At 38.4% G+C, this 71,559-nt stretch overlaps 3 protein-coding genes across 10 annotated transcripts; all 3 read left to right on the top strand.

The window, feature by feature from the left end:
• The first annotated feature begins 271 nt into the window (after window positions 1-271).
• Window positions 272-14,316, top strand: MAFG (MAF bZIP transcription factor G). Of its 4 annotated transcripts, XM_070937636.1 has the most exons (4): window positions 272-319; window positions 7,659-7,720; window positions 7,801-8,093; window positions 13,485-14,316. In XM_070937636.1, exons 2-4 carry the CDS (start codon window positions 7,685-7,687, stop codon window positions 13,642-13,644), a joined length of 489 nt encoding a protein of 162 aa, XP_070793737.1. In that variant the 5' UTR covers window positions 272-319; window positions 7,659-7,684; the 3' UTR covers window positions 13,645-14,316. The 4 variants fall into 4 exon arrangements, with proteins under 4 accessions (XP_070793737.1, XP_070793738.1, XP_070793735.1 ...); XM_070937637.1 differs by lacking the exon at window positions 272-319 and adding an exon at window positions 777-856 and having other exon boundaries at window positions 7,801-14,316; XM_070937634.1 differs by lacking the exon at window positions 272-319 and adding an exon at window positions 1,056-1,152 and having other exon boundaries at window positions 7,801-14,316.
• Window positions 14,317-17,479: 3,163 nt separating this feature from the next.
• On the top strand, window positions 17,480-30,270 carry SIRT7 (sirtuin 7). Of its 2 annotated transcripts, XM_070937639.1 has the most exons (10): window positions 17,482-17,965; window positions 18,078-18,215; window positions 21,983-22,087; window positions 23,453-23,523; window positions 23,606-23,678; window positions 25,783-25,881; window positions 25,965-26,201; window positions 28,696-28,776; window positions 29,423-29,529; window positions 29,801-30,270. In XM_070937639.1, exons 1-10 carry the CDS (start codon window positions 17,870-17,872, stop codon window positions 30,000-30,002), a joined length of 1,209 nt encoding a protein of 402 aa, XP_070793740.1. In that variant the 5' UTR covers window positions 17,482-17,869; the 3' UTR covers window positions 30,003-30,270. The 2 variants fall into 2 exon arrangements, with proteins under 2 accessions (XP_070793739.1, XP_070793740.1); XM_070937638.1 differs by having other exon boundaries at window positions 17,480-17,965; window positions 21,983-22,092; window positions 23,453-23,678.
• A 2,590-nt stretch (window positions 30,271-32,860) lies between these two features.
• Window positions 32,861-58,495, top strand: PCYT2 (phosphate cytidylyltransferase 2, ethanolamine). Of its 4 annotated transcripts, none has more exons than XM_070937640.1 (13): window positions 32,861-32,973; window positions 39,403-39,491; window positions 45,850-46,011; window positions 46,480-46,546; window positions 46,991-47,075; window positions 48,264-48,308; window positions 49,558-49,696; window positions 50,552-50,634; window positions 50,741-50,818; window positions 54,376-54,441; window positions 55,580-55,645; window positions 56,338-56,426; window positions 57,405-58,495. In XM_070937640.1, the coding sequence occupies exons 1-13, from the start codon at window positions 32,894-32,896 to the stop codon at window positions 57,523-57,525; spliced, it is 1,170 nt and encodes a 389-aa protein (XP_070793741.1). In that variant the 5' UTR covers window positions 32,861-32,893; the 3' UTR covers window positions 57,526-58,495. The 4 variants fall into 4 exon arrangements, with proteins under 4 accessions (XP_070793741.1, XP_070793745.1, XP_070793743.1 ...); XM_070937642.1 differs by lacking the exon at window positions 32,861-32,973 and adding an exon at window positions 33,653-33,700; XM_070937641.1 differs by lacking the exon at window positions 32,861-32,973 and adding an exon at window positions 33,673-33,704.
• Window positions 58,496-71,559: the final 13,064 nt, after the last annotated feature.

Raw genomic sequence — 71,559 nt, forward strand, 5'->3', positions numbered from 1 at the left:
CACTTGTTTTTCCCACCAGCTTCGCAGCCGCGCTCCCGCCCGCTGTTATTGTTCTGAGGGGTGGGAGGGGTGAGGGGGGCGGAGGGAAGAGAAGGGAAGAGCCGGGCGGAGGGAGCCTTTTTGGGCGCCTCCCCCTTTAAGGCTCGGGGCGGCTGCACCGAAACGGCTTCATGAATGGAGGCACGTGACCCAAACATCACGTGACGTGTCCGTGAGCGGCGGTAGCGGCGGACCCCGGACTCCTCAGTCCCTGTGTGCGTGGCGGCCTCCCCCCTCCCCGCCCCGGACCCCCCCCCCCTCCGGAGGCACCGAGCGGAGGGTGAGAGCTTGCACGGGGCGGTCCAGGGCCCCGGATCCCCTTTGGAGGAGTGGGGGTGGGGAGGAAGGCTAGTGACCCCCCCTCCCCAGCAAGAGCGGGAGGAAGAAAGAAAGGAAAGGGAGGTGGAGAAGGGAGGAGGAGGAGGAGGAGAAGCAAAAGGGAATTAATGCGTGTGTGTATGTGTGTGTGGGGGGTGTTGGGGATCCCTTAGTGAAGACTGCTCCTTTCCCCGGACGATCGGCTTCTGGAGTTGCATTCCTCCCCGCGGTGTTTATTTTTGGAAAAAAGCGCCTCCTGCTCTGGACTGTGGCTGTTCGGGAGCGCGATCGCGGCTACCTCGCTCTCTCTCCCCCCCCCTCCAACCCGGCTGTTCCCACCCGGGAATGTTCTGGCGGGCTCGGCGGAGGGTGCGTGTGTGTCAGGGCGGGGAGGCTGAGAGGGCGAGGTGAGCCTGGCGGGGACCGTATTCCACCCGCCGAGCTTCGTTCCTCCCGTCTCCTCCTCCGCTTGCCGACTTCCTTTTTCCGCGGCTGACAGGTGGGTGGGTTTCCCTCCTCCCCCCCCTCCCTGCCCGTTTCCTTCTGGAGTGGGTCTGCGGCGTGGGTGGCCGTCCTTGTTGCCCGCGGCGGCAGGTCGCGCGGGAGAGAGAAATGCCGTCGCTCCCCGGCTCTCCCCTTTTTTCCGGGATCGTCGTGATGGTTTGAGTTTGCCTTCTGCGGAGGTGGGGTGGGAAGAAGAAGAAGAAGAAGAAGTCGGGCCCTTCTCCGCTTGTTCTTGGACTACCTAAGCGTTGAGTGCGCTCTCACCATCCGGGAAAGTAGCCGGGGAGGGAGGTAAGCTCTTTCCCCGCACGCCGAAAGTCTCTGTGTGTGTGTGTGTGTGTGCGGCTCCGAGGACGTGCAGCCATGTCTGCGAGTGTGAAAAGGGCTTGCCGTGCTGACTCATCAGGTGTCTGGGAACGGAGGAAAGGGCCGAATGTTTTTGGGGTGGGGCTGAGGAGGGACGGGGGGGGTTGTTTCACAGAGTGTACGGATGAGGTGGACTGAATTACCCCGTTGTATCTCCTGGCTGCAGCCTTCTGTGTGCAGAGTCCAGACACTGCTGACTCATCAACATGAGGTCACCCATAAGTATATGCTGCACACACACACACACACACACACACACACACACACACACACACACACACACACACACACACAGAGGAATGGGGGCTAACTAGGGTTAAGGGGATGCGGCAAAGGAAAAAGGGGAACCCAAACAGATAATCTGCTGATTCATCATTTTGTGGGGTAGTCAGACTTGACCTCAGATCCCCTTTCTTTCAGCTATTTGTCTGTAAGTCCCTGTGACGGTTGCTGACCCTTAGCATTACTGTAGTGCTGTGTGTATTTGTAGTGAACAAGAAGGTAGGGGAGGGTGTGAATATGATGAACTTGGTAAAAACGGTTTATGGGGCCATTGGGAATCCTTCGGGGAATGAATTGAGAGGGCTGCTGAGGTGTCCTAATACTTTCTGTGCACACACTCTTGTTTTGGATAGTAAAATTGTAGGTCCTGAAAACCATAGCTTTATGAGAACGCTCCTTCTGTTGTACCTCATGTTGTCTCTTAGACAAACAATGTTTTTAAGAGCTCTGGAAAATTTTTTTGGCATATTGTTTTGCAGAAATGCAAAGGACATAGAAATGCAGTTCTGGATGGCTCATTTGTATACCAAAGCACAGATGTGCAACAAGTGCATCCGGTTCTCTGTTGAGTCCCTTCTGGGAAATTCTCACAGCAGAGCTCTTCCATTCTCACCTACAGAGGGCAGTTTGTCCTCTGTCAGTCTGATAATGCTTAGGTATTAATGGGAATATAAATAAATTTGAATAGTGAAGGCATACTAATTATCTGTAAATGAATTGCAGGTAAAAGAGCTAGCCATTTTAGACTGATGTCTTTTCAACCGAGATTTTTTTTCTTGTGATTCTAAAATAAAATTTAATTGTTTTCTGTGATACATCTATTTTGAGAAAAATGAATAGTTAAGATATTATAAACCAGTCATATCTGATATAGAGCAAAGATAATTAAGTGGACATAATTTAAAAATTGAAGTGCCCCTCACTATTTATTATCTCAAATTGGAGATAAATAGGCCAGAAGACATAAGTGCTGAAATTATTCAACTAACTCAATGTGCATTGACTATTTACAGAATTGTAATTCCTTATGTGACTTGTTGCTCACAGAAACTGTGATTTATTCAGAAACAGAAATTCATAGATATGAAGGGAGCTTTGTTTTTTATATAAAAATGAGTTTCAATTATAGGAATGATATGAGGCTGACAGTCTTCTAGATATGTAGGAAAAGTGGAATTTTGATTTCCATTCTGCTGAGTAAGAGGTACAGTGGTAGAAAGCAAGTTGAAACATTAGGTACATTTGGGAGACTTTGCCTGAGGCAAGTCATGTTGATTTGGAGGAGGCTATATTCCCTAGTGATGGTATCTTTCTGGATATTTTACAGGGCAAGCATTTTCTTCTACATTCTTTTGCCCAGTTAAGAGCACTAGCTAAAATGTCAATGTAAGTTTAGGAAGCTAATTGGGAAGTTATTTGTAGACAAGTTTCTGTAAATGTATGAACAGCAGAGACATATACATGTAGATGGGAACAAGATAGTGTCAACACTGCTTTTTACACTACACATGTGGGAAAACCTCTTACATGGGTATACCCTCCAGCTTCTGATTCTCCCCTGTAGCCTGTTTTCTTTTTCATCTCTTAAAGTTTTTTTTCTTCTTCCAATGATAGTGCTGCCTTTACTGCTGGAATGGGTGATGTCATTCTGTTTACACTAGTTTGATGGCATAGCGCGCTGAACCAGGAATGTTGAGAATGGGGCCTGTGTTGAATCATGCACTCTGCTGTCAGCTCTGTTGTAAGCAAAGAATTGGCGGCACTTGTGCTGAGTGCAGGCCTTTTGGACTTCTGGCAAAATGTGTTGAGGTTGCACTTTTTTTCCTTTACAGCCGTCGTACTTGGCACTTTTCAGTGTGATCTTTCTTCGGGAAGCTGTCAAAAAGCTGAGAAATCAGCAGTCTAGGGAGTTAGACCAAGTTTGTCTCTGTCTGGATGCCAATTCTCTCTGGCTGTCCTTCTTGCAAAATATTCACAAGTGCAGCTTCTGTGCAGGGCTGTAAAAAAACTTTGTATATATTCTAATTCAGGCATAATACAGAATGTGAAAATTTTCATAGATTTTTTTTCCACTTAATCATCACTTTCCTCAGGGTTTTTTTTTATGAACGATGGAAATGAATCTTTCTACGATTGAATCTATATGATATCTGATATTGATAACTAATGTTATACTCCTTGTATTAAAAGATTCTTAATTTGTAGAAGTTTAGGACAAACGAACCTTTTTTGTGTTTGACTCTCAGAGCTACTGGACCTAATATTTCTACACAGCAATCTATGCCGATCACTTTTAACAATGAAGATCAGCTCCAGTCAATTTTCCATCCTTTTGTGCAATCTTCTCACTTCCCACTTCCCACATGTTAATTGCTTTCCTAAGCATTAATACTGATATGTACTAGAAGTGCAGTACTTGCCCTATGAAGAGCCTCACTAAATCCAGGCAGTTAATCTTTTGTATACTCTCCTACTAGGCAACATTTCCTTGGGATTTTTTATTGATTGTCACTAATGCTAGCAAAGTGATTCTTAAGGCTCTGACCTGTACTGGATTTACAGTATGATACCAAATCTGTTTTTGGTCATGCAGTTTGGTTGTGTTGCCTGTGTTCATATTTCTCTCACATGAGCGTTAGCAATGGTACTTAAACTGACATGTCATAGATAAAACCTATATAGGAAAGAAGTGTAGGTTAGATTTGACTTTTCATTGAATAGGTGACATCCCTTGCTTTGTTTAAAGTTTTGTTCCTGATTCCTATGGCTGCATATGGCTTTTAGATAAAGCTGGAAAATTTATATATATATATACATAAAAATTGGTGAATGTACAGTAGTTGTGTCTGCCCCAGTGTGTACTTAACCAATATTTCAAGCAGTGTTACAGTAATGGAAACATTCTTCCTCTTGTAATTTTTTTCTAATCAAAAAACATGGTTATTGGTTACTGACTATGGTACCCACATACTTAAGATACTGATTCCCAAATTGTGGGTCTAAAACTTTTTGATAGTAAAGCACAGTAAACTGTACAGTACAGTATGTGTCTTACTGTACAATTAATCAGTGACTGTAGCCATGTCTTTTGGGCACAAGAATTCGGCTTGTCATCAATTTCCAGTGCTCTAGGAGTATCTGAGTTGTTTGCTGGCTTATTAGTGATCTTGGAAAGCGCTGAAGCCATCCCTTCTGGGGTGCTGCTCGGGGACCTTTTTTTTTTTTTTTTGCTTTTGCTGACACTAGCTTGTCTTGGTTCTTTGCTATAAATGTGAACTGATGTTTTATACACTCAGCAAACAAGAACTCCGTTGCTGTGGAAGAGGCATTTATTATGTAAATACTGATGATATGCTTGGATGAGTAAAATGTAATCCGCATCCATGTAGTTTTGCTATGGAGGTGGTATATTATTCCCTGAGATGTCTTTTGGCTTGATGTCTAGCCCCATGAAATGCTTTGATGGTCTCCCACATTTTATTTTATTTTATTTTATTTTATTTTATTTTATTTTATTTTATTTTATTTTATTTTATTTTATTTTATTTTATTTTATTATTTTATTTTATTTTATTTTATTTTATTTTATTTTATTTTATTTTATTTTATCAGATTTATATACCGCCCTTCTCCCTAAGGACTCAGGGCGGTGTACAGCCAAATAAAAACATAAAGTACAAACATTAAAATACTATTAAAAAGATATATATAAATTTGGCCCCGTAATTAAAAACAATAACAAACCAATTAAAAACATTTAAAAGAGTTAAGCCAGCCCTGCTTGCTGAAAAAAGGTTTTTCAGCATGAGCCCAGACCCTGCATAGCTTATTAGCATAGATATTGTCAGCCAGGTGCTGCCATGTGTGGAGGCACATGAGTGAGAGATAAACATAAAAATCCTTATCTATGGTGACTTCTCTGTGCTTGAGTTACCTCTGGCCATTTTTTTCCTTCCTTAAAAAGCATCTTTTTTGAGGGGTGTGGGGAGCAATTATTGAGGCATCTGATCTGTTCCAGAGGAATAATTAAAGGTAGTAAAGGTAATTTACAACATCTGATTCAGTGGTTTGGGGGAGCTATCAGGCCTTCTTTAAGAGAAAGTAACTATTCTTGCACATAGTTGAAGGTTGAATGGAAGTATTTGATTTTCTCTGTTTAGGAAACTGGTGGGTAGTTTTGGTTTACTCAAGACAGCCACAGTGAATGACAAGATTTCTCTATTTGTGATTATGTGTGTCTAAGAAAGAGCTCTTGTGAATTTAAGTACCTATTTTTCGGAGTATAAGACACACCTTTTCCCCCCCTAAAAGGCGGTGAAAATTTAGATGCGTCTTATACACCGAATGTAGCCCCGCCCATCACTGGCTCCCACCCTTTGGCCTCTGCCTCCCAGCACTTTACCTCCTTGCAGCAAACAGCAAGAAGAAACAGCTCCTTTTAGCTTCAGCACAGCCTAATTAGCACAAGTTGATTGGATCGGCCTCCTGACTCTCAGCTGTTTTGCGCAGGCCTCTGTTGCTTGCTGCAAGGAGATAAATTGCTGGAGCAGATTTTTTTTTTCCTTGTGCTAATCAAGCTATGCTGAAAACGAAAATGAAAGTAAAGCAGGCTGTTTGCTATAACGAGGCAAAATTGCTGGGAGGCAGAGGCAGATTTCTTTTTCTTGTTTTCCTCACCAAGAAAGGTAGTTGCGTCTTATAGTCCGGTGCATCTTATACTCCGAAATATACGGTAGTGGTTTCAGTAATGTAAGATTAATACAGATTAGTGTGTTCAGGTGATGTAAAATTGCTAGCAAATGTTTGTGTTATCTCAGAAAACTTGTATTTCTTGTGAATAATGATATTATAATTTCAATTGCCTCCATCCAAGACCTATATGATACATGCTAAAAGCATAAATGAGGACGCCTCATTCTCATAATTTTAAAATTTCTTTAAATTTTCCACTTTTGGAAGAACTTCTGAAATAATAAACAATAAGTTATCAGCAGCACATATTTCCTAAATAATGAGTTATCTGGAAATTTAGAACAATGCAACATGAATATATTAAGTCACAGGTGTCAAACTCGCCACGTCACGTTGCCGTCATGTAATGTTTCGCAATGTTTTTCCCATTTGCAGAGCTGGGGTGGGTGTGGTCTTCGCGTGACACATCTGGGCTGCGGGCCACCAGTTTGACACCCATGCAATAAGTGAATAGGTGATTTCATAAGAAGGGGGATGATTTTTATCTGCATCTCTAAAAAATTTGCTGTATCTCAGGTTATTTTTAGTCCTGTTGGTAAAATGGCAATGTGAAAGGAAGCAACTGGACAGGGAAACAAATGGAAATATTTAATTTCTGCATTGCTGCTCAGAATCCTACCCAGATGAATTTGTTTCTTTTTCCCAACTTTGTGTACTTACCATTGTTCTTCTATTAACATGCATGGGAAAAGCTAGTCAAAAAAAGACAGGTTATCAGAACCACAATAATAGATTTGTGTTCAGTAATGACTATTCAACTATAGTATATATAGTAATGTTTCCCATTATTCCCTCGTCTGTCCTTTCCTTCCATCCCCTTGTCTTGCTGTTCTGTTTTCTAGATAAATAAATGCTTCAGGCAGAATTGATTAATTGACATATTTTTTTAAATAGGGGGTATTCTTGAATACTTCTCCCTTACAAGGATGGGGGATATAGTGTTGCTTTGAACCCTATAAAGAGGAGTATATAAGGGTAATTCCTTGGCAACTGTCTTAGACTGCAGCTCTCTTCCTAGGCTGTACTGTAGTATAAGGCGTGCACTTTGAGCAAGGCTGCTAATATGCTGAGTCAGCATGACTGGCTCAGCACAGCCATGCAGGACCCTGGCTGCCAGGCTATTTTTAAATGTGGTTTCATCCTACTCCAGCTCCTCCCAAACTTCCAAATCTTCCTTTTCGTGAGCATTTGCTCTTAAGATTTATAGAAAGCTGTGGGGTTGGCAGAGACTGGACAGAATTTGTCAAGAGCTCATGTAAATCCCACAGTTGGTTCATGCTATATAGAGAATACCTGTATTTGGTGGTTCCTTTCTTGCCTAGTCTGGGTATATATAGCTGCTTTTGGATGATGTAGAACTTGACTTTGATAACATCTACCCATTTTGTATCTTACAGAATCTGATTGTGAAGGCTTGCGTGTTATGACGACCCCCAACAAAGGAAACAAAGCCTTGAAGGTAATAAGGCAAGACTTGGGGTTAGCTGGCCATGCATGCAACCAGAATTCCACTAAAGCATGTTTCTACGGTCTCTGCAGGTGAAGCGGGAGCCAGGGGAGAATGGGACCAGCTTGACAGATGAAGAGCTGGTGACCATGTCTGTACGAGAGTTGAACCAGCATCTGCGGGGCTTATCTAAGGAAGAGATAATCCAACTCAAGCAACGCCGCCGGACCCTGAAGAACAGAGGCTATGCTGCCAGCTGCCGGGTCAAGAGGGTAACACAGAAGGAAGAGTTGGAGAAACAGAAGGCAGAACTTCAGCAGGAAGTGGAGAAGCTGGCTTCAGAGAATGCTAGCATGAAAATGGAACTTGATGCCCTGCGTTCCAAGTACGAGGCACTGCAGAACTTCGCCCGGACCGTTGCCCGGAGCCCTGTCACCCCTGCCCGGGGCCCACTTGCTTCCAGCATGGGGCCCCTTGTTCCCGGCAAAGTTGCCACCACCAGCGTTATCACAATAGTTAAATCCAAAACGGACGCCCGGTCTTAGTGAAACGAGCACTGCCTGGGCTTGTCTGTGCAGGGCAGTTAGGCACAAAGCTCATCCGGAATCCCCAAAGCACAACCCTCTCCCAGATGGCCTAGCCCACACAGGCACACGCTGGCCTGCTTGTCACTGCAGTTGCTTTGTTTTTAGCTTGTTCTGGTTGGTGTGACATGGTAACGCAACCTTTCCATTGTGAACAGAACCGTCCACCTAGTGTGTTCTGAAAACGGAAGCTGAAGGACCTCAGTACTCTTGCCAAAGAGATTTTCAGCAGCATGGAATCCATTCTTGGGTAGGAATAACCCAAAGGGGAGGGAAGAGGTCATAGAGAGTTGGAAGATCTACTGTCAGTGATGACTTCAATACCGTTCTTCCAGGGTTGAGTCAGCTGTCCAGTCTGCTGCTTGTAAATTGCTTGGTATCAGGGGGGTAGTTTGTGTAACCATTTTTATATTACCATCTAGTTGCACCTTTTAGGTTTGAAGATGGGATTCCTTAGGACTCTTCCTGAAGGAGAGGGAAGTGGGGAAACAGCTATTTCCTGCAGAGGAAGGAAAGTAGCCAGGAATGAGCACGGTTGTATCTACGTACCAGACGAAGTGGGTTACATTGCAGTGACCACAGGCCGGTTTTGTGCCTAATGTGTTGCACTGAACAAGACCAAAATCACTAGTTGTTTTCTGTGTTTGGAGAGTATCCAGTGTCTCTAGTGTGATGGTTTACACAACTAGTTTATGTAGTTTAAATAGCCCTTTATTTAAAAGAGAAGCATTCATTTAAAGAGTTATTAAATGATCTAAGTTTCAAATCTACAATTCGGTGAAGCACTTCTATTGAACAGTCTCCCTTTAGCCTGAGAAGGTGAGAATATATGATTGCCATATTCTTGGGAGACAGAAAATGCAAATTTTAAAAGTTTCTCGTTAAGTCTTTGTGGCTCTGAGGTTGGTTTTTATAAAGAGTTATTAGACTTTTATTTATAAATAACATAGGAAAAAAAAACAAAAAAAGAGGCTAGTCCTGTTTGATATCTTTTTGCAATTGTACCGAAAGTGACTTATTCTTGAATTCCCCATCTGCTTCTTTTGTATTCCTGTTGTATTTAGTTGTCTGTGCTCTGAGGTCTTTTGTGGCGCTGTGACGTGATGGTGCCAGTGGCCACTTTGCTATGTGGGTGTCCTGTGAGCATTCGTTCGGCTTTCCCAGGGCTGAGTGCAGGTTTTCTGGGGCATTTGCCAGTAGACCTTCTCAAAGGTTTTGTCTCATGAGAAAAATTATCTGAATCTGAAGCCTGAAAAGAATGAGTTCTTTTAAGAGGTTAACTAAACTGCTTAATGATAGCTGGCAGACAGTGTTGCATTATATCATGTCACTTGTATTACAATTGCCAAAAAAAAAAATTATTATTATTTTTTTTTGGCTGGGACTGGGTGTTCCTAAAGGTTGAATCCAGAGTTGCAATGGTAATGGGTTAGAAGGGATCACTCCTGTTAATGTAGGAATATGAAACAATTTACAGCATATCATACAAAGGGTCCACAAAATATGTTTTCTAGGGTTGGATTGTATGTAGCATTTGCAAAGATCCACTATTGTGGCAGGATTCTTTTTCTGGTAATACCACAGAGATTTTGTTACCTCTTACCTGTTTCCTTCTATGTTTAGCATGTTGAACATTACATAGGGATCTAAGCCAGAAACTCAACAAGGTCTAAAGAGTATGTCAACATGACCCAGGGAAGTTCAAATTCATTGTTTTACCTTCTGGATACATAGTTTATGAGGAAACCTAATCTAGTTTCTGTGAAAGAGCTAGTCATTACAGACAAAGAAAGTTGCTTTACCTTCTCTGTTGCTTGCCTTGTAATTGGCTACAGGGAGGGAGTGATGGGTGTGTTACCAAGAGGAACATGTGAGTTTGTATCTAGGTGGGCACTTGACCTTTTGCTCAGAAAATTGGCCATCAGAATGAGCACAATTATTGACAGCTGGTAAGCATTGAGTACTGGCCTATTCAGAACACTTGAGATCACCATATTTGGCCATTTTCTAGTTAACAGATACTAGAATCTGTTTTAATGACATAGCTAGTGAATTCTGGAAATTTCCACAGCTGAGACTGGGCTCAAAAACCTCTTGCAGCTTTTCAAAAACTTCCAACTCTTAAGTCTCAGTGGTTAGAAAGAAAAAGTAGCTTTAATAACTTTTAAAGCAGAGTTAATAAATTCAAATATGCTCTAAGGCAAGTTCATATCCAGAAAGAACTATTCACAAAAATCAGCTGAGAATCCATTCCTTGAAAATGATATTCCTGATATCTATTAACTGGCAAAGTTTTGCTGCCTAGAGTATGCTGGAGGGAAAAAAGGCTTTTAATGAGGACTTGCCTTCAAAATATCTTCATATCTGCTGGAACTCCCTTTTTTCTCACTGTAAGACCACTATCCTCTGCAGACTATTCTCCTGAAACGGAGGGAAGAGCACTAGTTCCTTACAATATCTCAGCTGCCCTTTTGACACAGTAGATTGGAGGTGTTTTTAATTGTTTTTTGTGCTATTCTTGGCATATTTAAATTACAGATGTGCAAAATACGACTGAGGGATACATAGGCACTAAGAACAGCAAATGTCAGAGAAAGAGAAAAATAAAGTGCTTTAATGTGAACATGCACTTCCCCTGGCTCCAGAATCTACCCAAAAATCACCATTGCCACATTAGTTGCTACTTTTTATTTTAGATTTAAAAGGAATGGATCACAGGTTGCTGCATACAATAGCAGTTATTACTAAGCCTTGCCTTACTAAGGCGTGTAGGTTTCTGATCTTAAAAACTACCTGTCTTAAATAAATTGCTCTGAGCAATGTTGATGTTAGTAAAATCTGATAATTCCCCCTGGGGTATGTTTTATCACTGCTAATTTGAAAGACTTAGAAACCAATGCAGATCTGTGCGGAATTACTAGAGCCAGAAATTTCTTACGTTTAATTGTTCCATATCACACTACCTCCTTGCATCTTTCTTTCCATCCTTAAGCTGTCGATAATTTCTTCCCTTCATTGCCTTCCACTTTCTAGTCCTTGCCAAAGAAGTCCAAATTCTGTGAAAACCAAACAATTGTAACTGAAATAAGCAATATTTATGCTTTCATGTCAAACATGCAAATAAAAATGTATAATTGGGATTTTCTCACCATCAAATTTATAAACGAGAGGTCAGTTCTGGATTGAATTTTTAGGTCTCCTGGTCATAGCTTCCTTTGAGAGTTGCATGAAATGCATTTATGTCACCTGGATGGATGGATGAGGAAACAACTCTTATATCTGAGCTTTAATTCAAGAATTTGTCCCTCCATTGTTTGGCATGCTTCTCTGTGCCATGTTTGCACGTTGCCCCAAGGAAAGCAAGACAAAGACATTGGTGATAGTTCCATACTGTCAAAATAGAGTTCTGTGTTGGACTGCATTTCTGAAATAGGAATTTTTCAGCCAGATGAATAGTTTTGGATCTCTTCAGTTCCATGACCATATATCATCTTAGACATTTCTTGATTGGCAATCCTTAGAATTGACTAAATCGTGTTTTTTTTTTATGCTTCTTCTTCCGGGGTTGCTTGTTTTACAATCAAGATCCTAGATGCCGTGAGAAGCCTCTGATAAAGAAAGCCCGTCCTCTGGGATTTTATAAGAGTGGCTAGGTTGGTTTTTGTAGCAAAATTAATAGTGTCCTGGCACTTTAAAAACTATTACATCATCTTTTGTGGATTAGAATTTACTTCCATCAGATCCATGCGATGATATCAAATTGGCTTTGATATATGTGTATAAATACAACTATCCAGACACATTTTAGATATAAAAAAGTACAGACTAATAATTTTATTAAACCTTATATACACACATACATTAATACTATAGTTTCCATTTTCTGCAAAGTTAGTAACAAACATTACAAGGTATCGATATTATCTGCATTAGTCTGTGGTCACTAAAAATGTTAAAATATATTTGAAGTGCAATCTATATTTCTTGCAATTAGATTTTGACTATTCTTCCTACAGTAACAGTTTTCTCCATACAGTTTTCTCTGTATGCAGTATTAATTGGCCAATTTGTGGTAATACTTCATCTACTGAAGTTGACTTGTCCACATAAATCTATGCCATAATATATTTGCTTGTCTTTAAGGTGCCACAAGACTCAGTCTCTTCCTCTAAAGATGCGCCTTTTGCCCTTTTCCAGGCTAGATAAGTGAGATGGTATCTTCATCTGAATGGGTTGCAAGACATTCTTATAAGCAAATGGATATTTATTGAGCAAATCTGGCTCCAGAACTCAGTGGTAAATCTTCCAGCCGGAGGTGGGGGAGAAGACAAGGGAACCCTCCATACCTCCCAGCTTCCTTTACTCTCAGTCTGTCTCCTAGTGTTCATGGGTTTTGTTTTTTTCTGTCCTAGATTCCCCTCTCAAGCCCTTGCCCCTCAATTTGTTTTCTGGTATATAGCATCCAGAGTGTGATGGTTCTTGTTTTATAGGTGACTGTTTGGTTTTCCTGCTGTGAAGGGTGTTTTTGTTTTGTTGTTTTGTTTTGAATGGGGCATTTTGCTTGATGCAACAGGTTAGGGAGCGTTGCTTTCTACCTGGATGCAGAAAAGCTCCGTGAAGTAGCATTCTGTCCTCATGTGGCTGGCTTTGGGTGGGTGGGAAAGGTAGGGTTGTTTTATGTCGTGGTGAATTATGTAAAAGTGATATTTTGGATAATGAAACAACTTTTTCTTTCCAGAAAAACGCAAGAAAAACCTGCAGGCTAAGAACTGAGGAATGTGATGGTTAGCAATGGGTAGAGGCTACTCAGATGTTAGGTCCTTGAGGAACATGTTCCTGGGTGAAACAGATGCAGGAGCAGGAGGGAATGTACTACTGTGCATAGAAGACATTAAACATTTGTTGTTCCTTGTGTCCTTGATCAAGTTTTTGCATCTGCTGTACACTGGCACATCCCAGTGAAGTAGGATAGCATTTCACTATAATCTAGCAGTAAACAGAGCTGGCATATCTATATATTACTTTCACTTGGACTAGTAGTGTGTTCCAGTGGTACCCCTTGTCTTCTGTGCCAGTGAAGATAGAAGCACTTTCTGACAACTTGCCTTTCACCTCTTTCTGATATCTCAAACTGTATTTTGTTAGTAAAATAATTAATTAACGTGCAGGAATCTTCCTTTCTGGTTTAATAGCACTGCTGCCGTTTCCTGTAATATAACAGTGAATAGCTGTGACTGCTCATACAGAGGATTGCTCCTCCCTATTCAGAAAGGATCACGTGGTGGTCTAGCTGTGAGCTTCAGGCAAGTAGTTCTTCCAAGTACTGAGGACTTATTCCCCTTCCAGATGTGATATACAGTATATGTGAGCTCTAGCTGCTTGCAGCTGACACTTGCCTGAATGAGAGGCACTGCACAGTTGAGTGAGTAGTCTCCTGATTCCCAGTAAAGATGCGTCACTATTTGGCTATGCAAAGGTGTTTGGGATTCCCGTACAGTTTCAAGTGCTACTTGTCCTTGTCCTCACCTGCGGTTTGCTCTGAATTTATTACATCCTTTGTCAAACTGGAATATTATGGAGAAACTAAATTATATTTGGTGTACTTAATAAACTGAACTGATGGACTGCTCCTCCCTACTCTCCAAATGTTGAAGATAGTCCTTAAAAATATTAATTGAAATGACTTCACTACTGCTTTAAAATATTTGTTTAAAAGGTCAGGAAGGAACATTTTGATAATAAGAAATTCAGTCTCCAAAGCTGATACAACTGGAGATGAATTCTATATGTTAGGGGTGTAAAAGCATACTGTCATGTCCTGGGTCTCTCCTGTACAACAGTCGAGCCCAAGTAATTAATCAGTATTTATTGCTAAATTATTGTCCTTTTTCAATCTGTAGATAACTGTTGGGGATTTGTTGCCACAGCCCCAGTGGAGGTGTTGTTAATTTATTTATGTATATAGTGTATGTTGATATGAAGCATTCTTTATTTTGTATATGACCAATAAACATCTTTAAAGAGGCTGGCCCCTATGATATCACTGAGCAGGTTTGGGTTGCTAAACTTGTTCTGTTTCTGACAAGAACTTTTAAGATTTAACTGTTTGCATGCATTGTGTACATAATCTGCTCCCTGCTGCTTGAAAAGTCAAGTTAGTTTCTTATTTGGATTTGGAAATTTCCCAGGAATCCTTTCCAGCTCAAAACATTGGTGTGATTGTTTTATTATAAACTGTCCAGATTATTTGCCTCAGGGTTATATTTTTATTCGACATCCCTTTCCTCCAAGAATGAATAAGTTATATTCAATATTTTGTGGTGGATAAATATACTTATTCAAATAGCATATTCATAGGTCTTTATCTACTGTAGTACAGAAAAATACATATTGCTTTCTAGTGAAATCAGGTTACTGTCCTTTTACATTAATCTCCCTGTTTTTGGATTATTTCCGTACTTTAAAAATTTTAAAGCTTGAAATCATGCATTTAAATATGCAAATCTTTGGGTTTGTGCTCTAGGACTGACATATCTGGGTTGTAATAATCTAGATGACCACTAAACAACAAGAGGTAGCTATTTGCTGCCATGTAATGATTATCTAGATTTCTGCAGCTCAGATAAGGTAGGCAGGTTAGATTTTATATAGCATCTTATTTAAAAATTCAGTTATATTAAAACAACACTATTATTCAGGTTTGGTATGTGCTGGAGTTGGGCTAATACGTATAGGATTTAAGAGCAAAGTGAACATTTTTGTATTTATCAAGTATAGCATAATTATAGTGACCTGTTTTTTCTTTATTATGTATTTCTTAGCAGTGCCCATATCCAACATTGTTGATGGTTCTCTTCAACATTATTTATGTTTGAAAGAAACCTGTCAATACAAAAACAAACTAATACAAGAAACATTTCTGTGCTGATATTTCAGATTTCTCTTTCAGCACTCAACTAGACAAGGTCTAGTCTAAGATAGTGTGGCAAATAGCACTGTTCTATTTTATGTCAAAATGCATAATGGCATCTGAAGCAATGTAAAAACAAAATTATAAGAGCCTCTGTCCATTTCTGGTATTAAGAATGCAACATTTTCGTTTTCTACAGATCACATTAGCCTAATATGATGAAGAAAGAAAAAGGAATCTTGATATTATCTGGATCTGTGTAGTATGGGAAGCACATACCTCTAACAAAAGAGCAACTGGTAGTCAGCATTTAAAAATGGGTGCATTTACATGACCTATTTAAGCATGGTTCACTCAACCCAATTTGCTGCATTCACATGACATTGAACACAATTAACCCAAACCAACACCCTAAAGCTAAAGTGCTACAGTAAAGCTAAAATGCAGCTGACTGATTTGTGGTTCAGTAAGTTGTGCAAACATGGCCATTGGCAAGCTTACTTCAAAAAATGTGCACTTTTTTGCCTAATACAATCAATGGTAGGTTAACTTGTTGCTACAAGAGCTTTAAGCTTTCATGTAACAAATCCAAGGCAGTATGCAGCAAAAATAAAACAAGCAAAATCTCCAGGTCCTTTAAACGTTAAAGTATAAGCTTTTGCATACTAGTTCACAACACTAAAAATGGAGCGGTTGATGAAAGCTTATGCAGAACTTAGGGAGGCCCAAGAGTACAGTATTTTTAAACTTTCCCCTAATATGAGGCCTTTTTCTCACTGCCAAGTTTCCCTTTGTATTTTTTAATGCATTAAATAAGATGATATGATTGACTTTGGTCGTTGGATTTTGAAAGGAAAAAAAAATATTCCACTTTTTCTTACTCGAGTAAGACCAACAAAACGCTTAATTCTCATTAGTGAGTTAATGAGGATTAATTAATTAATGAGTTAATAGTTAATGAGTTAAATGCCCTGAGCAATGCTTTCCCCGTTATATTCGTATGTAACGTTCAGCAGTAGACAATAGTTTCTGGTTACGGGGAATAAGTCAATCAAGATAAGCATCATTACCGTGGTTGGAATTAATAATTTGGATAAAAGACACCTCTACAGACACTATATGGCAGTGGTCCCCAACCCCCGGTCCGCGGACCGGTGCCGGGCCGTGAAGTACCTGGCACCGGGCCGCACAGCGGCCGGGGGACAGGAACGCTTCAGCACAAAGGCTCCTGGGCCGTGCGCAATGGGCCTGCGCAAAGGCTCCTGGGCCGTGGCCCCACCCCTGCGCGCGCTCAGCGGGCCGCGGCCCCACCCCTGCGCGCGCTCAGCGGGCCGCGGCGATAAAAAGGTTGGGGACCACTGCTATATGGAATACAAATACAAAGTCACTCGGGTGGTGGTTGTTGTTTTTTTTATTATGAAGATATTTGCTATTGATGGGGGCAGATGGTAATTGAAGATACCGAACATACTGTTGGAATTAGGATGTGATGTTACCCTAATATGGGTGATGGAGTTTATAATCTAGTTGAAAGACATTACAGAAGATATTATATGGATTACAAGCCTAAAGTCTTTTTAAGAGGATTTTATTTACATAAGGGAATATTTTTTAGTGGAGTGGGCAGAAGAATAAAGATATTAAGAATTATTAAGTATGGTAGTCTTGTAGGAAAGTGGGTGGAGACAGATTAGTTTATTGATTGTTTAGTTTAAGAAAAGGGATATTATGTTTAGATATGAATATATGTAAAAGATTTGAGTTAAGAGATATAACGATGGGGGTGAAGGAAATGGGTAGACTATGAACTGAATAAATGTTAAATTAGGATTTATTATATAGTTTTATAGCGGAAGGTTGTTTTTAAATGATAGATTAATATATATAAAAGATTTGATTTATTATTATGCTAAATTAGGAGTTATTATATAATGTTATAGTAGAAAGTCATTTTGAAATGTATAGTATAAGGGGGATATGATAATCTTATTAGAAAGAAAGGGTCAGCATATGGGGATGGAGTAAGGGGATGGTAAAGTATTATATAATCTGTTATGAATTTGGGTTTTATTATGAAGAAGTCACAGGGGGAGGGGAGGGGGAGGGGGGGTTAGGGAAAAAAGGGGGAAAAAATTTTGTATTTGAAAAACTTTTTCAATTAAAAAAAAAAAAAGATAAGCATCGTTACCGAAGACCTTGCGCTTGAAAGGATTGCATTGCACATCATGGAATTTACTTTGATGCGGAAGAACAGCGACAGAATCCACGCGGACAGAATTTCGCACGCGGCCACCACGGGGGTCTCGGAGAAGGAGGGGCCGGAGCAGCGCAATTATCCTTAGACCAGCATCGTTTTTAAACCCCCAATCCGAAAGAGAGCGCACTTTCCCAAGCAAGGAAGAGAGCGGGAATTCGACCCTATTCTCTATGAAGGTAATAGAAACGCCAGGCTTTGTCTACATGGGAAGACAAGTCCAACCGGAAGTAGCAGGTAGAGCTGTGTCCTCAGCTTCTATCTTGGAACGAAGAGCCTGGCAACAGCAGCGAACATAGTTTAGCGTCCCCAGGGCAACAAGCAATCGCCGCCGAGCGTCGTCCGCCGCCGGAAGCGGAAGTAGCCGAACCCTCCTCTTTCGGCCGATAGGAACCCGGAAACTACCCAAGGGGATGGCGGCTGGTCGAAGTTTGAGTCGCTCGGAGCGGAAAGCGGCGGCTCGCGCTGAATTCCTCCGTCAAGAAGAGCAGCGGGAGCGACGGAGGCAGGTAAGGCGGGGTGGCCAGAAATCAAGGCGGGGCGGCTTTTTCCGAGGCGCCGGCTTGGCAACACGCCCCCTTCCCTTCCTCTCTTTTTTTTCCCCCCCCTCGTTCGGCCCAGGTATCTCGAATCCTGCGCAAACCGGCGGCCGACCGGAGCGCCGACGAGGCGATGCTTCTGTCGGGATGTCAAGAGATGGTGCGGGATCTGGAGCGGCTTCGCAAGAAGCGTGAGAGGTTGCGGCGCCGGCTAGAGGAGGTGGGTACGTTTATAGCAGAGGTCTTCAAACTTGGCAGCTTTAAGACTTGTGGACTTCAACTCCCAGAATTCTCCAGCCAGCATAGCAGAGCATAGCTGGCTGGAGAATTCTGGGAGTTGAAGTCCACAAGTCTTAAAGCTGCCAAGCTTGAAGACCTCTGGTTTATAGCTTGTGCTGTCAGTGCCTTTTGATGGACGCCAGGGCTAGTTCTCAATTTCCCCCGCGGCTTGAGCGAGCCTTGGCAATCTTCTTTTTCCACCTGTGGTTTATTTTCTTCATATCCTCAGTTGAAAAGTTTAATGGTGGCCTTAACTAGGCAGGAGTTAAATTCTTTCGCCAGATCTGAAATCAGCTTCAAGGTGTGTAAAAATTAGCTGTGCTTTAATCTACTAGGATGGGAAAAAAAAAGTTAGGTGATCGGCAATGACTGGAAATAGAGACACAGTTGATTATATATGCCCTCAAGTGGGTGTCAGCTCTTAGTGACCACATAAATAGGTTTTCTCCGGGAGGATCTGATCCAGTGGTGGGATTCAAGTAATTTAATAACCGGTTCTCTGCCCTAATGATTTCTTCCAACAGCCAGTTCACCAAACTTGCTGTTCACCAAACCGGTTCTCCCGAAGTGGTGCAAACTGGCTGAATCCCACCACTGATCTGATCCCTATATGGTGCTTCAGGCGGTCACCCATCAACACTGTAACTGAACGGATCTGACTTATGGCAGGTTAACATCTTCAATTCCTCCCCCCCCACCTTAGCACTGTAGGGTTCTGTAGAAAGTAGATCTTTGCATAATGTGTCCGAAGTATGATAATTTCAGCCTGGGCATTTGTGCCCGAAATTAAAATTCTGGACTGAGTTGCTTGATGAGCCTTTTGTTTGTTTTCTTGGCTGTCTACTGTATTCTCAGAAGTCTTTTCCAATGTTAAAGTTCAAAGGTGTCAAATTTGACTTTGAAGAAGCAGAATTTCCATTCTGCTTCTTCAAAACTAAATTTCTACTTCATACAGTGTCATGAGGAAAACTATTGCTTGCACAATTCTGGTTTTTAGATGCAGGATAGGGATTTATTTATTTATTTATTATATTTCTATACCGCCTTTCTCCCGTAGGACTCAAGGCGGTGTACAGTCAAGAAAAATATAGATACACAAACATCATAAAATTGCTAATTAAAATTATTATTATAACATAGTTTGGCCCAATTAAATAGAACCTAAAATTAGATAACATTTTAAAAACATTCACATGTTCATATGTTTAGCCCCGCTTGTTGGAACATCAGGGTTTTGAGGGCACGGCGGAAAGCACGGCGATCAGGGATATTTCGTATCTCACGGGGCAGTTCATTCCAAAGGGTTGGAGCCCTCACAGAGAAGGCCCTCCCCCTGGGAGTCGCCAGTCGGCATAATTTGACTGACAGTACCCTGAGTAGTCCCTCCCTGTTAGAACAAATTGGTCGGTGGGAGGCTATTGGTGGCAAAAGATGGTCTCGTAGGTACCCAGATTGGCAATGAGGACAGTAAAATTCATGTGAGCTTAGTTTTTCACTAAACAATTGATGACCCCCAGGTAATCCTTTCACAGTTATTTCCTTACCAGATTGCTCAATACTTCCAACAGTGAGAATATTTAAAGCTTGAGATTAAATTGTGAGGTCCTTGGTGTTCTCTGCGCTTGGTGGTTTTCTTGTAATGTTAACTGTAATTCTTAGTAATGTTTCATTACTAAGCTAGGTGATATCATCAGGGCTAATTAGTGCTCATCACTAGTGCTAGCACTGATGATGTTACCTAGTTTGGTAATGAAACGTCTGTAAGAAAATCACCAAGCGCAGAGAGCACCAAGGATCCCATACTTTCAGCAGTGCCAGAGCTTCTAATGGCTTCTAATGCACAGCCTTCACTGAAAAAGCCAGGATACATTCAGAGATGTATCTGCCTTAAAACTAGCTGAACTCTATAGCACAGTCAAAATTAGCACGGAATGTTTTGTGACATAATAATGTGACATAATACAAAATCATTTTGTATTATATCATAAACTGTTTTATGATTATTTTATGTCATAAAATGTTTTATAAAATTTCAATACCACATGAATTATGGATCCTTGATTGTGGATGCATTCTGTAAGTTAGCTCACTTGAAGTACTTTGCTTGAAAATGTTTTGCCCTATGGTGCACTGTTTCACCCAGCTAAAGGTCACAAGAAGCAGAATTTAAGTAGTATACAGTAGTATATTAAAGAATGGCTGGAGAGTATTTTAATTTGCAGGGGAAAACATGGCACAATAAATCTGTCACTTCTGTAAGTCTTCTGTGTTTGGGGGGTAAGATAACTAACAGCACTTACCTATATTTTTCATATAAATTAAACTTTACTGCTACTGGAAAGTAATAGTATATATTTCTATTTCACTAGTATATATTTGGTTGAATTTAGAAAGTAGAAATATTTTACTATCTAACTTTCTTTGTAAATAAATATGCACAGCTTTTTATACTGTCCAAAATTTGTGAGAAAATTTTTCTCATTCAACTGGTTTTCTGCATCTTAAAAACTTCTGATTACATTTTTATTTTTGTATTGCAATTTTTTATCATTTGTTTTTTTAATGATTAACTAGTTTATTTAGATATGGGTATACAAAAAGCTTCAAATGTAAATTGACCTTTAAATGTTTAGCATAAACATCTCTGAATGAATCTCTGTGTGACGCTTGTGCTCATGGTTGAAGAGAACCCAAGTTGTTCCATTTCCCTGAATGTCTTTCTGAAGTTTTGTTTAGCATTTAAAAGCTATTCATGAGCGTAAGCAGCAGAAGAAAAACGATTGTAAATTAAACAAACAAATGAACAATGGAAGTTACTTCTATAGTTTCTTTTAGGAGAGGTTTTCACTGGATTTCATTTCCAATTGTGAACTGAAGGCCTTTTGTTTCTGGAAAGGCAGATCTGAATCTAACCCTCCTTAACCAATTAAGTTGGTTGCCCTCCATAGGCTTTAAACAATCTAATGTAATTGTCTTTTGAACTGGTTTTGCTTGTTGAGAATTTTGTGGTTTTCCTTGCTGACAGACAAAACTAGATAAGATTTCTGCCAAATTTACAGAAAAGGAACCTGTTAGTTTATCTGTATCTCTTTTTTGGGCAATTAATTTTTTTCTACTTTGAAGAAGAAAGATAATAATTAAAGGTAGAGATAATAAAGATAAATATATTAATGAACAGTTCTGGCATGTTTCATTGAGGCATCAAGTAGGTTTATAAGTACATGGTAGGAGAGTCAGTGCTTATTCAGAAGAGTATGTAATTTCTAATTTGGCTACTTGATATTGTAAAATTCAGTCTCTGCTTTCATCCACATTTCATCTGCTTGAAAGAATATAAATGATGTTAAACTTTCCAAATAAATTAGTTATGGTAATGGAATGCATGGGAGACCTCAAGGAAAGAGGACAAGAGATCCTGCCTGGGAAACAATCAGACAAGAGGGGCAGGAGTCCTCAGTCACTTAACAATCAGAGAAGGAAACTAAGGAAGGACCCATCCTAATGGAACAAGCAGACAAAAGTGGAGGGGAGGAAGGTTGTGCTTTTAGACTGGCAAGATTGATGCTAAACCAGACAAGAAACACAACTAGATGAACTAAATCTATTTTATTGTAAAGCTACAATTACAGGAATGGACAAAAGCTAGAAAAGAAATGTGTGGATTTCATCATTTTGGAAAATATGAGATTTTTACTCTTCTTTTTTTAGGTGTGTGATGAGCCTGATGAATTGAAGAGAAAAGTCAGCAAGCTATCTGCTGTTGTCCGAGGAGCTAAACATCTTATTGTATATACAGGAGCTGGCATAAGTACGGTAAGGTTGTATCACTGTCCCTTCTAAAGTCATCAGCAACAAAAGATTGTTATAACTGAATTACCTATCTTACTTACTACTACTACTTACTACTCATGTGAGAGCAGCATTGTTTTGAGGTTTGAAAATTCTTAAAAGCTCTCAAGTCACACAACACAAGTTGAAATAATTGGCTTCGTCACCTTCTGTAGAAACAGAAGGCATCTTGAGAGCATTTTGGCATTTTAAGTTATAACTTTTATGTTGTATATTAACACTAGCATTGTGAAAGTGGAAAAATGGGGGGTAGGGGGAATCAGAAAAGCTTTTAATTTTCCTGTCTAATAGTCTAATTTTCTAATAGTCTAATTTTCCTCTCTAATAATCTCTTTGGAAAAAAATGTTACTTTTTCTGCAATGTCTTTCCTAAAAAGTTCAAAAAGATTAGATTGTGTTATGAATTTAAGAAAAGTGTGTGTTCATTGTACTCATGATAGGTAGCATTCCAAAACAGGGCATTGATCACTGGTGTAAACTGTTTGGATATCTTGAAAGACTGGTAGAAACAAGTAAGATTCTGTATACCAATCTTCATCTAAATTGTCAGTAAAAATCAAACTGTAAATTGAGCTGTTCACATCTTAAGGAGCCAGCTCTTATTTAGAATGCAAAATATATATCTGGAATTAGTCATCTGTGAGAAGGAATGCTGGAGAGGTGTAAAATATGTGAATACTTCACACTTTTGTGCTTTGGGGAAGAAAAGAACTGTGACAGACAGCTAAATACTGTGAAAGTGGAAGTGAATTCCCTGGCTAGCTGGTAAATCCTAGTATTTTGCGTAACTATTTTATCCAAAAAAATTGGAGATATGAAGGGAAAGATTAACTACACGCTTCCCATGTAAAACCTCCTTTGAGCCAAGGTCAGCTCATTGTGACTTCATGGCCGTATCTATACAGTTTACTTGGTATAGTAACAAAGTGTTTTGCAGGTACAACGCAATGTCCCTGACCCTGGGCCAAAGCAGCATGTTATATAGCTGTAACTTTAGAATAAACTGGAAATTGTTTTGTTCAGGATAAACATTTAAGGGATGCAGATTGAGCTGATGGATAGATATACTATGAATGGCTTTGATCTTTGGGTGATGGCAGATTATTTGGTACAAAGAACTAATTAACAGGTACTTTAGAATTTTTATTTTGTTAATCAATTTTGTAGAGCCACCTAATTCACAAAAAGTGACTCTGGCGTCTTTTTTACAGTAATCCAGTAATTTCATGGCATGGAAGTAAAAGGTAGAGATGCTTATGAATACAGGCAAGACAATGCATTCTTGAAATGAAACCAGTAGAGTTTCTTTTTCTTTGTGACTCCTTACAGGCAGCTTCAATTCCTGACTACAGAGGCCCAAATGGGGTGTGGACAATGCTGCAAAAAGGGAGAAGTATCAGGTAATTGGTTCAAAAGCATTTCTTATGTTACATTGGGATCCTGGTTCTTGCTTTTCATATTTCTTTTCTTTCCATGTATCAGGGCTACCGATCTGAGTGAAGCAGAGCCCACACTCACCCACATGAGCATTGCTTGTTTGCACAACAACAAACTGGTAAGCTCTTTGATTTTCAGTCCTGCACTTCTGAGGCCATATTCTTATAGTGACTCTTAGGTTTGCTGCATGTTGTATCTACAACATTTGTCATATTGTTTCTAGATGCTTTTGTAAAAAGAAGACATACAGAAACTGTTGATGCCACTGTCTAAATCAGTGCCTGGACGATTTTAAGATGTATGGACTTCAACTTCGAGAGTTCCTCAGCTTGTAGTACTTGCTGGGGTTGAAATCCATACATTTTAAAGTTACTGAGGTTGAGAAATACGGGTCTAAATCATAGATGTGCAAATTGACATGCAGAGGAGCTGGCATTTCCAACATCCTACACCTTCCCTTTCTTCCCTTTCTTTGCTTTCATTCCCTGCTTCATCCCTGTTTTGCTTCCACTACTACTACGTGTCTTCTCTTTCTGCTATTGGCTTTCTTCTTTGACTCTTTATTTTTATATCAGTCTTCTCCTGATAGAAAGTATTATTTTTCTTCGTATTTTTTCCTTGCACAGAAATCTCAGTGCTTAAAGATTCTGAATGCTTGGCTTAGAATGTCAGTGCCAAAACAATTTCTGTTAACAGATAAGCTACAGTGTAATTTTTCATATACTTCTTACATTCAATTTTGAAATGCTTTTTAAACTTTAATAGAAGTGAAGTGGAAACTTTCAAAATGTGGAAGTACATTACACTTTATAACCATAGAATTTAAAACTCAGCCTTTTGGAGGGTAGTCTATGGCCCAGCAGTGCTTGCCTTCTCTGTAATACATAACTCTCTTTGAGACATACTTTATCTGTTTTCAGAAAATTAGTTTCTGATCTTTGGAATTCTTCAGGAGGCAACATTCTGCATCTTGTGTTCTTACACTGGGAATCCAAATAGCATAGTCATTAAATCTTCCATTTCTCTGTCTCAGACCTGAAATAGGTTTAAGGCAGCGGTGAAATCCGGCCGGATCTATCCGGCTCGCATGAACCGGTAGCGCCGGCGGCGGGAGGCTCTGCCTACCCGTTGGGACGTCATTATGTCCCGTTTTTGACCCTCTGTGCATGCGCAAAAGGCTCTGCGCATGTGCAGAAGAGGCACGTGCACTCACACTCCTGAACCAGTAGCAAAGGTAAGTGCATTTCACCGCTGGTTTAAGACCATGGGGCTCAAACTTGATTAGGCAACCATATTTACCACTGTCTGTAAACTGCTTCCAATCTGGAAGTTAACGAGTTCAAAACAATTTTACTGCCTGCTACCAATCAGCAGAACAAGTAAAGTCTTTCTTTGACCTACAACCATTCATTCAGCAACCATTTGAGGTTAGGATGGCACTGAACAAATCGTGGTTACCATCTGTTCTCAACCTCACAGTTATGATCGTGATCTGAGTGCTCAGCAATTCATTCACAATTACAACTGGTTGACAAGCACCCTTTGATCACATAATCACCATTTGCAATCTTCCCTGCTGATTTCCCCCAGAAAATCAATGGGGATTGCATTTTTTTTGAAATTCAAGGTTGCAAGTCATTGAGGCAAGTCTTCCTCACTGGGGAATCCTTCCCTGCCCCTCTGCACTTGTGCAACCCCTCAATCATCCTCAACTCACACAGCTCCTTTCATGCACCCCTTTTTTCACTGTCCCTGATTCTCCCTCACATCCTTGTGCACCCTCCCTGTGCTGCACCTCTCGCACACCTCCCTGCATGCTGGTGCCCCCTTGTTCCCTCCCCACCTGGGAGAAACCACTTACTTGCCTGTGGGCCTGTCACTTGCAATTTCCTGCTGGCTTCCCCATTGACTTTGGCTGGCAGGAAGCTGTCTTGCCTAATGTCCATGAGATTCAGTTAATGATGACAACCAGGACTGCAGGGACTGCAGTCACTAAGTGATGTGGTCACAGTTTACAACTCTACTGCTTAGCAGTGAAAATTTCAGTTCTAATTGCTGTCATAAGTCAAGGAGTGAGAAAAAGAGGATAAAGTCTTTTGCACATTATAAGGATTTTGTTATTGTATTTAGATTGTGATTGAGCAAGGACAAAGGAAAAGAGGAAAACATCTTCTCTTACTGTCTATGATACTATTTCCATTTTCACCCCATTTTCTTTTTAGGTGAAGCATGTAGTGTCTCAAAACTGTGATGGGCTTCACTTGCGCAGTGGCCTCCCTCGAGAAGCCCTGTCTGAGCTGCATGGAAACATGTATATAGAGGTGAGTGCTTGGAGAGAGTGAGATTTGGTGCATTGTCATAGAAGAAAAATGCTAATAAATTCTATAATTCCATCCCAAACTAGGTTTGCACATCTTGCACACCCAATCGTGAATATGTACGAATATTTGATGTGACAGAGCGCACAGCCTTGCATAAGCACCAGACTGGGAGATTATGCCATAAATGTGGAGCACAGCTGAGAGATACAATTGTACACTTTGGAGAGAAGGGTATTTTACAGCAACCCTTGAACTGGGAGGCAGCAACAGAAGCTGCTGGCAAAGCAGATGTGATCCTTTGCTTGGGATCTAGCTTGAAGGTAAAATTAAAGAAATACCTTCTTTGCACATCAGTGCAAAAGTGTTATGATTTAAAATGTATTCTATGTATAGGAAGCTTTTGGAAAAATACTGAAAATTAATGATGAACTAATTGAGATTTTATTTTGTAGTTTTCAAGATTCAGCTTGCAAAAATAGAAGTTTTTGAAACCACACACAGGTAATCCTCGACTTACAACTACAACTGAGCTCAAAATTTCTGTTACTAAGCAAGGCAGTTGTTAAGTGAGTTTTGCCCCATTTTACAACCTCTCTTGCCACAGTTGTTAAGTGAAACATTGCAGTTAACTTATCAGCATGGTTGTTAAGTGAATCTGGCTTCCCCATTGACTTCGCTTGTCAGAAGGTCGAAAAGTTCATCACACGACTTGGGACATTGAAACTGTTATAAAATTGAACCGGCTGCCAAGCATCTGAATTTTGATCACCTGACCATAGAGATGCTGCAACAGTCATCAGTGTGTGAAAAACAGTCATAAGTTACTTTTTTAAATTGCTGTTGTAACTTTGAACGGTCACTAAACGAACTGTTTTAAATCAAGAACTACCTGTCGTTACCTTTCTATTATCCCTTCAATATACTCTTGCAGATACTTTTTAGTATAGTAGAAATCAAAACATGTGCTAATCTCTTTCCTTTCATCAGTGATCTATATTTAGATATGCTGAAAGTTAATGAATACAGATTTGGACAGCTGGACTCAGCAAAAAATGAAGCTCCTAAAAATTATATTTGAAAAGGAAAATATAATATTTCCCCCTAGAATTAAAAAACAAACAATAATTTAGTACAGGTAGTCCTCAACTTACAATGATTCATTTAGTGACTGTTCAAAGTTACAACAGAAAAGTGTAAAAGTGACTTAGGATGATTTTTCACACTTATGATCATTGCAGCATCCCCATGCTTACGTGATCAAAATTTAGACGCTTTGCAACTGACACATATTTATGACAGTTGCAATGTCCTGGAGTCACATGATCACCTTTTGCCATCTGGCCACCAAAGTCAATGGGAAAGCCAGGTTCACTTAACAGCCATGTTACTAACTTAACAACTGCAATAAATCACTTAACACCTGTGGCAAGGGAGTTCACCAAATGGGGCAAAATTTACTTAACAAATGTCTCCCGTAGCAACAGAAATTTTGGGCTCAATTGCGGTCTTAGGTTGAATACTACCTGTAGTTTCCAAGTAAAATAATATGCTTTAACTGCTGGTTTGCTATTTATTATTTCCTGGAAATAAAATGTCATGCAACAGGCACTGTTAAAAAGAAAAGGATACTCAAATTGTTTCCTCGGAAGTATTGAGAAGGAAGATTTGATTAAACCCTGTAGAAAAGAACAGGTCAGGTTTTTTCTTGTATTAGTACAATAGTATTCTGAGATCATTTGCTCCCCTTTTCACTAAGAAAATAGCCAACAGCTCCAAGCAAATATGTTCTTGAAACATTTTTAACAGACTGTATAGTTCAGTACAAGACCAGAAAGGGTTTAAGAATTGCCTACTCTATAGTTAAAATTCCTCTTAAAGTAGGTATGGCCTACTTCAATAAATGCCCAGTTGGACACTAATTACTTTTTTCAAAGCTAAAGTGCATGTTTAGAAACTCTTACACATAAGGTTTGATTTATACGTTACAGACTTTGAGAATATTTTTGTGTTTAAGAACATAAAAGCTATACTGAGTCACCCTGAGATAACTTTCCTCCAACCCAATACTTTCCCAAGATAACGTTCTCAAGATATGTGAGGACTGTATCTCCAGAATTCTGATATATTAAATATGAATCCAAAGTTCTTCATAAGAATCTCAACAACTGGCACTTGTCAAGTAGGACCACAAGGTAATTGTGCTCTGCTCCTTCTCTCAGTTTCTTTCTCACCTTTAAACATGATGCACCTTGGTATATCATACCTTGGGCAGCATTTTAGTTTTCCATTAACTCAGGCTGTAGTTCTACACATATTTTCCTATCAGTAATCTCTGTTAAACATTATCAGATATGTTTTAAAATAAAGTTATATAGAGTTACATTGTTAACTATAGTTGTAATGGTAGGAACTGGAATTAGTAAGAACATTTTTGAGGTATTCTGATTTTAAAAGTTTCCTCTTGAATTTGAGGTAGTAACATTTGGGTTGTAACATAAGATTGTATCTTGGCCATTTGTTCTTGGAATACTATACCTATGCATGTTACTTAGTCCAGAAGTATTTTTTCTAAAAAAAAAAAAGTCTTGCAGATGACTTGGTAACCCAGAATTCTTGAATAATAGGTCTATAAGCAGATGATTGTTCTCATTGCCCCACTTTTCTTTTTACTTTTCGGGGAAATTGGCAGATATGCATTGGAGGAAGTCTCTGTATATAAATGACATATCATGGTGTCCTATACCATGTTATCTGAAAACTAGGAGGTAGATTCACCTTTTAACAATAGATGCTGTGTTTTCCTTTTTCCAACAGGTTTTGAAAAAGTACCCACATTTATGGTGCATGAGTAAACCACCCAGACATCGCCCTAAACTCTATATTGTAAATCTCCAGGTGAGTATATTATGAGGTAGAGCATAATATTCAGATGCATGTGTTTACATCATTTGCTTTTGATATGAAACAATATATGCAGAAGGTCATAGACTGTTCCTACTACTGTATACCAAGAATAAAGAAATTGTTCTTGAGCAGAAGGCATGTGTGAGCCTTTGGAGGTTTGTCAATTAAAATAAATATATATAGCTATGTGGAGCAATTGTTTGCTTAGTTTTGTATTTCCTTAGGTTAAGATTTCCATGATAATGGAATAGAATCTGAATGGCATTCAGCTATACTCAGAAATGTATATCCTAGCTTGATAACCTTCAGACACTTGTTTCCTCTTAAATGTTAGGTTGGTTTCTCTATTTCTATCCAGTGATAATGCAGTGATAGTTGGAATGTGAGCTAATTATGTCTCTCAGTATTCCAAAAGCTTCCCATTGTATTCTGATTTACTAAAGAAAATATTTTTTTCCTAACGGACTAGCTATTGGAATGTCATTTTTCTTAATAAGGGCTAAATATGTTTTACCAGCCCTGCAATAAAAAAATAAAACTTATGTCTGTCTGAATCTGATGAGTAGCAGTGTTATGTCACTCACAGTCTGTTTGTCTTTGAGGAAACTAATCCAACCTCAATCTATTGTATTTGCAGTGGACACCAAAGGATGATCTCGCAGTCCTAAAACTTCATGGAAGATGTGATGATGTGATGAAGTTGTTGATGGATGAGTTGGAACTTCCCATTCCTTCCTATGATAGGTCAGTGACAACCAAACTTGTTCAGTGTCACTTTTGTTCAGTGTCAGGCTTGATTAGTGTCATGAGCTGTCAAATGCCCTTGTTAATATAACTTATTCTGATTTATTTGGAGGCAGAATTTGTCATCCAAAGTTGTAAGGAAGATGGTGTGGTCCAAATCCTGCTATGGTTGAATATATTTGCATAATAGCTCAAAATGTAAGCTGCTACTTCCACTTATTCACAAGTAGCTGTGTAAATTAACATTACATATTATCATGTTTGTCTATAGAATGAAAGACCCCATCTTTTCTCTGGCTGTTCCTTTGCAACCTGCAGAAGAAAGCAGTCATAGCCGAAAACCCGTGGCTCCACCAGCAAGTCTTCATGAAGTACAACTGAGAGAGGAACAACAGATGCATCCAGATCCTCCCTCTGGTGGCTGGTTTGGCAGAGGTTGTGCAAAAGGCACAAAGAGGAAAAAGAACTCTTGATAACAGTTTTTTTAAAAAAAAAGATTTTAAGGACCAACTATAGTTGCTAAAATCAGGGCAAGAAATGACATCTGCACTAGAGTTCATCAGGATTGCTGGGCTAACTGGAAAAAAACACAGCTGCTATTTTCATAGAGATTTTTTATAATTAGCTGACAAGGACCAAAGCTTAGCTTGGGTTTCTGCCATCTAAGGGGAGGTTGGCTTTTAATACTCAGGGCTGCCAATTAACAATTATTAATAAAATTATTATAAATGGCTGCTGGCAGTTGTTTGAGTATGGCTCTTTTGGTTTTGATATAGATCACGTGTGTCAAACTCGATTACATCACAGGCCGAATCGTGACACATTGCGATGCTTTTTGCCTTTGTAGAGCTGAGGTGGGTGTTGCCTGCACGTGACATATCTGGCCCACAGGCCGGCAGTTTGATGCTGTGTAGTTGCTGGTGTAGATGCTGTACAGGTAGTTCTTGAGTTACGACCACAATTAGGCCAAAATTTATGTTGCTCAGTGAAACATTTGTTAAGTGAGTTTTGCGCCATTTTACTAATTTTCTTGCCACAGTTGTTAAGCGAATCATTTCATTTGTTAAGTTAGTGACATGGTTGTTAAGTGAATCTGGACTCCCCATTGACTTTGCTTGTCAGAAGATCGCAAAACTTGATCACATGACCCCAGAACACTGCAACCATCCAAAATATGAACCAGTTGCCAAGCATCTGAATTTTGATCGTGTGACCGTGGGGATGCTGCAAGGGTCATAAGTGTGAAAAATGGTCATAAGTCTTAACACTTTTCAGTGTTGTCATAACTTTGAACGATCACTAAATGAACTATATGAGGACTATGTGTATTCCAGCACTCATTTAGGGCAGCAATTTCTATATTAAATGAAGCATTTTGAATGCTTAAATCAGCGGTTCTCAACCTGTGGGTCGCGACCCCTTTGGGGGTCGAACGACCCTTTCACAGGGGTCGCCTAAGACCATCGGAAAACACATATTTTCGATCGTCTTAGGAACTGAGACACCACTCCTCTATCTGTCTCCAGGCAGGTCCGCCCACATGCAGATACGCCCTAAGCCTAAGGCTTTTAGATGCTACAGCGCCCCCTGCTGGGTGGCTCTAAACCCACGCTTTTGCGATAGGCGGGCTGGATCTGTCAGCTCATTTCTTCCCAGCTTCATTTGCATCATGGCGGCTCGGGGCCTGGGTGGCTCAGGCCTGCTTGTGCGGGACCTGTCGTGCCTTCTTCTCCTTTCAACCGACCTGCGGGCCCGGCAAGCCTGTTAGTACGGGTGGGCGAAACCAATGCGGGGCTGCAGGCAGCCCAAGGGCAGGTACGTCCTCGAAAGGCGGCGAGCGAGGGTGCCTGAGCCTGGCGGCCAGCGAAAGGCAAAACTTGCCGGGGATGGTGGTTGGTGGCCCACACCGTGGAAAGCGGGTTGGGGTGGGATGGACTTGAGGTTTTGCGTGGCCCCAAAAACTCCCTGCTGGGAAACGAAGTGTGGAAGAGAGGCAGAAGATAACTGCAGGATGAAACCGGAATCGGCTGACTTAGCCAGCTCTTCCATTGAGGCGCCGTGGCTGCTGTGCAAACACGCCTCTCTCGTGGGGCCCTTTGGCTCAGTGCTTGTTTTCTCGCTGCTGAACATTTTAAGGGCTGGAACCTCGTGGCTCCTCTCTTGGCACACGCAGCCTTGTATGCATGTTTTCCTTCTGCTTTGGAAAATATGCTACCCCCTTTTCTAGCAGCTGCTAATTCATGTCCCAAAGTTGCTTTTTTTCCCCAAGAGGCAACTGGAGTTTCTTCTTTTTTCTTTGAAGACATTTTGGCTTCTTATCCACCAAGAAGCTTCTTCAGCTCTGACTAGAGATGGTGGGGAATGGAAGGATTTATATTCCTTGCAAGGCCTCAAAACCAGAGCTGTGTTCGTAGATGACACAAGAAGGATGGGTTGTTATACAAACCGTGCCATATTATCCCCTGCAAAAATCTCTATTGACTAATTAACATGCTGAGTAATAGGTTCTTTCAGATAATAATAGGGGACAATATAAATAAGAAGAAAAATTATGAGCAACTCACTCCTACTAATGCATGCTGACCTTCCTCATTTATTACATATTGTTTTTGTAATTAATCACTATGCTTTAATTATGTTCAATTTGTAACAATGAAAATACATCCTGCATACCAGATATTTTACATTACGATTCATAACAGTAGCAAAATTACAGTTATGAAGTAGCAACGAAAATAATTTTATGGTTGGGGGTCACCACAACATGAGGAACTGTATTAAAAGGGTCGGGGCATTAGGAAGGTTGAGAACCACTGGCTTAAATGAAGCGGAACTCTGTTCCTAGAATAGAAACGGAAATAGCATATCCCTTGGAAGCTTGCCTTTGTAGATCTACATCCCACTTTTTCACATTTTAGAATGTCTTAGGCACCTTGGAAAGGAAACTATCACTGAAACACCAATGATTGCTGGGTGTAATAATTGTGCGAAAGGTGATAATTCCACACACACACACACACACACAAAATGATGCATTTTCAAAAAGTAAGTTAAGAGTGAAATGGTACTGAGGGAAATTCCCCGTCCTCCAAATAAATTGCGGCCTGGACGGCAGAAAAATGCGAATATCTCCATCCGGCCGACCAGTTCAGCACCCCCTGCGCCGGCCGGCCCAGCGCCACCGTTTCAATCCGAGCGGCTTTTCGAAAGGGGCGGGGCCTCCGGGGGGACGTAGCGAGCGCGGCGGCGCTTTCGGCAGCTCCGGCTCCTCCCTGGTCACGTGGCGGGGAGGGGGAGGTCCTGGGCTAAGTGACAGCGGCGGGGTCGGGACGCCAGCCGTCTGTCCGGCACTCTCTCGCTCGAGATGCTGCGGAACGGAGCTGCCGGAGGCGCCTCCTCTTTCAGCGCCAGCGCCCGGCCTGTGCGCGTCTGGTGCGACGGATGGTGAGTGTCCCTTCCAGCGGAGAGATGGACCTTGTAGTTGGGATGCTAGCCTCGGCATTTCTATGGCAACCGCTGTCTAGGCGTCGAGGAACTGCCGCGCCGAAACGGGTCCCCATGGCAACGCCCCTCGCGCTTCCGCTTCGGTTGAACGGCTTCTCTTCAGAGGTTTCTCAACGGCCCCGTCCGTGCCTGGCTCCTGTGCTGCTCTCGGCCAGGCTCATTTCCTTCCCGCTTAAGGACTCGTTTATGCACACTGGGTTGTTGTTGTTGTTGTTGTTTTTGCTGCCAGGGTTCATCTGGGGCTACGGTCAAAGTTAGCGCGCCTAGATCAGGAGACTCCACCACCAGAGCTAAATTTACTTTAAAGCTATGATTGACGTGGGGGGAGGGAGGGGGAGGGGGACTGTGTGTGGTATAGGGTTGAATCACGGAAGTGTTTGCTGCAGCTCATTTGAAATTGCAATCTTTTGGCAAGCGCCACTTCAGCATTTTTGGTGGAGTCTTGTGGCACTCCTTCGTTTGGCGGGAGGAGGGGAGGGAAATGCTTGAGGTTTCTGTCTGCCAGATGTGCTCATTAAGGACAGAACCTGTAATGTGCCTGAACATGTGTGCGCAAGCAGTAGACATTAATAAGCAGGCCATTTGCATCCATTGAGTTTTCAAGATGAGCTGACTTCAAGGCTGCCAATCCCGTAGCCGAGCATTTGGCAGCAGTTCCAGTAGTACGGTAGGTTGGTAGCTGTGGTTAATATGTTCTTGTGGGATTTCTCTTTATCTTCTGACTGACTTGTTTGTGAAACAGTCAGCTTTTTAATAAACGAATTAACCCATATGAAAGGACTGGGTGTACTCTTCCCTGTACTATGTCAAAAGGACTTTGGAGTTTAGATAGGCTTATAAACACGAGATGCCCACAAAGACATACTTTGAGATGATTAAACATTCTGGGAAGCTACCGTGTTTAGTCACGAAACACTATTTGCTTTTATCTACTCATGATTTTTATCACTGGCGTAAATTAACTTTTATTGTCACCTGTCAAATTGGCCTAAATTGTATTTGTAAATGGGTAGGGATGGTATAATAATGGTAAACCATTGCAAGAAGTAATATTGCTCTCCCAGAATTTTGTAATAGCTTGTATTTCCTGTTCTTTCCTGTCAACATATATAAAGTCAACTGCATGACTGTTGGAATTCAACATTTTATAGAATTGCAGTTTCTGTGACTATCTTTCTAACATGAAGACTGTGAGCCAGTTTCAAAATTATTCTCTTTTAGTTCTGTTATCTTCCCAATCAATATTTAAAATTCTAAATCAATAGACAAAATCTTGGTTAGTCAAATACTGTTTGAATAGAATTATTTGCTTTTCTACAGCAATTGTTTAAACAAACTATTCGTTATAGTTTTCAGTTACTGGTCAAATTTGTAGTCTGTTTTATGAGCAGATAATTTGGCAGTTTCACCAGTGTAGTGCCATATAAAGTGGTGTATAAGTTCCATTATACTGAAATGATAATTCAAATTGGAGAGTACCTCATGGAATTATTCTGTACTTGCCTATAGTTTAGTAGAGAAGTATTTTTTTGTACTAAAGGTAAAGGTTCCCCTCGCACATATGTGCTAGTCGTTCCCAACTCTAGGGGGTGGTGCTCATCTCCCTTTCAAAGCCAAAAAGCCAGCGCTGTCCGAAGAGGTCTCCATGGTCATGTGGCTGGCATGACTAAATACCAAAGGCGCATGGGACACAGTTACCTTCCCACCAAAGGTGGTCCCTATTTTTCTACTTGCATTTTTTATATGCTTTCAAACTGCTAGGTTGGCAGAAGCTGGGACAAGTAATGGGAGCTTACCCCGTTATGTGGCACTAGGGATTCGAATTGCTGAACTGCCAACCTTTTGATCGACAAGCTCAGTGTCTTAGTCACTGAGCCACCATGTCCCTTTCTGAGCCACCGCATCCCTTTTTGTATTAAGTTTACCCAACCAATTTTATCTTCATAATCACATTGGATTTTAGAGCTGCTTCCACCAAAATTGTTATCTCTGAAAGTAATATTTTTATATTTTTATATATACTCTTACTATAAAAAATCTAAGTAAAACAAATTTACTCCTATTCATTACTATCACTTTTTGTAGTTATGGTGATTTATGCAGGATTATTTCTTTGTAATAGTTTATAATACAATCCAACAATGTAGACTTCTTGGCATCTTTATAAAACCCTTGGTGGAAAAGTATTTCAATGTTCCCTAACATGTTTACTTAGTAATGCCCTGATCTTGTTAGGCCTACTTTCATTCTGAATCAACCAAACAGCCATTCATTTCTTTCTAATCCTAGCTCAAAATCATCATATCTTATCCAAATTAGCATAATGGTGGCAATGCTACATACACTCAAGTTATTCTCAGGACTGTAAATTAGACTGGAAAATCAATTTTAAAAAAACATCCTAGTAAACAACTTCTGCATTGTCATAAAAACAACATGAGTGTGTGCCAATAGTTGCTGGAAATCACTTAAGTTGAGGCACAGCAATATATTGCATTTGGATTTGTGCAAATAATTACTATTGGAATGCCTGAAACAATAACTGATTAAAGATCAACAGCCATGGAATTTCTTAACAGCAGCAACATGAAAATTTCCTGGTTTTTTTTTTAAGAAAAAAAAAAGGAATAAGATAAACCATTCAGTATTTATTGCCTGAAAACACGATAAAGGAAATATTTAAAATTATAATCAGTCAAGAGTAGAGTGCCATTTGGGGGGAAAAAAGGTGATATATTGGATCTACTAACAAGTTGAAATCATAATGGTAAATCTAAGGATATTCAAACAGTTTACTCAGATTTCAATGAAGTATCCTATGGAGTTTCCACATGAAATGAAAATCTATAGCGAAGGGACCTTTTAGTTTTTTGTAAAATAAGTTAGAAAGGAAACAAACTAGTTGGGAGAATGCCACACAAGGAACAAAATGGAATCAAACAATAGGAAGTAATCAACAGCTTCATGATATCAGGAAGACGAAGGAAAATAAAATTGGCAACAAGATATCATAGAAAATGTATTTATTTATTATAAGCATGTGTGAGTGAATCTAACATCCTGTAATACTTGGAGGATTTTTTAAATTGCAAATGCTACTAATATCAGCCATATCCCAGTTGACTTATAAAAGAAGGGGACAAATGGATCTGGAACTGTTCCAGAAGTTGTCATGGAAACTGGATTTAGAGTCATATGACTCCTGGAAGATAACCCCTGGGAACGCTGGCACTAAGGCTCTTCTGAATTGTCATATGATAGGTGTGGGCCCCATTAGAAACTGCTTGGCATTTGCTAACATCTGGGCTACAGCCAAATTAAACCTGAAGGATTGAAGTTCTCCTCAAACTGTATTCTTATTTTATTAATATGTAATCCATCTTTCCACTTACACACTTTTGTTTTTAGCTTAGAAAAAATAATTTGTTATTTTAGCAAAATAAAATATCCTGTATTAATTTATTTAGGCACATTTAATTGTAGAATGCTTTCATTGTTTACTCTTTCTAGTCATTATCAATCAGAGAAGCTGTACTAAATAGAATAACAGAGTTGGAAGGGACCTTGGAGGACTTTTAGTCCAATCCCTCTCTTAGGCAGGAAACTCTACACCATTTCAGACAAATGGTTATCCAATCTCTTCTTAAAAACTTCCAGTGTTGGAGCATTTACAACTTCTGGAGGCAAGTTGTTCCACTGATTAATTGTTCTTACGGTCAGGAAATTTCTCCTTAGTTGCAACTCTCCTTGATTAGTTTCCATCCATTGTTTCTTGTTCTACCCTCAGGTGCTTTAGAGAATAGATTGACTCCCTCTTCTTTGTGGCAGTCCCTGAGATATTGGAACACTGTTATCATGTCACCCCTAGTCCTTCTTTTCATAAAAGTAGACATACCCAGTTCCAGCAACCATTCTTCATATGTTTTAGCCTCCAGTCCCCAATCATCTTTGTTGCTCTTTTCAGCACTCTAGAGTCTCAACATCTTTGTTACATCTGGTGACCAAAACTGGATGCAGTATTCCAAGTGTGGCCTTACCAAGGCATTATAAAGTGGTATTAACATTTCACGTGATCTTGATTCTATCCCTTTGTTTATGCAGCCTAGAACTGTATTGGCTTTTTTGGCAGCTGCAGTACACTGCTTGCTCATATTTAAGTGATTGTCCTCTAGGACTCCAAGATCCCTCTCACAGTTACTAGTATTGAGCAAGGTACCACATATACTGTACCTGTGCATTCTTTTTCTTGCCTAAATGTAGAACCTTACTGTTTTCACCAGTGAATTTCATTTTGTTAGATAGTGCCCAGTGTTCAAATCTGTCAAGATCCTTCTGTATCTTAAGCCTATCTTCTGGAGTATTGGCTTTCCTGCTAGCTTGGTGTTGTCTGCATTTGATGAGTTCCCCATCTATCCCCTCGTCCAAAAAATTGATGAAGATGTTGAAGAGTACTAGGCCTAAAACAGAGCCTTGGGGTACCCCACTGCATACTTCCCTCCATGTAGATGCAGTTCCATTGAGAACTAAACGTTGAGTGCTGTTGGTCAGCCAGTTACGAATCCATCTGGTGGTGATGCTGTCCATACACCTATGGCAATGTCATTTTTTCCCTTTAATATTGACCCAAATGCATTTAAGATAATTTTCGTCATTGTTGTGCTCTATTTCTGTAGAAATGTAGTTATTTCTTATATAAAGTGCAATTCTATCTCCTCTTATTTGGTCTATTTCTTTTAAATAATTTAAATCCCTCTAGCTCTATGTTCCATTTGTGGGTTTCATCCCACCAAGTTTCCATAATGGCAACAATATCATATCCGATATTGAGAAATGACAAATGAGAAATGTAATTGTGGAAACTTAGATTTTATTTGAGCTGAATTTTAAGCTAACCAAAAAAATGTGCAAACCATCTATTTTCTTTCATTAGGGAAATTTTAAAAACAACAGAAAAAAGGAAAGGGCTTATAAATGTGACAGGATTCAAGATGCATTTTCACCAGTCAAGCTTAAATGGAATTTGGGAGTAATAGACTATGGATATGTACTTTGGATTCTATCTGAAGCAACTCTTTTTAAAGCTATACTAGCAATGTCCCAAAAATTGTTAGGATAAGAAATATGTCGTCAATTTTACTTTCTCAGTTTTGAAAATACCCAATCGAATTTCCATCTTTAGCTAAGACACTCACATCCATTGGTAGGTGGAAAATAGAAGGGAGGCAAAAACTGGGCAATATTTATATTTAAAAAGCTTATTAAGAGGCAATAGCCAAATCAACGTAGAATTGTCAGTGTTATGAACATACCATTACAAGGAATGAGTCCAATGTCTATTGAGTTTAAAAAGTTCTTAAAGAAATACATTTAAGATATTAAGTATTTTGTGAACACCTTACAACAGGAGTGTCAAACTCGTGTCATCACGGCGTCATCACATTACGTATTGTGACTTTTTCCCCCTTCACTAAACCGGGCGTGGGGGTGGCCAGCACGTGATGCATCTGGCCTGCGGGCCACAAGTTTGACAGCCCTGCCTTAGAAGGATTTTTTTTCTTCATTTTCTTTTCTCAGAATTTCTGATAGCTGAGAAATTGATAGGATTTAAATATTTTTTCCCATTTAAATGGCCGTTTCCCATTCACTCTATGCTTTCTTTACTCATCTCCATTTTTCTCTGAATAAGGAGACTGAATACACCCCCCCTCTAATGCCTCTAATCCTTCAGTTCAATATTATTGATACAGCAGAGATAATGAGAATTTCTGCATTTACCACAATTTTAATTTTTCTTTCAGATCAGAAAACTATTTTCAAATTCTAAGTATATTTGGACTTTTTACCTATGGCTCTTTGGAAATACTGTAAAAGTATATCTAAATTTATTGATAATATACATACTTTCCATTCATTAGAAATCTAGACTGTAATATTATTATTATAGATGCTATAGATGCCTGAAGTCAAAATTTGAGGTGCAGAGGAATGAAAATAACAGAAAAACCAGTAACAATGGATAAATTTCTAGTAACATAATCGAAAATAAATTTACAATTTGCTGCTTGTGAGTAGTCATGTGAAGTAAGGGGAGAAAGGGAAGGGAATGGCGAAAGAGCTTCACCATTGCAATGCAAGCTCCACTCTTTTTGTATGTGCTTCTTGACACTGTACAAAAGGGGCAGGTGCTGAAAACTAATAATTCTGTAGACACCACTAAAAAGCAATATTGATGGTACAGTGAGTAAATTCTTTGTTTTTGAGGACTGTTATGTTCTATGAATACTAATGGTGGAATCTTGTGAAAACAAGCATTAACATGCCTTTACAGAAGTTCCATTGTTACTTTTAGTTTTGTTTGTTTCTTTGTAGCTATGATATGGTGCATTATGGACATTCCAATCAGTTGCGACAAGCTCGTGCAATGGGAGATTACCTGATTGTGGGTGTCCACACAGATGGTAAGGAAACTGCATTACTATTTTCCTTTTTAGAAGTCTGATGCCTCTGAATACTTTCTAAAATTGTGATTTGTTTGTTTGTTTATCCCGCCTTTATTATTTTTATAAATAACTCAAGGCAGTGAACTCACACTATACTCCTTCTTCCTCCTATTTTCCCCACAATAACAACCTTTTGATGTGACTTGGGCTGAGAGAGGGCCTAGCCCAAAGTTATCCAGGCAGCTTTCATGACTAAGGTGGGACTAGATCTCACAGGTGCTCTACACTTTAGGCCTAATTGGCTCTTATATTCATTTCAGGTAGTTTGGTCTAGTGATTAAGACACTAGGCATAGAAACCAGGTGGTGACTTTGAGTCGGTCACTCTCTTTTATCCCATGATATGAAGTTTAGGCAACAAGCTGGTTGGTCATATCGCAGTTAATGGATCAATATTCAGTTCATCAAAAGGAGAAAAAAAAACAGACCATGCACTTGTGAGAAAATCTAGGAAGAAAAAATAAATTCTTTCGACCAACATATATATTAATCTAACCTGATATTGTCACCTGTGATCTACAAGACTCCATCCCCTCCAGGGATTTATTTAGATCTTGACCTATATTGAATTAAGAATTCAAGTGGCATGGTCAAACTTCAACTGGAGATAGGTTGATGGTGTAAAACCTGCAATCTCTACAAAATCTTGGGTACTTCCCCAAAGATCTCTCCAAAATTTTGAGATGAATTATATTTTTAACATGGTGGAAAGAAAAAATATTAAATACACCAAGACTAATCATAACAATTAGTTCAGTTCAATTACTATTATTATTATTATTATTATTATTATTATTATTATTATTATTATTATTATTACTACTACTACTACTACTACTATTATTATTATTATTATTATTATTATTTTATGTTTTTTATTTTTTTGTCCACTTTTCAGAAATTAGTCAAGATAGGTCAGTCAAAGATCATGTGCAATCCTTGGTCTGCCAAAGTTGCTCTTTCATGTTCTTCGTATTTGTTTTCTTTATTTTTTTATTAGATTTTATAAAGACATTACAACTGATAGCATGTGATAACAAACTTACATATAACATAGTGTAACACCATTATAGGAAATAATTCATAAATAAAGGGAAAAGACTAATGAACTATTAGAGGAAATATTACTGGAGGAAAAAAGGAAACTGAAAAAAAAGCAAAAGAAATATATAGAAGAAATCAAAAGTTAAAAGCAGAGTAAAAAGGAGTCCAAAATTTTTAGTTTCTGCTTCTTTTATACTCAAGAGTCTTAATCATGTGTTGATATAAATCATTAAAATTTAAAATTAAATATAGACCACATGGTATCATCTGGTCTGATCTTGTCTCTGTTGAAACAAAATTAATTCAAGGGCTGAGTTTTACATATTTCCCTGAAACAACATTTAGAATTTGATACACAAACGTCTTTCCAGAAGAATATAGTCATTACCTTTGTAGCATTCTAGACAAATTTATCCAAACGTCTTCATAAATTGTTAAATTCCAGTTTCTCAGAATATATTTTAACTCGCTGACATTTTTTAACATTAATTTCCTGCCTAGAACTTGGTTCAGCATAGTATTATTATTTAACCAATTACAGGTAGTTTCTGACTTACAACCATTTATTTAGTGGCCGTTTGAAGTTACAATGGCACTGAAAAAATGACATAAGACCATTTTTCATACTTAGATCGTTGTAGCATCCCCATGATCGCATGATCAGATTTTGGATGCTTGGCAACTGGCATATATTTATGACAGTTGCACTGTCCAGGGTTCATGTGAACACCATTTGTAACTTTCCCAACAAGCAAAATTAACGGGGGAAGCAGGATTCACTTAACAGTGCTGTGATTTACTGAACAACTGCAGTGATTCACTTAACTGTGGCAAAAAGTGTTGTAAAATGCAGCAAAACTCACTTAACTTCCTTGCTTAGCAATGGGCATTATGGTTTTAAGTTGAGGACTACCTATAGTGGACATGAACACAATGTATGCATTAAAATTCTTCCAAAGGTATTGCATCTCCAGCATAAAATGAACAAAAGCCAAGCTTTTTTAACAACTTTTGGGAAGTCCTATGAGCCTGACAAATTATTTTTGCTGAATTAAATTGGTTTTTAAATTGTGTATAACATATTAAAACTATTATAACTCTCTGCCATATTTCTTCTTTATTATTCAAATTTATTTTTATTAACATTTGCTAATAATACATTGTTGATTAAATCTCTGTAAATGCTTTTTTCCCAATATATATTGAAATGTTAGAGTCTGCTGAGGCATCAGGATCAAACAATGAAAACAAAAGTTTTTGTGCTCCTCACTTAACAACTACCTGTTCAATGACCATTCAGATTTGTGATGGCCTTGAATGAGTAGTACTTACGACTGATCCTTGGAGCTTTGACTAGTGCAGTGTCCCTGTAGTCACATGATTGAGGTCTGGTGCTTGGCACCTGGCTCAAAATTACGATATTGCAGCATCCCAGTCTCATGGTTGCCATCTACAATCTTCCTTGCCAGCTTCTGATAAGCAAAATCAATGGGGAAACAGCTGTAACTTGCAGAAGGTGATCACATTACATCCTCACTTAATGACCTGTAGTGATTCACTTCATTATGGCAACTGAGAATGCTGGAATTGCCATCACTAAGCAGTGTTGTCATGTGACATCATGCTTTCCTGCATCATTTAATGGTAATTCGAGTCCCAATTGCCATTGTTAACCAAGATCTACCAGCATTGCTATTTGGCTGTATTAGATAAGTTACAGTACATTCCTTTTGTAATTTGTCATGTTCTCGTCATATGCTAAATTAAATTAGATTAAATTAAATTAAATTAAATTAAATCCTTTTATAAAACTTTAAGGGTTTTGAAATTGTCTACTTATTGCTTGCTAGTAATCTCGTTGTTAGCCTAAGTTCTCCCTCCCCACCCAAAATCTTCCAGAATTTTTAAATAGGCATAATCCCACAATGTTAGTTTTTTATGAGAGTTGAAATCAAACTTTTTCTTTCTAGCAGAACCCACCTTATGACCTGAAAAAAATAAAACGAATAGCAAACTCATATAATTCAATAGCTAGAATAGAAATGTAGCAGGACCATATAATAGCTTTCAAGTTCAGTCCATTCTTTTCATCCCACTATTTTACTGAAGTGTGCCCAATTATATTCTTTAAAATCAGGTAGGAAAGGGGGAAAATTGTCTAGAGCTTTTTTTTTAAAGGGCTTCATAAACTCCCAACTGAAACATGACAAGGACACAGAGAACATTTAAAAATGGGGGTAAAGGGAGAGATATGTTTTCCCTACCTTAAATGTATTTAAACCAACATACTCAATAATGCTCCAAACCAATTCCTATTATAGGAGATGGCTGGATTCATATATCTTGCTAAGCTATTAATTTTAACTATTGTTTATTGAGTTGATAGGGTTCACACATTGCAATAACTTTGAAGCAGGAATAGTCATCCTGTTTGGATCCAAGAGCCATACTTTCATTTTCATTTTTCTTTTCAGCTGCTGAGGGTCATACATGGACCATGATACTGACATGGTGACACCATCAGAGGGTTAGGGTTAGTAATTTTCAATCCTTTTTCTTTTTAAACATTTTTGACAGTTTGGATTTTTTAAGTGAAATTGATATGTTAAAACTATTTTCCAATGTGGAAAATTACATTGCTGATTGTCTTTAATGTGCCACCAAATTTTAGTGGCATGACATTTGAGGTATTCTGTGAATCTGCAAAAGATTGCCATCAACTATACTTTTCAAATTGTGGAGCATTGTAGAGCATACCCAATACACTGAACCAAATCAAAACAAACTACATTTCATCTTAGAAGAACATGGTTACACATTGGATTGATTTTAGTTTAGCGTGATTCATCTTTCTTGGAATTATTTAGTTTAATGCCCTAAGAACCTTAGTTCTTAGTAATCCTCTAATCTGAGTTCATTCTTAATATTGTTAAACTTAAAATAATAGACCCTGTAGAAACAGATGCTGGAGGTTTTAGCACTTTTTCTCCTGAAGCTATATGGGTCTTCTTCACATCCCGGCCCTATGTTAGTTTTCAGGCGGAAACTTGGTAATTCACAGTGCCACAGCCTACTTTCTAGAGTCACCTCACTAGCATTCACCCCCTCATCTCAGTGCATGAGAGATATATGGCTCTGACAACATGTGCTCTCTTTCTAGTGAGTGAAACATGAAAAGAAAATTAAATGCAAAAAATTGAATAATTTTAATATTGCACGTCCTTGTCATGTAGCTCAAAAATATGTAACAAGATAATTCATCCCTTGCTCTCTCACCCTTAGGAGATAGACCAATCTTATAAGATATGAACAAAATCAAACTTTATTAAAGAAAGAAAATATATGTTATAATATCTATAAGCTATTCAATTTTAAATGTCCCCAAGTGCCAGAGTTTAATAATGAATGAGATCAGTTATAAAACGATTTAGATTATGGAAAAATAGTCTTATTAAAAAGAACATTTACATAAGAATTGTAATACTCCCAGCAGACCACAGGATTTACTAGTTTGCTACAAATAAGCATTTTACCACAATTACAAGTATGTTGCTGGAAGCTTCAAATTAATCATTAACGATCAGAAAGATTCTAAAATTATTATCTCATGCACAAACTGAGGATATGCATAAAAGCTGAAGTACAAATAATTAACAAACTTGTACAAAATAAAATTAAAAACCAGGACACTTTAACACATAACGGAAAGATTAAAAAATGCAACATTCCTAGCTAAATCTTTTCCTGAAACAAATATGCATATACATATACATACACATATACATGCAGGAAAAAAGATATAAAGAAACATATAAAAATGGCTTCCAATCTTTTCCACACCAGCTATAAGTACAATTATATATTAACTTCTCTCTAAAGTTACATCATAACTCTCTTCTTTCTATAATCTATCCTGTCTAATCATCAAAGCCTAAAAAATAAGGGTTTTTTTTCTTTTTCTTTTGGCAAAAATCCATAAGGGATTTAGATATTGTATTTTCTCTAATCAAACAAGTCAACTTATCCCTTTCAGCAAGTTCTATCATCTTTCAAACTTTGTGCATACAATAATCTCACTGCAAAACAGTGCTCCTTGGCTCTTTTTTAACTATTTATCCATCAGTCCCCAGAGGAAAAGTTCAGTCTTTGAAATCCTTTGAATCACTGTATATACATATTTGAGCCCAAGGCTTTCTAGCTTTTTTACACATCCATCAAGCATGATCAAAAAAATTGTTCACATTTCCAACATAAATTTGAAGAATATTTATACATTCTGGATCATTTTTCTTGTGCCATATACCAACCCTACATCATTTAATAAAATTTCTAAAATTGTAACATAAATTTCAGTCATTTAAACCACATATTTTCACATTGTTAGATCTGTATATTATTAACCAAAATTGAAGCCTACTTTATCCTAAATTCTTTGACTTTCTTCTATTGCAAATTTTATTAAAAGTTTATACATTTTAGCAATTGCTAAATGAAGATATTCATCATTTATATACAATTTCATTTCAAATTCTGCCTTATATTGTTCACTGCAATTAATTATTATATGTATTTTAAATCTTTCTGATAAATATAAATAAGAAAACCATTAACAACTATGTCCCTCTGTCATTAGTTGTTCTCTTTATTTTATTTTATATTCCTCTTGAATTGAATACCTTGCTCCCTGAGTACTTCAACATATTAATTCTGAGGCTGCTGCAGAGTTAAACAAAATCCCAGCTTCCCAATTCTTGGCCTATAGCTGTTTTCCCTCCTCCAGTTCTTCCTTTGTGTTTTAAAAGAATTCAGAATTTCTATCCCCAGAATATAGGGAAAGACTGGGATATTTCTGCATCTGGGTGTCAGAAAATCATGACTCCTCAATGAAATATGGTTTAACAGTCTGGCATATACATTGGTATTCACAATGTGTTTGGAAGATTTTGTATTTTTGGATGGTAATGCTAATAGTAAGCTATGTTATTTTGCCCAGAATAATCAATATTTAAGTTCTGTACTTGGAATATTCATATTCATTGTCAAGAAAATTGATACTGTACCCTACTCAAGCTTCTTTCTGAATGAGCAATATACAGTGGTTAAACAAGCATAAATATATATGTCCCTCATAAAATAGTATTTTTTATAAAAATTAAATTATTATAAACAATTGGCAATTGTCAATTGTTTTTGGGAAATTAACAGTGGCATGGAATGTATACACAGGCCTGATAATCACCTTTTTTTCTCTCCCTTTTTATACTAAATCATAGGTGAAATATCCAAACATAAAGGCCCCCCTGTCTTTACTCAAGAAGAAAGATACAAAATGGTGAAGGCCATCAAGTGGGTAGATGAGATTGTTCAGGGAGCTCCTTATGTCACAATACTGGAAACTCTGGATAAATACAACTGTGACTTCTGTGTACATGGGGGTGAGTACCAAAGTTTGATGTACCCACTTATCTCTTTCTCTCTCACTACATACCTACCTAGCTACTAGAAGTCTGTTTTACAGGTAAAAATAAATGGTACATTTATTTTGCTATCTTTGTTAATATACATTATCCTCATTTTTTGTGCAACTGGTATAACGTAATAAAGCTATACAAGTATGGGTTGATAATAGTACAACGTGTCTTGCTTTTGAGAACAGAAATATAATGGAGATCAACACTGCTTGCAATTCTGCAAGTCAGGTTGTGCAGCCTGAGCCTTCCTACAGCATTGCTGGATTGTAGTGATTATCTTCAAGACTGAGAAAGATAACTAGCAAAAATCTTTCTTCACTGTTAAACAGCTTGCATACTTGTTTACTATAATTAAAATGCATATTATAGGAATTTGCTGATTAGACTACCTAAGCAGCTCCTCCAATTTATCAGCAGTGTTTTTTTTAATAGATGACATCACACTTACTGCAGATGGCAAGGATACTTATGAGGAAGTGAAGAAAGCTGGGAGATATAGGTAAACCCCTATTTATGTTGTTCTGCTCAAAAATCCTGAAATGCTCTGTTAATTTTTTTCCATTGTATCCATAGCTTGCTTCTCCTCTATAAGTTTTGAATGTTATATTAATTAATATTATATTGATCTGGTTTTGTCCTTAGCTCTTATTCAGCTATGAATAAGTGAAGATTGCAAATCCTTTAATTCAAAAGCCATGGAATTTATTAGTAACCTAACAGAAAGGATTGAGGAGGGAAACATGGGAAATAGTAGGTTACTGTTTAGTGTTCTGTATCATTAACAGTTATGAAGGTTATTTTCTTGTTTTAAAAAATAAGGAAAAAAATGAGTTCGCCAAGATACTCTCAGGCAAACAAAAAGATTTAGAAGGAAGGACTTTGCTAACATTGTGAATAGTGGATAGCAAAATTCCCATTTTATCTGAATCTTGTCTTGTTGCAGAGAATGTAAACGCACCCAGGGAGTGTCCACTACAGATCTGGTTGGCCGGATGTTGCTTATGACCAAGGCCCATCACAGCAACATTGTAAGTGAAAAATGGCTTAGCGAGTTCCAAGATGCTCCAATTCCTTCAATACTCTGAACCACTGATGTAGGGATGCTTTTTGGATCAGAGAGCTTTTGAGTTTCTCAGATGAATCTTGGGGAAGTTTGTAAGCTGTCTGATTATTCTTTGACATGATTCCAGAATTATTGCTGTTTGATACAGGCAGCAGACACCAAAACAAAGTAAAAGTGTTATGTTTAGGGAAGTGCTATTTGAAGTGGATACGATACGCGTCAAATGTGCTGCCAAGAAGGAAAGGAAATAACTTACCATTGAAATGTTATTATGTGGATCATCACTTAAGGGTTGGATTTGGAAAGAGGAGGTCAGGTTGCCTTACTTGGCAAATGGGTCAAGATTTAATTTAGGTCAATGGCATTTATATATACATGGAATAGTGCTTAAATTATGACAGTTTACTAAATGGGCAATTGGGCTAAGAATATATTTAGTCTGTTTGTCTCTGGGGCTGAAGTTGGAAGACCATACTGTGCTTTTGAACTGTTGCTGAGTTAGTTTCTAAAAGTATGTAAAGTATCTGTCCTTTACACAGCCAGGCATTTCATACTATGAGGTCAATACATTTCACCTCATTAAAGCAGGGAGGCAACATAATTCACTCTGTGTCTCCTCTGGCTTCATTCCACAGTTCCAGTAGCCCTAAGAGGGCTTGGAATGGTGTGAATAAAAGTAACATGGCGGTTTTGCTTTCCTTTAGGCAGGGGAACAAAGTACACATTGTCTTGTAAAGCTCAAGGTGTGGTTAGAACAAAGCATGCTTTTAAAGTTTTGCATAACTACCTTTTTCAGTTGAGAGATTTTCTTTACATGGGTGTAAAATGTTTAATGAGAACTGGTTTAGTGTAGAACCTGGGTGTCTTAAATTCTAATCCTGCCTAAAATACAGAAGCCATCTGAGTATCTTATCTCTCAGCACTCAGAAAGAAGGCAGTGGCAACCCACTTCTAAAAATGCTGCCAAGAAAACTTCATGGAGTTGTCCATGTAGTCAGCAGGAATCAGCACTAATCTCAAGGGGGGTAAAAGTGAGCAAAGTTGAGGAATGGCAGGCCTGCTATACCTAATGTAGAGTTCCATATGTTCTTTTCACTTGATGGATGGGCCACTGAAATGTCTTTACCATTAATATGTTTCTTTTCTATTTTAGGCTGAAGAAACAGATTATCGGAAGCATGCAGATAACCTAGGAAAGGTAAGACTTGGCACCAGAGGCACATCACAAATGTGATCTTTTCGCCGCCTTCTCCATCTCTCCTCCTCTTCGATGAAGTCATTCTGAGTTGTAGAAGCAGTCCCAAAGAATGCCACCTGGTGGAGCTAATCTTCCTTTCCACTTTGAACAGTTTCTAGCACTTACTATGCATATATTAAATACATAAGTCAGAACAAAAGAAGACAGAGGGTATGGATATGTAAAATCTTCTAAAATGTAGACTATAAAATAATAAATATTAAATAAAAATAACAAAACAAGTCCTTTTGCACAATATTTTCACCAATGGGCATAATTCTAACTCTATGGAATCCTCTGCCTTCCTACTCCTTTTACTGAATAACTTTATTGTCATGCTTCAAGAGGGTAATCATGGTATAGAAGTAGAGAGGTTAGCAACCTACTGTTAGCTTCCACTTTTTATAACTTCTATAGGGTTAAAGTATCAATGCAGCAATATATATTGAACTTTTTGTGTAAAAAATAAATGCTATTGCCACAATGATACCATGCTACTGTAGTTCAGTTTGAATTTCAAATTATATGAATGCATTGTTTCAATTGAAAAGCATAAAAATGGGCAATGGAATTTGAAATACAAGTAGAAATATAGGAAAAACTCATTTTGAATATATTTAATTTGATGATAAAGAAGTTATTATGACTTCAGTTTTATATTATTATTATTATTATTATTATTATTATTATTATTATTATTATTATTTTAATTTGATTTATATGCCGCCCTTCTCTGGAGACTCAGGGCGGCTTACAATGCGTTAAGCAATAGCCTTCATACTTTTGTATATTTATACAAAGTCAGCTTATTGCCCCCACAAACTGGGTCCTCAATTTACCTACCTTAGAAAGGATGGAAGGCTGAGTCAACCTTGAGCCTGGGGAGATTCGAACTTGCAGTAATTGCAGGCAGCTGAATGTTAATAACAGGCTATTAGTCTGCTGCGCCACCAGGCTTGCTGTGAAGAGTTTTTAAATTCCTTTAATTGGTGTCAATTCTTTGTGATTATGACCTTTAAATTTATATATATACTTAGACTGGTCTGTTAACTTTTTGTAGCAATTACTGTATCAGTGTTGCTTAATATATAAGTAGATTTATTAGAATTATTTTTTAACCTACTATTTAATTCAAATTGCATTCCTTATATTCAAAGAGTACTAACTCCAACAGCTGCAAAAATATTGAAGATGTTCTTTTTTTCTCCAGTGCCCTAAAGGTCACAGTCCCTGGACTGGAGTTTCTCAGTTCCTGCAAACATCTCAGAAGATCATCCAGTTTGCATCTGGCAAGGAGCCTCAACCTGGAGATACCATAATCTATGTGGCAGGCGCCTTTGATCTTTTTCGTATCCTAGATTTGTTTTCTTTGGGGAAGAATGGAATTAAGAGTTTCTTGCAGCAAATTAGGAAGTCCTGATACCTGTTTTTGGAACTGCCTATACTTCATATCTTAACCAGTTCTTCAGGTTGTTTTGACTTAGAAATGCTAAATCAAGTTCTTCCAGTTAGGAACTTAGGCGAACGTAGCTTTATCTAACAGTAAAGTATACTTTTAGCTGAGAATTCTTAGTGATTTTTCCAAACTTCAAAAGAATTATAACCAGGCATGTTCACTATCTCTGTAAAAACCTTGTATGATAAGGGATTTTATTTTAATCTAGGAAAGTAATGTGAATAAAGTGACACATATACTGTAGCCTACTTCAAGAAAATGGAATGCTGCTTTTTTCAAGCTGTATTATGCCCTCTAGTGGGAAAACTCATCCCAAATAATACCCTCTTAAACAGAATTTGCCACATCTATCCTGCCCACCACCCACCCACCCCAGAATAAATCTGGCTCTCTGTCTCTATTTTGTAATAGTTACTTTACTCAGCCACTATTTTGTGCCTTACCCCTCAATCTTTAGAGAATGCTGGATGAATGTCAATTAATTTTAGGTATAAACATAGCTTTAAAAAAACCCAGGATGCAGATGCTAAAGGTTGCAGTATAACAAGCACTAGCCAATAGTTCCTGCAATCAATTCCAGATTTTTTTCTGAGCATGAGCCTTGTCTAGTTATTGTAAGTCTTGTAATCTACAACTATTGTGAGCTACTAAGAAAAGAAATAGAGGGCTTGTGAAAAGGAAAAAACTTATCTATGTCTCATTAGCTTCATTTAATGCCCAAGGTTTGCTTTCTTAATGTATACATTAGATGTGGGTCATGTGGATTTTCTGGAGAGAGCGCACCAAATAGCAAAGCGGCCTTATATCATTGTTGGACTGCACTTTGACCAAGTGAGTATCAGTTCTGTATGGCTTGGTTGGACGACTACTTACTCATTTTCACTTATTGGGGAGATGAATGTAGTATCTGATGCTAATTGCTATAATTTAATTACAGGAAGTGAATCTCTATAAGGGCAAGAACTATCCCATAATGAATGTGCATGAACGAACTCTCAGTGTTTTGGCCTGTAGAGTGAGTATTTGGCTGGAATCATTCTCTTCTAATTGGGATATAAAGTGAAAGTAAAGCAAATATAGCTAACCATCCTGAAGTGAAACAGGTCTGGCTTGGTTGATGATCTAGTGACCCAAGAATATTGCCTTAAATTCAGGGGTGAAATCTAAAATTTTTTGCTACCGGTTCTGTGGGCGTGGCTTAATTAGTGGGCGTGGCTTGGTGGTAAGGTAACTGGGAGGGCGTGGCTTGTTGGTCAGATGGGCGTGGCCAAGTCAATGTCACTTCTTTGCCCTTTTTTAACCTACAAAACACAACACAACACAACACAACTGGCTCACCCACAATGTAAAAGCAGCTGTGCTAGACCTAAAATGGCCCCTGCAACAAGCAGGAACCTCACATAGCCACAAAAAGCCCAAAAAACCAGCTTTCACACTTTACACACACACAACACAACACAACACAACTGGCTCACCCACAGTGTAAAAGCAGCTGTGCTAGACCCAAAATGGCCCCTGCAACAAGCAGGAACCTCACACAGCCACAAAAAGCCCAAAAAACCAACTTTCACACTTTACACACACAAAATTCCACATACAGCTTTGTAAGATTTTGTGTTATTGTGTAGTTAGAGTGAAACACTACAGAAACACACTAAATCTCAGAAAGCTGCACAAATATTATTTTATTTTAATTTATTTTTATTTTTATATAAAAGCAGTAAATTTAAAACTTCCTAAACTTTAAATGGCTAGGTCTAAAAAAAGAACAACTAAAAAAAAACCCAATTAACTATTTTTATAAAGCTCCCAAAGGGGAAAAAAACTTACCCAATAGAACAAGGGTCTCCAACCTTGGCAACTTTAAGACTTGTAGACTTCAACTCCCAGAATTCCTCAGCCAGCTTTGCTTTGCTGGCTGAGGAATTCTGGGAGTTGAAGTCCACAATTCCCTGCCTGCTTGATTGCAGGCGGGGAGATTCAGTTGCTTGCTGATGCAATCGATTGCAGGGATTACAGCAAGGTGTTGCGACCAGCAGCTAAAGTAAGCAAGCTGAGGGGGGGAAGGGGAGGGATTTTTGCTACCGATTAGCAGGCAGAGCCATTTAAAAGGAAAAAAGTTTTTTTCTTTTACATAGCTCTGGCAATCCAAGCTGAGTTGCCTGATTAGCAGGCAACTCAGCTGGGATCGTCAGAGCTTAGCTGGTCAGAGCCATTTAAAAGAAAAAAAAAGGCTCTGATGATTGTGCAGCTCAGCTGGGCATGGGGGCAGGGGCAGGGATTTTTGCTACCAGTTCTCCGAACTGCCCTCCGCCATCGCTACCTACTCGCCCGAGTCGGTCTGAACCGGGAGCATTTCACCCCTGCTTAAATTCCATGGAATAACTGTAGAGCAGGGGTGTCAAACTCAATTTCATTGATGGCCACATCACGGTTGTGTTTGACCTCGGGGGCGGGGAAGCAGCTGGAGTGGGCGTGGCTAGGGTGGGCGTGGCCAGCTTGATGTCACTCGTGTCGGGGCGCCTGTGATAGCCTGAGCTTTCTGCCAGAGAAAACGGGCTCCCAGGCTCTGTTTTTGGCTGCAACTGCCTCCTGCAACTGTCTGTCAGTGAAAATGGAACTCGGGAGGGCTGTGCCCCACCTGAGCTCCATTTTCGCTGGCAGAGGCACTGCAGGCCAGTCCTTCGTTGTTGCCAGGGCAGCCCCATGGGCCAGATCTAAGCATGCCACGGGCCCCTGCTGTAGAGTAAAAACAAATACATTTTTAAAAACTGAATGTTTCTCAAGAAAAGAAAGCACAGATTCTCCTAGATTTATAACAGTTCATTTAGTGATCATTCAAATTACAATGGCATTGAAAAAAAGTGACTTATGACTGTTTTTCAGATTTATGACCTTAGTAGTATTCCCATGATCATGTGATCAAAATTCAGGTGCTTGGTAACTGACTCACACTTATGACCATTGCTGTGTCTTGTTAGCACCATTTGCAACCTTTTGACAAGCAAAATAAATGGAAAGCCAAATTCACTTAACAATCATGTTACTAACTTACCAACAGTGGCGATACATTTTACAATTGTGGCAAGAAAGGTAATAAAATGGGGCAAACTCACTTAACAAATGTCTTACTTAGCAACAGAAATTTTGGGCTCGATTGTGGTCTACCCGTATGTTCTTTAAACTTTTCCAAATTCACAAATTTTTTAAAAACAAATAATGAAATAATGATATGATGGGGTTCATGATATTTAAGTACCTAATATTTAAGAAAGGCTAATGGGGAATAGAATGGTGCATTTACAAGTGCATTTACCTGCGACCATAACTGAGCCCAAAATTTTTATTGCTAAGTGAGACAGTTGTTAAGTGAATTTTGCCCCATTTTACAACCATTCTTGACACAGTTGTTAAGTGAATCACTGCAGTTGTTAAGTTAGTAACACTCCTGTTAAGTGAATCTGGCTTCCTCGTTAACTTCACTTGTCACAAAAGGTGATCAAATGACCCTCGGACATTGCAACCATCATAAATATGAGTCAGTTGCCAAGCGTCTGAATTTTGATCACATGACCTTGGGGATGCTGTAACAGTCGTGTGAAAAATTGGTCCTAGGTCACTTTTTTCAGTGCTGTTGTAACTTTGAACGGTCACTAAATGCACTGTTCCAAGTTGAGGACTGCCAGTATCTTTGTCAGGAGCTTCCTAAGCATTTTTTTAAAAAAATTATCCTACCTTTTTTTCATATACAGCTCAACTTTTCCTATTTTGCCCACAACAACAGCCTTGTGGGATGAGCTGAATGACCATGACTAGCCCAAATATAGCCAGCTGGTTTTTCATGCAGAACTCAGAGTCTTCTAGTTTTCTTAAAACCTATATTTTATCATTGGGGTTTTCCTGAGTTCCCTGAGAACTCGTTTGTTTGTTTATTAGACCTTTATATTACTTTATAAATAACTCAAAGCAGTAAATATATCTAAAACAACATCCTCCTCCTATTTTCTCCACTACAACAACCCTATGAGGGGGGTTGGGCTAGGATAGAGTGACTGGCCCCAAAGTTGCTGAGTCGATTTTTCATGCCTAAGGCAGGACTACGGTTTCTAGGCCAACTCCTTAACCACTATACCAAAGTGGCTCACTCTAGACATTTTATAAAAGAGAGACTATTTTTCTCTGGTGGAACTTATAGAACAGGAGTCCCCAACCCCCCGTCTGTGACCCAGCCCATTGGGAATCAGACCATGCAAACGGTGTGAAGCTGCATTTGTGCAAGCAGCTCACTTGCATAAAACCATTCCCTCTTCCTTCCACCACCAGCAGTCCACAGAGCTGGAAAGGTCAGGGACCCCTGTTTTAGAAGACACAGATTTCAATTATTACTTCCCTGAACTATAGCCCTATTAGCACATGCCACAAAAATAAGTCTCATTATCTAATGGAATCTTTCAATGCTCCATTTGTCTCCTAAAATCTTACTTTTCAAAATTCACTAATTAAAGCAATAATTAATAGATGTGTGGACCGTGTAGTTATGGCTGGCTTTTTTTTTCTTTTCCTTGTCTTTAGTATGTTTCTGAAGTAGTGATTGGAGCTCCCTATTCAGTCACTGCCGATCTGCTCGATCATTTCAAGGTGAGGATGTCTGACTTTCTTTCTTTCTTTCTTTCTTTCTTTCTTTCTTTCTTTCTTTCTTTCTTTCTTTCTTTTTCTTTTTTTCTTTCTCTTTCTTTCTTTGTCTGTCTGTCACTCTGTCTCGGTCTATATATTACTAAAATTCTTAGGTCTGATTAATGAAAAACTTTCAAATTGGGCAAAATGATACATCATGGGGCAACAATTTTTGAATCAACATACCTTAAATGGCTTACAGAATGCATCTGGGAACCATGACTTCCATGAAATTCAGCAAAGTTATGACAGCTTCAGTGCTGCTGCAGTCAACAGCAATCACACGATTGCCATTTCCCGAACTCCCTACCAGCCTCCTGCTAGGAAAGTCAATGAGGCAGGAGGTTGGAAATCACTCCTATTCTCACAATTTTTGCCCACCCATAGTCATTCTGTTTCTCTGTTTAGGTGAGGAAATATCTCTGAAACGGGTTGTGTAGAGTACAGGTAATCTTCAATTTACGAACACAATTGAGCCCATAATTTTGGTCATAAGTCATTGTAATAATAAGTCAAGTCACCACATGATTGGATTTGATTTTATAGTAGTCATTAAAAGTTATTAAAGAGAAGTGATTGTTAAGCAAATCAAGTGATCATAAGTCCAAATCCAACTTATCCAGTGGGTGGTTTTTGCTGGAAAATGGTAAAAAAGTTACAAAATATAATCACGTAACCATGGAAGTGGTGGAGCAGCCATAAATTTGAGGATGGGTCATAAATAACTTTTTTCAAGTCTATCACAACTTCAAGCTATATACACACACACTTATACACAAAGTTTTAGAAATATAGATCATAATGTTCTTAATGGTGGAAATAGAATTTCAGGTGCTGTTAAGCAGAATGGGGAAATAATCTATTTCTTCCAATCTTTGAAAATTGATAACTTGGACATAGCTTGAAGTGGATATGAGGTGAGGTGTCAACATCAGGGAGACAGTTTGGAAGTTATACACTTTAGAGCATTTGCCAAAATATAGGGGCTTCAGAAAGGGACATATTGCCTATATCATATAGGTGAGTTGTGCCTGCTATATTGTGCCAGCCTCCAGACAAAGAAAGACTAAAGAAGATGGTCATAGTTTTTCCTTTTGTATAGGTGGATCTTGTGTGCCATGGGATGACTGAGGTGGTACCTGACAAGGATGGATCAGATCCATATGAGGTAAGAATGATGGAAACCTATTTTTTCCCTTATTTGAGCCTCAGTTCACAATATATGACAGGGAAATAAATTTATTTCGGCATTTTTAAACCACTCTGTGGCCAGAAGAACAGTAAGAATATAGCTTATAGTCTATTTGAGCTATCAACTTTGTGGCCAATTGTGAATTGTCTCATTGCTATGCTAAACTGCAGAGTTCCTTCCTTTCTCCAATTCTAATTGTTTTATTGACTTTTTCTTTCTGCACTGCCATATATGCATCCGTGGAACTTTTTCAGCCTATTTGATACGAATTAATGCTGTCTTCCTGAGACTGGCTGAAAAGCAGCGGTGGCACCAAAAACACTGAGATTATATTTGGCTTTTAAACATCCTTGATTTGGATGGGGTTTGGGGGAATCACGTCTTATCATTGTTCCTGAAAATTGATGGTATAATTTCCTCCATGTTGAGATAGCACATCATGTCCTATAAAGTATTTAAAGTAGTTGGTGAAAGGAAAAAGAAGAAGAAAAGACACACACACCCCAAATCCAAGAGAGTCCTCCTAAACCCACCAATGTACAACATTGCTCTGTCAGTTGTAGTCCCATGTTAAATGGGACCCCTGGCCATCACTTCTGCTGCAAGAGTTTTTGTTTTCATTTCTCATTCATTCATTCATCAATTCATTCTATTCTCTGTATCTACAGGAACCTAAGAAACGTGGTATTTTCCGGCTGGTAGACAGTGGCAACAATCTCACCACTGATCTGATAGTGAAAAGAATAATTAAGAACAGGTTAGCTGCTTGTAATTTTGTGTGTAGTATGATAGGATTTTGATTCTGCTGCTATAAACTCTTCATTCATTGGACCTATCTTTTTATGACCCAACACTAAGCCTTACCCACAAAATAATTTTACATTTCTTACCCACAAAATAATAATTTACAGAAGGAAGAAGCTACACAGAATTATTCTGTTTTGTTTGGGAATATATTTTGATTTCGCAGTACTGAGAGCTAGAGTGAAAGTTATTATATTTTTCTAGTTTTGCTTTCATTCGGGTAGGATTGGGGCATCTTTAAACAGTTACCTAAAAGTATTAAAGTATATTAAAGTAATCCTTATCCAGTAGAAGATCATGTAGCCACCTTTGAATAGTTTTCTACTAAATTTGGTAGCTTAATTTTGAGGGCTGCAGAAATGTATTTTGGAGGTCATGTGCAGTCCACAAATCGTGAATTACCCACTTCAATGCATAGTTATACAACTGTGGTTCTGAAGATATATTTTTTACAATATCATGTGAATGCTCAAACTTTTTCCTATAGTTTCAGGTCTACATTAATATGTAGGTCACAGAATGCCAGGGCTGCCTGTAGTAGCATTGAGTTATATTCTGCTTTCCTTAAAAATAATCAATATTGCAACTAGAATACCTTTCACAAATTAGGAAGAAGACATGATAAATTCTTAATTGCTCAGTATTTGGATTTAAACAGGAAATTATGCTTTGGATTAGCATGGGCACTATCTTTGTATTGATCATTGTTTCTTAAAGAGCCATACTTTTCCTGAGGCCACTGTATGACCCAGGACCTTTGTGGATCTGAAGCAACCTTTCCTGCTTTCTGAATACCATACATCTGATTTGTAGAAGAAAATTCTTAGAAACAGCTCAGAGCAAACATAAGAACATCAGAGTTGCCCAGCAATTTGAACAAGTGCAATGAAATTAAATCTCTATACAATTATGGATCTCTTGGTTGTTGTAGGCTGGAGTTTGAAGCTCGGAATCAGAAGAAAGAAGCCAAGGAGCTGGCTGTATTGGAGGTCATGAAAAGAAGGGAGGAAGCAGCCCAACAGAAGCTAGGTTTAAGGAACCAAGAAAGTTAGCATGGGGAAGAGTGCTGCAGAATCCTCTTCTTCTGGACCAGCAAACTTTCCTGGAGAATAGGACACTGCTGAATTAGGCCTGTGGTCACAGTTTTCCTGGCTTAAGTAAATCAGTTGTCCATAGAGAAGAGCCAGGTGGATGCTGCTGTCTAGTTAATTGAGAAGCAATGTCTTTCCAATAACCAGTTTAAATTCTGATGAAAATTAGCAAACTTCTAAGGGTTTTATCTACTGGCATTCTTGGAACTAGGGAATTCTCTCAAATCATCTTCTGAAATTTAAACATCTCACAATATCTCTTTAATTTGTGCCTGCCAGAGATAATTTTCAAATATATCAAATCATCCGTTCTGGATTCAGAGTCCTTTGTAAAAAGCAATGGTTGCTAAATGCCATTAGAGGTTGTTCCTTTTCCAGGAAACAAGATGCAGCCAAACTTGCCACTATATTTCCCAGCTAAGCATACCTGGAAAGAAAGAACTGTAATTGTATACACTGCCTTACATCTGGTGCATTCAGAATCTTTCCCTATTGTAATTGTGGAAGGAGTTCAGTGGACTTCTCTAATTTCAGATAATGCTCTCCTTACTTTGTGTACAGATAAGTCTGTTAAGGTCCATAGCTAAGCAGGAGAGCTGCAGTACTAATTGCTACCATAGCACAAAAATACAGTGAAATCGTTAGAAAACTCACTGTGGCCAAAGTTACTTTTCAGAAGATCCATACTGACCACAAATTACATCCTGGAAAAGCATATTGTCCCTTGTTTATAAATGCTTTGTACTGTACTGTTAACTTTGGATGCTTTGGTGATGAAGCTTACTGCCTAAAGTTTCTTTCTCACACATGATGGGGAACATAGGAGGGCCACATATGAGGATGGGCTTCATTCTCACCCAAACAGGCTCTTTTCAATCTTGATCTTGTATATTTTCAGCCATGGATATTAATAAAATCTTAATAACTAGCATTTACAGTTGAAGTCTGAAATTAAGGCTAAAAGAACTGAAAGAAAAACAGTTGAAACTTAACCAACCAAAGGTTTATGGACTAAGCAAGTCAGTGCTTGAGGAATTTCTTTCATTTGCAGTGTAAAATACTTCAATATAGTGATTAGAAAACACATGATCGTTGATCCCCATACTACCTTTACATACATTCTCTAGAGCACTAGATGACCCCTCCATACAGTGTTAGCTGTTAACTGATACAGTAAAATATATATGTCAAAGTACAGAATATTTAGCATATAAAGTGAAGACAGGAGTTTCCAAGGGCAACCTTTTATTATATTAATAATGATTATTCAAAAATAGCTAGAATTTGTTCTACTGTGGGAACGACACGAGATAAACTTTATATCTGCAGCTGCTGTGAACTACATGGAATGAGGTATCAAACTTATCCCCAAAACATTTTTTCTTTTACTGAAATGTAGCTTGAGGGACTACATTTGATCACAGCTGGAACAGAGATGTAATTCTTCTTAACTATTTCTCCATTCCCTTACATTTGAGGGGAAACTCAAATGTAAATTCTTTTGATTGGACAATTTCTGCAATTATCCTTGAGTTTATTTGCAAGTTTCCCAAGATAACCTCTAACTGCTATGAAAACATCTTTAATTAAAGGTCTTATTTTTCTTGTGCTGGGCACTATGTATCAATAGAATTTCATAGCTGACATTTTGAAGGAGAGAGGATGCAGAACTTCCTATACTAAATTATCCCAAAAATCTAGAACTCCAGTAAAAGCAATAAAAGAAGTCATAAAATGACAATAAGTTTGTATTCTGTTTTATGCACAGGAACATATAGAGGCAAATAATTAGTATAATTTAAATAGAAATACAATACATTTCCCTTTAGTAAGAAAAAAAATTGACAAAGATTTTGGAGCTTGTTTAGTCTGTTCTCCAGATAACTTAATAGATAACTTCAAAACCCCTATTCTTTTGATTCTTTATCATGTCAGCTAGCAGTTCTTCAGTTTGACATGCTTTTAAATGGATTTTTTTCCTTTGTGAAATAAGACATGTGTCAATCTATTTAATATCAGACTCTTGCTGTCCATCTGTACAAGAGGATTGACCCAGTCCAGGCTCCTGTTCTCCTTTCCTGGACCAATATCCTACCCATTGGCTGCTTTCGTTAGACCAGCCATATCCAACCTGTGGGCCGCATTCGGCCCTGGACAGTAAGTTATGGTCCCACAAGATTGTAATTTTAAAAATAGGAAAAATTAAGGAAGTTTGTTATTTACATACATTAATTACATTATACATTTTATATATGTTCCAAGACAATTCCTGTACACTCAGTATGGCCCAGACATGCCAAAACGTTGGACGCATTTCTTCAGACCCTTCTTTCCCTTTAAATTAACAAAATAGCTTGTCTGCCCAGAAACTTCTATCCTTCTGAATCCTGTTTGTTTTTAATCTTGAGCTTGTTATCATTTTTGAATTAATTTTTCTGAAATATGAGACTCCTTGAGGCTTTTACCACAGTGAGAATTTTTGAAAGGATTTGTCATTAAATGCAAATAGTGCAATACAAAAATGTTAAATCTACCTCAGGCTGCATATTTCCATAGGAAGAGGTTGCCCCTGGCAGCCAGTTGTTTGAAATTGTTATTAAAATGTCAGATTTATTTAATTTCTGTCTTCCCGGGTGGTCAGAGTCAGAGTCTGAATCTGGAATTTCAGTTTACCTCAATCAGAGGCAATGAGCAATGGCTGGCAGAGCTAGAGTTACTCACAACACCTTATTGCTGTTTTATAGCCCAAAATCTTTTGCATTTTACATTTCCTTGCTCTCTAAGTGCCAGGAGTCCCTTCTTTTTATGTTGATGTTTGTTGATAGGTTGTTTCTGCCTTGGGGAATGAGAGCGTAGGGTAATAAATTATGGGAATGCTTTGTGAATTTCAAATGTCAAGGCTGTTTACTGCTTCCCGGCTCAATAAACTTTTGGAACTTGGCATCTGTTGCTCAGTTTTAGGAGCAATCTTCTTCCATTATCGCTAGAAATATGGGGAATGTCTGGCCCTTTCTCATGTGATCTGTAGGTGCTCTTTTTGAGGTTTCTCTCTTGTCCCAATGCTGCACCCTTTTCAGAGACTGGAAAGGAACTAGATTAGCTCCTAAATATAATTTCACTTGTCCCATGTCTTTCCCCTTGAACAGGTAGCAGCTTCATTCCACTTTCTGTTCACATTTTCTAAGATGAGAAGGGCAAGTGAGGCTCATTCAGCTTCAGAATATGAATGGAACATGGGAGCTGTGTACCTTGAGGGCCAGGAAAATAGTTGAGGAATGGGAGGAACATGTTACTCTTACCATACTTTCTGGAAACAATATTATCATTAAACAAAAAAAATATATTATCATATTTTTCGGAGTATAAGACGCACCGGAGTATAAGACGCACCTACCTCTTTTGGTTGGGTTTTTTTTTAAGGTTTTTTTTTTTTTTAGACAAACACATACAAACATACAGTGTATTTTCTTTGAACAGTGTGTTTGGCTGGTTCACAAATTTAAACAGTGTTTAGTCACTTCAATTAAATTTACAATTTCATTGTATTTATTTATTTATTTAATTATTTATTTATTTATTTATTTATTTATTCTTCATCTATTTTTTTTAAAAAAAACAATATTACCCTTCATTCTCATCTCTAATCTTAATCAAATTCAATTTTTCCCTTCTATTCTATATTATACTCCTTCCCATTGTCATCTATTTTTATATCCATCCTCACATTGGTTAATTATTTAATATTACAATTGTTTAATACAAATTCAACATTTTTATATAAATCAATTACTTATAACTATGTTTTTTGTATATTAATCAATATGAACATGAATATTCAAATTATTTCCATGCAATCCAATTTCTTACAAATCAATTAATTATATTTACCAATAATAATAAACCAAATAATTTTCCCCATATATTCCTCCAAACCACAACTTAACCATTTCTGCTTTCAACACAATATACAATTAATAGTATCTCAATTATTACAATTCCCTAGTTAAATAGAGCTTTTTTTCTTTTGTGTTTTAAAATCTTGAACCTCCTCTTTTGCCCTAAATTTTCCATTGTTTGCACCTACCTTTTTTGGTGAGAAAAAAGAAAAAGAAATCTCTCTCTGCCTCATTTTGTCACATTGCAGTAAAGAGCCTGCTTTACTTTCAGTTTCATTTTTTCATCATAGCTAAGGAAAAAAAAATCTGCTCCAGCACTTTTTGCAGCAAGCAGGAGAGCCCTGCGCAAAACAACTGAGAGCAAATCAGCTGAGAGTCGGGAGGCCGATCTAATCAACTTGTGCTAATTAACCTATGCTGAAGCTGAAAGGGGCTGTTTTTTCTTGCTGTTTGCTTGCAAGAAGGTAACTGCTGCGAGGCACAGGCCAAAGGGTGGGGGCCAGTGGGTGGACAGGGCTACATTTGGGGTATAAGACGCACCTAAATTTTCACCCCCTTTTGGGGGGTAAAAAGGTGTTCTTATATACTCTGAAAAATATGGTAATTTCTCACTAAGTGGGAACTTCTCCAGTTTAAAGGTAAGAAAACAACATAGTTTCAGTTCATTCTCAAGCTTTCAGTGGTCTGTGAAATGTTCTGGGATACACTTATTAAAATTGTCCATAATCCCACTTATCAGTAAAAAAAAAACCCCACATAATTCTGTTAGGCTTTTGACATAGCACAAATCTAAATTCATATTTCCAAAGCTGTGCTGTTTGGGAATTGTGGAGGTCAAAGCCAGTGCACCTGGAAGGCAGAAATTTAAAGAAAACTGATCTAGATTACTGAAGATTTCCAATTCATTATTTTACCCCTATAATTGTAGAGAAACAGATCAGCCCTTTAAGTATTATTTTACCAAAGGCTGAAAAGTTGAGCAATAGAGTTCAGTTTCCTGTTCTACCATTCTTGTATCACAAGCTTTAGATTAGCTCAGAAATGTCCAAGGAGTGTCTGTGAATCAAAATTTGCAGGATGTTGGGTACAGTGTTACAATCTAAGATGGGATATAAAATGTGTGGAGCTTGGATCACAATGCTGCACTCACCACGATCTTGTAAACTTTGGTTCCCTCATAGAAGCTGCTGTATTAGTTTGTGAGGGTTACTAAGAATATCCCTTAGCCACATATTAGGAAGTGTGTTAGGAAAAAATTTGTTCCTACTTCTCATCACACACAAAAAGCACACACAGTTCTATTTTCAATATTAGCAGCCAAATCTTCATAAAGACATCTTGACAAACTGATCTCTCTTCTTTATAAAATGACCTGAGATTTTCATCTAAACACCAATAATTTCATTAATTTGTAACAAAATTATATAAACTTTGTAATTGTGGCAAATATCTGTAGCTCCAGTGTAGAATGAAGGTGAAGGTTCATTCTCCAAGCTTAGGGGATGGCAGTGTCAGTGTTCTGCTTATAAGGGCTTCCTGTGGTCAGTAGATTTTGTGATAGGGAGATCATGTCAGGGGAGGGTCACGTCAGATCAGGGTCTTGGGAAGGTTATGTCAGGTGAGGCACATTGGGAGGTGAAGTGCTGGTTGCGGAGATTGTATGGGTTGATTGAGGGTCACTGCCATCACTGGTTGGTTGTGCAGTTGATTTGAATTCTCAGGGGTTTATAAGATGGTTGTGTCTGTTGATGGAATTGCGTCTGGAGTGCCATAAGGACCAGGACACACTGTAGCACCACAGCACTAAGAAAAGCAGAAGAGAAACAGCTGCTTGATGTCTTTCTCTGCAACGGCTATGTGAAAAACTTCATATTCCAACATACAGCACCCAAACCATAACGTATTACATAGCCAATCACCAGGCAAAAACTAACCCTACCATACACAAAAGGGGTATCAGAAATGACAGATTTCTCCAACCTCTTGGAACAGCAATAGTCCACAAACCCACAGCCACACTGCCAGGAATTATCCAGAACCAAAGACAAGATACAGAAAGATGAAAGAAACAATGTCAAAATCATGGAAACAACCCAACATTAAGGCAGGTATCTTTAATGCTAGCTGGCAGTAAAAACAATCTTGAAAATGTTAAGAAGAGAATTGCAGTCTTAGTGCTTCAAAATGCAATTTTCCCAATGCCCCTCACATTTGTACTGAATTGCCTTTCCTGAGATAAGCCCTTAAAATACTTCATGTCTCATTCTCACAACCTATTAAAAGTAACCATGGTTCAGTCAATTGAACCATGTATCATGTGAAGTTAAGAATATTGTGTGAAGGTGGCCTATAGGTGATATAGAGGCCTGCCTTCTTCCTCTCCATAAACTAGGTCATTGCCCTCAGAAGCAGCACAAGATGCTATGGCTTTATCTCAGGCAGAAAAATATCTTCAATAAACTAGCAATGCTCATAGCTGCCTATTTCAGGATCAAAAGGTCTTCAAGGTCATTTGAAGCTGCCTGCTGCTTTCTAACCATTTATAATTTTAATTCTTGGATAAATTATTGAGAATTATAATTCTCTTTGCCCAAACTATATCTGAGGAAAGCAGTGCAGATGTAATTTTACTTCTTAATTAATGAGATGGTGATTGAGTTGGGGAATGAGTGGAAAAGCAATCAGGGATATGTAAATTGCTTAATCTAGTGTCATTTATGGCTGTTTACAGTTAGGGGCAAAATGTGGTATTCAAAAGCAATTTACATATGGCTACCAATTTAGTCTATTTATCTTTTTTTCTGAGAGATTAAGATAGTATCAATACGGAACTTCCTCTACATTTATCCAGGAAGCAACAATTGTGTGAAATAAACTTAGTTGAGAGAGAGAATTGACCCAGGTCATCTAGTGAACTTTTATCCTGGTGGAAAATCGATCTTGGATCTCTCTAGTCCACGGGTGTCAAACTTGCAGTGTCACATTGCCGTCATATGACATTTTCCCCCTTCGCTGAGCTGGGGTGCACTGGCCTGCGTGTGACGCATCCGGTCTGTGGGCCGCCAGTTTGACACCCCTGCTGTAGTCCAAGGATTCTTCAAAATCCCATCTAAATTAAATAAACTGCTGTTCAGTCTCTTTCCTCCTGATCCCCCTTTTGCTGGCTAGATAGATGAAGAGGTCTGCATCATTTATAGATAGCTGCCTTCTATCAGACCATCGGTTTAGCCCAGCAGCCTCTACCAGGATTGCAAATAGATTTGTCCCAGCTTTCTTAGACATTTTGGGAACTAAACCTCTGGTCTTTATATTTACTGGGCCTTTCTGGCAATTCTAAAAGTTGATGGAATACAATAAGTACACCTTAGTATCTTCATTGCTGCACTAGAGTTTGGATAAAAAGATATCCAAAAAGACTTTGGATAGAGTCTGTTCTCTGCAGTTTCATTCTCCAATCCTGGGGCAGTGGCCAGATCGGAGGGGTTGTTTAGCATGGAAATGGGATCACACATAAAGCAAGCCTGTTATTGCTGCCCAAGGTCTCCTGATGTGCCTGGCAGACTGCACAAAGCAAGGAATCAAAAACTCATTAAAAATCAACAGTAACCAGGCACTGATGAGATAGCGGTAGGTAACCAAAAGAAAAACAGTGGGACTAGCATCAGCCTGGTGACTATTTTCATGCCCCGTCAAGACTTCTTTGTTTCCCTAGCCGGTTTTTTTTAAAGAGGTAAAAACACTTAGAGTTGGATTATGAGGGTTTTTTGACAACAGTACAGAAATGGTTGCAGCTGATTTTTTTTCTCAGATGCTTTTTGATTTCTGGGTCTTGCTTAGAACTATATGTCTGTGATGGAGAAAACAGATGTAAAAAAACAAACTGGAGACTGCACCCCTTTTCTCCCTCTTTTTCAGATGTGATCAGGGTTACACCTAGCTCGTCTCTTTGCCTAATCTATCAACTGACCCTGTTTTCCTACAGATAAGGCCCCCTGAAATCCAATTTAAACGAAAGAATAGAAACTTCATTCACCTGTTCCCAATACTGCCCAAGGGCAGCCCTAAGAATGAAATTGCAACATAATAAGGTGAGAAACCACAAGATTCCATCCTTAATTAGGAACAACTCACCTGATTACCTCAACATTCCATCTCCTTAGCAATGGATTTCCCCAGTTCTGTTGTCCCTCCTGAAGCAGTAGTTAGGCAGTTTTGACTAACAAAATAATCTCATGTACAGGAGCAAGGAGTTGCCTAATTTTTTCCAACATTTTTAAATAATAAAAATAATAATAATAATGATAATAATAATAATAATAATAATAATAATAATAATAATAATAATAATAATAATAATAATAATAAAAAAAAAATAGTTTCTCGCCCTGTAGCCCTCAACTTCTGCAAAAATATTTGTTTTCCCATTGTTCTGGATTCCTCATTCTTGTAAAATTGGGACTTAATTATTGTTGAATAAATGGTTGGGGTTTTTTTTCTCTTATATTATGCTCTATTCTTATGAATTTTCCACAAAAGACTCAAAATTCTCCCGCTGAAGTACTAACTAGAACTAACTCAGCTTTGTTTTTAAGCCTAGATAATCAAGAGCCAAGTCACCCTGGCTTTAAGTTGGCTAGTTTTAGTACCTGTTTTTATTGCCTTTTCATCTTGCTTCATTAAAAAATATAGTTATTTTTACTGAATACTGTGTCGGTGTAAAATAAATTTTGCATTGTTATTATTCAAACTAGTGAAATATTGTTTTTGTAATAACTATAGTGAATAAAGGGGGGGGGAGAGGGGCTCTTCAGATGTTTAATTTCTCCTAGCAATGACAGGCCATGATTTTTAAAATGAGGTGTTGGGGTCACCCTCCAAAAAAGAACAGGTGGAACTGAGAAGGTCATAGATGTGAGAATTTCTCGGAATGTTACTTTTTCATCATAACTGTGAAAGGTCACTAAATGAGGCAATTGCTAAACAAAGATTACCTGTTCTGAAAGGTTTAGCTATTTGTCTTGAGGATATGGATTTTTATACAGATAGTCCTTGACTTACAACCACAATTGAGCCTGAAATTTTTGTTAAGTGAGACATTTGTTAAATGAATTTTGCCCCATTTTACTACTTTTCTTGCCACAATGGTTAACTGAATCACTGCAGTTGATAAGTTAGTAACCTGGTTGATAATTGAATCTGGTTTCCCCATTGACTTTGCTTGTCAGAAGGTCGCAAAAGGGGATCACATGACCTTGGGACACAGCAATGGTCATAAGTATGAGCCAGTTGCCAAGCACTCGAATTTTGATCACATGATCATGGGGATGCTTCAAAGGTCTTAACTGAAAAATAGTCATAAGTCACTTTTTTTCAGTGCTGTTGTAACTTTCATTAAATAAACTATTGTAAGTTGAGGACTACCTGTATTATTTTTTACATTTATATTTATATGCAGCTTAAACATAAGCTATGAAAATTATTAATACTCCAGTAGAAATGGCTGCTCCATTAACAGGTATTGACAGTTTTTCTTTCAGATTTCAGTTGAACTGCTGCATATTCAGCTCCCCAAAACGGCTCACAATTTTCATAGAAACTCATTACAAAAGTATGAGGACCAGATAATTAATACAGAAAAGGCTCTGTGCTCTTCTATTTGTAGATGGTGATTTCCTCAGCTCCATTGCTGTAGCAAAGGAGGAATACAGAACTGTGTAGCACCTATTGTTTTTCACAGTAGTAGTGATGAAACGTTAGAAGAATAAATTGGTTCAAATTGGGAAACAAGTGTGCCAATGTTATTTACTGACATCCTTTCTGTTTAACTTATATATAAAAAAATGTTGCATTGAAAGAAGTTGGAATTAACATTACAGCAAGACATGTTAACTTCATCTGTGCTGATAAAACCACTTGGTGACTGGAAGCAAGGAAGGCTTTAAAAAATACCTTGCTCAAAGTGACAGATGCACTGCAAAAGCCCGTTTGCTCAATTTTTAAAAAATAATCTGCTAGTGAGAAGAATAGTGGAAGAATAGCAAACTTTGTCTTCCTGGGCTCAAAAATCCACAGGGATAAATAAAATCCCTGCTTTTTGCAAGAGAGCTATGGCAAATTAGACAAAATATTGAAGTATAAACATCACATCAAGGAAGGTACATCTTGTCAAGGCCATGGTTTCTTTAGCCGTAACACATAGCTGTAAAAACTGGACCATCAGGTAGGCTAAATGAAGAAAAAATGGTGCTTTTATTTATGGTGCTGGAGAAACTCCTAGGGAATATCTTGGACAGCAAAAACAAATCTAGATGAAGTAACTTTTAGATGAAGTAAAATCAGCTCACTTGAATCATGAATTTAAACTGAATGCACAAGTGAGAATATTTAGAGAAGTCTGTGCTTTTGAAAAAACCAAAGGCAATAGACAAGATGGCACCAATAATTAGCAGGACCTACAAAAACTGTAAGCAGCAATTAATGACCTAATCCATCACATGAAGAGTCAGAAGCAGCTGAACAAGAGGCTGATTATCAACCCAAACCAATTTGCAGCTGAGCAATGGGATGAGATAGTTGTAAGGATGAAAAATGTGAAACATTTTCCCCCCTCTTTCATACATTTTCCTAAAGCATGCTTTTTTTCTGCTGCTTTTTACTGGCAGCAAGGAAGGAATAGTTTCCTTGGTGGCATTATTAACCCTCAAATGAAATTATCTTCTCTGCAGGACAGTTATGGGAATAGAGATTTCTATGAACTCTGGAAGCAGATTCAATTATAAATGAAGATTATAATCTTGGGACTGTGTTGAAAACTCTGAGAAGCTAGGGCAAACTTTTAATTTCAGCCCCTGCTTGTCTTCTTCCTAATAGTTCTAAAGGCCTTGCCATACAAGGATCCTGGGCCAGTTCAGAAGCAACTCTAGATCCACATGGTTTCTTACAGAAAGAATATTCAAAACTTATCCTTCTTTTAAATACTTAAATCTTTGAGATGCTTTCTTATCTCACACATCTCCTGACTTGTGAGTTGCAACTGCCTGGGAGAAAGGTTAGTTTAACATCTTTTAATCTCCCCTGTATAGGAAGTGCTAGGATTTTAAATTTGCATATCAGGCAAATGCATGCAATATAAAGCCAGGACTTAGGGTGGGATGCAGAATTTTTATCAGGATCCTCAATTTGAACTAGGACAATTGCTTTTACTGCTTGTTCCTGGTATTGTGAGATCTATAGGACTGAATTCAATCAAGGGTCTTTAGCTGTTTTTGAGGGAATTTTTTTTTCTTCTTCTTGTGCCTTCAAACCAGACTTAATTCCTGGTGACTGTATGGGCAGCTCCTGGTAGTTTTCATGGCAAGATTTTTCAGTTTGTTATAGCCTTCTTCCTTGGGTTGAGAGTAACTGGCCTAAGGTCATCCAGCTGGCTTTATACCTAAGGCAGGAATAGAACTCATGGTCTTCTAGTTTCTAGGCTAGTATCTTAGTCATTACGTAAAAGTAACTCTTTTTGAGGTATTAGTAAATGGAATCTATGGAGGTATGGAAATACCTGTTGAAAGAAATGTCCCTCTGGGTTCAGTTCCAAGTGAGGAGAAAGACACTGGAAAAATGGAGGCTATTTGGAAAGATGGCTTAATGATGGACAGGACCACATTTTTCTCCCTCTTAGTTTTAAAATTCATTTTAAAACTATGGGTGAATGAATAGGAGTGTATGGTGAAATCCAAAACTCTAAAATAACTATGGGGGTTATATTTATTAATTCATTTTATTGGCTCAAATACAAAGAATTTATTCACCTGAGCATTTCAAGTACTGAATTATACTTTAGATGGGGCTCCCTCAGGGGTGGGTTCTACTTATCTTTACTATCGGTTCACAGCGGGGCCGTGCGTGCTCGCTCACTTTGCTCGTGCACGTATGCTCTCTTTAGAGCGCAGAAGCACGAGCATGCACAGAAGCATTTTGACGATGTCAGGGTCGGTGGGCGGAGCCTCACACCGGTTTTACTACCGGTTCTATAGGACCGGTGTGAACCGGAGGCAACCCACCACTGGGCTCCCTTCATGAGTGGGGTCAGAACACCTCCTCCCTGTTCTCTCTCTCATATCAGTCTCTACATTTCAGTTATAATAAACAGAAGGACTCTGAGAGAGGGAATGAGGTTTATTAGATCCTCTTCCATTACCTTCTTACTTCAACTCCTATTCCCACCTGGCCACCAATCTCTCATCTGGAAACGGTTAAATAAGATGCAGGAAAGCCCCTGGCAGTAAGTTGATTTCCCTGAATTGCTGAAAAGAAATCATCAGTTGATTGATTCTCCCTCTGGCTTCCAATATTACCACATTGGAATTAATACATTCTAGATATCTACATATTAAAATGGTTCTAATACTGTGCTTGCAGTGGAACAGATCTTGAACATATAAAAGCAAATGTGATATAATTCTATAAAAGTTTCTAGAAAATTATAAGCATGGATCCTTTGAGATAGATCCTACATAGTGGTCCTGATGCAATTATCTATATCAGTGTTGTTACAAGAAGCTCCATCTGCTGTTTCAGATGGATCTCTCTACCTAGGAGGGTCCTCATAAGAATTTAATCTCAAAGGTAGAGGACAAATCTCAAGGATAGATGAGCACAGGGGAAAGATTAAGTATCGTAAGCTTTGGTACATTTCAGCTAAAATGAATTTCATAGTGAAAAAATATCAAAATAAAAACCACTATAGTGTGAAGCTGTTTATGAATTTGTTTCAGCTATCTCTAATAATAAATAGTAAGTGACATCAAGAGATTAAAATCTGGTTTGGATTAGAAGGAACCTACACAATAGCAACTGTCCTTGGAGCAGCTCTTGCTCTCCATAAAGTCACTTGAAAAAGAGATTGTTACACTGAGCTCAAATTCTAGTAACTGCATCCCTTTTTTTGGCAGCATTACATAAATGATTTACTATTTTGTAAATTTTAACTATTTTTATTTCTTGGAACCTTGGTACATTATTGGTAAATCCTACCTACTTTGTATATTGAGTCCTAAGGTCTAGAAACACAGATTTATAAACACACTGATGTCAAAAAATGACTGCGTTCTCATACCATCTCTACCATCATTCATACAGTTTTACTTTATATATAGTTAGTATGAGTATGCTTCTATTTGCTTTTTTCAGGATTTTCCTTTCAGGATGAACATAATTAACCTCTTCTTGGCATCCTATTTTACTTCTGAGGAACCACCCATTATGAGAAATCGCCAAAGGCATATAACACATCCCTAACTAATATTCATCTTAGTACTACTCGGCCTCTTTGTACTACAGATCCATTTTGTTTTTTAAATGTTATAAGTAGATAGTTGGATAGCAAAGGGAAATAGATCGTTGCATAACGGAATGATACATAAACAAAGTTATAACATGGATCTTGATTTCTTTTCAGTATGTAAGAATGGGGTGTATCGCTAGCATCCTGAAAGCTTATGCTGTGTACCACTCAATGCAGCATTTCCCTTGTTATTAAACAAATCATTGCTTTAGAGCACAGAAAAAGATCCCCTTTCCCCAGAAAAACAAAGTTAGCTGTGGGCTAGAAGCTTCCTTTACAGGTTTTACTACTTAGATTTTCTTAGAATTACTTCAAGGTGTTTAAGCAATCACCTAATTTCTACCCCTCACTAGATTTTCACTCTATTCCATTCAAAAGCAATACTAGGTTAACTAGTAAATATTGCTTTTGCAATGTCAAGTGTGGGGTGGGGGGAGCTCTTTGGTATTCTCTTCTTCCTGACCACCATTCCTGGCAATGGCTCTTCTCTGAGCAGGTCTGTCACTTTTAAACACTATGCAGATATTTCTGGTTCTACTTGACAGCATTCCTTAAGCCCTAGAACTCATCCTTCTCACTAGTTTATTTCAACATATGGTAATAACAATGAAACTGTTGATTAAATGAGATAATCTATTTTATGTGCCTGCAATTTCAGGGGATGCTATATTTTAAGAGCAAGCAGCTCCACTTTATATGGCAAACACTAGCTGAGGGTACATCCATAACAAAGTCATTTGTAGTGTGGGATGCCTTTAACAAACA

Source organism: Pituophis catenifer, unplaced genomic scaffold (genome assembly GCF_029215685.1).
Source record: "Pituophis catenifer annectens isolate HBS135680 unplaced genomic scaffold, rPitCat1.0.hap2 SCAF_2, whole genome shotgun sequence".
Taxonomy (NCBI): Eukaryota; Metazoa; Chordata; class Lepidosauria; order Squamata; family Colubridae; genus Pituophis; species Pituophis catenifer.

Coding starts and splice junctions, on each gene's coding strand:
- MAFG (XM_070937636.1), top strand. CDS start 7,685: ATGACGACCCCCAACAAAGGAAACAAAGCCTTGAAG. Junction 7,721..7,800: donor AAGGAAACAAAGCCTTGAAG/GTAATAAGGCAA, acceptor CGGTCTCTGCAG/GTGAAGCGGGAGCCAGGGGA. Junction 8,094..13,484: donor CTTGATGCCCTGCGTTCCAA/GTACGAGGCACT, acceptor CTGGTTTAATAG/CACTGCTGCCGTTTCCTGTA.
- SIRT7 (XM_070937638.1), top strand. CDS start 17,870: ATGGCGGCTGGTCGAAGTTTGAGTCGCTCGGAGCGGAAAGCGGCGGCT. Junction 25,882..25,964: donor ATGGAAACATGTATATAGAG/GTGAGTGCTTGG, acceptor ATCCCAAACTAG/GTTTGCACATCTTGCACACC. Junction 29,530..29,800: donor CCCATTCCTTCCTATGATAG/GTCAGTGACAAC, acceptor GTTTGTCTATAG/AATGAAAGACCCCATCTTTT.
- PCYT2 (XM_070937640.1), top strand. CDS start 32,894: ATGCTGCGGAACGGAGCTGCCGGAGGCGCCTCCTCTTTCAGCGCCAGC. Junction 46,012..46,479: donor TGACTTCTGTGTACATGGGG/GTGAGTACCAAA, acceptor TTTTTTTAATAG/ATGACATCACACTTACTGCA. Junction 48,309..49,557: donor ATGCAGATAACCTAGGAAAG/GTAAGACTTGGC, acceptor TTTTTTCTCCAG/TGCCCTAAAGGTCACAGTCC.